The sequence below is a fragment of the Lolium perenne genome, chromosome 2 (genome assembly GCF_019359855.2).
Source record: "Lolium perenne isolate Kyuss_39 chromosome 2, Kyuss_2.0, whole genome shotgun sequence".
Lineage (NCBI taxonomy): Eukaryota > Viridiplantae > Streptophyta > Magnoliopsida > Poales > Poaceae > Lolium > Lolium perenne.
Window position 1 is genome coordinate 228,666,973 of NC_067245.2, and position 72,089 is coordinate 228,739,061.

The 72,089-nt window shown below is 41.8% G+C and overlaps 1 protein-coding gene and 1 long non-coding RNA gene across 4 annotated transcripts; one reads left to right on the forward strand and one right to left on the reverse strand.

Moving 5' to 3' along the window:
- The first annotated feature begins 5,848 nt into the window (after positions 1-5,848).
- LOC127335127 (MADS-box transcription factor 27) lies at positions 5,849-25,832 on the forward strand. Its single transcript, XM_051361718.2, has 8 exons — positions 5,849-6,269; positions 7,038-7,116; positions 23,937-23,998; positions 24,691-24,790; positions 24,875-24,916; positions 24,996-25,079; positions 25,157-25,311; positions 25,397-25,832. Exons 1-8 carry the CDS (start codon positions 6,088-6,090, stop codon positions 25,413-25,415), a joined length of 723 nt encoding a protein of 240 aa, XP_051217678.1. The 5' UTR covers positions 5,849-6,087; the 3' UTR covers positions 25,416-25,832.
- Positions 21,654-30,470, reverse strand: LOC127335128 (uncharacterized). 3 transcript variants are annotated; one of them, XR_007872608.2, is made up of 6 exons: positions 30,331-30,470; positions 27,192-27,249; positions 23,140-24,013; positions 22,891-22,954; positions 22,333-22,789; positions 21,654-22,217 (listed from the first exon to the last, which is right to left on the reverse strand). It is a non-coding gene; the product is annotated as an uncharacterized lncRNA (long non-coding RNA). The 3 variants fall into 3 exon arrangements; XR_007872607.2 differs by having other exon boundaries at positions 22,333-22,461; positions 22,626-22,789; positions 22,891-24,013; XR_007872606.2 differs by having other exon boundaries at positions 22,891-24,013.
- Positions 30,471-72,089: the final 41,619 nt, after the last annotated feature.

The window sequence follows — 72,089 nt, forward strand, 5'->3', positions numbered from 1 at the left end:
TTCGGGAGATGTGCGCTGGGTTGAATAGACATCGGCTATCATGATGGATGATCTTGTCTACTTTGCCACATAAAGGTTGGATCAATGTAGCACTTCTTTCAATACATCCAATAAGACATAGGCTAGCACATGACAAAGAACTAACTACCTAATTTCTTCCTTGTAGGATAACTCGAAGGACGTTGATTTCATCAACAACCCCATAAAGAACTATGGTCAGATAAAAATCATCCTTGTTGGTTGTGTTCCAGCTGCGCCCATGTCATTGAAAACGATTCTCCGTGCTCTTAGCCACCTCATGGACCTCAAGGCACAAGCCACCAGGTATTTTACGATAAGCCATGGGAGGAGGATGAGCTGGTTTACTGCCTTCCTAAGGAAGTATTACCTTTGAGGATCGCATGAGGTTTTTGTTGTGGTGCTTGTTTTGATGAAGATGATGAACAACATGATGATGTATATTTTGGGAGTAGCTAGGTTTGATGAAAACTGATGCCAAGTCTATATATTTTGCGAGGTGGTATGCATTAACCCCTCAACTGATAAACTTGTGTTGCATCACGGGCAGTTGTTCGTGTACTCATGGTGCAATACTATGATCCACTTCTATAACTATGTTTGTCCTACTGATTATGTGTTGTATATTAGTTTTCACTTGAATTGCTATTTCATCAAACACCTTGTAGGCAGTGATTCATTGTTAGGTAAGCTTACCACATGGGCTACGAGGTTATTGTATCACGGAAAGGACTTGTAACCAAACGACATTTGATTAGCCGAAACTTAAAATGTGGAAAACCAATCGGCGGGGCTTGGCTTTTCCTATGATGCCCAGAGGAAATTGTTGGCAACCAATCTAGATGCATAACTTGAATTAGAGGTTGCATTTCCACACACGGCTTTCATAGAGCCAAGTTCACCAAATGCACGGAAAGCTTACAAGTATCCAAACAAGCCCCACATGTCTCAGTCTCAAACTAAAATTAGACGTGATCTACCTAGGAGAAGCGCTAGCCACTGCCGGGACCCCTCCTTCCCTCATCGGTGCAAGAGGATGCAGCCAAGCGAAGCCCACATGGCGCTGATCACGGTAGGGTTCGTCCTTTCGCAGGTAGAGACGACACTAGCTGACGTACGCTCGATGAGGAGACCGTGACGCCTCTTTTTCGTGTGGGTTGTCCTAGTGCAAGGGTTGTGTGGCGCTGACCTTATATCATGTGGACGGAGTCCTAGTCGCTACGGCGGCACGGTGGCAATGGTTGTGCGGCATCTTCATATGGACGTCATGGCATGGCCACTGTTTTGATCCGATGGTCGCACGAGACTTTGGGAATATGGGTGGCGGCTCTGGTTCTTGTATGGCGGCGGTTACAGTGGTTGCATCGTGATGGCTTTCGTCTCCGTATTTTCGATGGAACATGAAGATTTTGATCCTGGCAATAAAACCTCAAGCGACATTTTCTCATAATTTGGTGGATCCTGTCCCCAAGCAAGCACACCCCGATGGCATGCAGGGGCAAGCTCGAGTGGAACGCGTTGATAAGCTTGAGCCTCGCACCAGAAGACGTGAACTTACCCATCCATGGGTCAACTAGTTTTGCCACTTTACTCGTCAGCGGACCCCAATCGATAATGGCTCTATCAGAAATGGATAAGCCCACATATGTAAATGGGAAGGCTACCAGTTTGCAATTTAGCATGTTACCAATTCTCTGTTTTTCTCAGTCTGTGGTCCCAAAAACATGACCTCACTCTTCTGGAACATCTTGTAAAGATACTTATGCAATCTTTCAAGTTCCTGATAAATTTGAAAAGCAAAGCACCTATATGGTTCTTCCATACGACCCATAGACCGGGTTTTACTAGTAATCAGAAAACGGAATACAAGTCCACCACAATGTCCTGGTGCATATATAAGCGGAAAGTATATATACATCGGTCTAGCCAAAGAGACTTGTTCTCCGTAGATCTATTTGAATTTTCTTCGTACAAACATTATTTTATTTAATCAGTGCGGTTGCCGGTTTGTCATTAGTAATCGCAGTCAATCGAATTACAATAACATTGGAGGTTGCTTAATTGGCCAGCAAGGTACTAGCTACTTAGCTTACGCCAGAGCAGCCAGGGTCTTGACTCGATCCGAACAGCATGGCCATTCCCATCGATGGCATTGTGTCGTTTTGCTGATTAAGGGTAAACTAAGAAGGACTGAACGAGGATGACTTTGTTATTCCGTGCCCGTCCAGAATTATATTAGCTAGCTCCCCATGTAGTTAGTACGGCAACTGCTTTATATTAGATCCACGCGATCAGCGCGAAGATTTAAAATGCTAGAATCATTTTCGCACTAGCTTAGCAACAATTGTTTACTTAAGTCATCACATGTAGCGATTAAGGTGAAACTTTAGGTAATGCCGAGGTAGGTGTCCGTGAGTCCACTCACCAATCACTACGGTCCACGTAGCACACTATTACCCCCATTCCAAAAGCTAAAATCAGCTTTTTTTTCTCAAAACATACTACTCCCTCCATCTATAAATAGACGTCTAAGGTTTGTTTAAATCTGGATATATCTAGACACTAGTAGTGTCTAGATATATCCAGATTTAAACAAACCTTAGACGTATATTTATGGACAGAGGTGTAGTACATTTCAGAATGAAGGTATTCCTTTGGTGTGACGGTATTGGCAAATGAGGACAAAATTGGCAAATCAGGTAGCATAACTATGTGGTAGCACTAGGCACGTTGATTGAGCATCCCTAAGTGTACATGTAAGAATGTTCATTAACATGACCAGCTATTGAAGTGTCTCTCCACATATAGATCAATCAGTTAGAGTGGATGATGCAAATAATGTTGATACCAATTCTAAACCAATTACACTCATTATGACTTTATAGAATAATAAAACATATGAAAATTCTTCACAATAAGAATTACATTTTGCTTTTGCTTGTCAATGGCTCCTAACCCCTCCTCCCCTTTGCCTTGTAGTTTGCATACTGAATCCCATGCTGCAAGAGGGGGTTCTTCTTAGTGATATGGTGTTATCTCTATGGACAACGCCTCTTCTAATTATCTAGTTGTTCAGTAACACCATCTATGAGAAGAAAAATGCACATGTAGACATATATGGAACAATAAGTAACCCTTCTTTCAATCTTTGGGATTATAGGGTAGGAAATTCTCATTGTTGTTTTGATAAGCCCAAGAGGTAAACCAACACGTGAAGGGGAAAGTCTCTAGATGGAAACTAAAACTATTAAGCAACAAATTTATTACTTTCAATTAATTCTCTAGATGGAAACTAAAACTATTAAGCAACACTTAAATTTAATGTTTGGATAATTTTATACCACTCATCAATTTGATACCAAGAAATTTAATGGCCGGCTAATTTGATACCACTCATCAATTTCTCCTTTATAAAAAGGCATGCTCGGTCCTCATTTTTCTGAAATATTTATCAGAGATTGAAGGCCAAATTGATATAACCTTTCCTTACAAGTTGAAAAAAAATGTTGGCTTGGTAATAGTTTCAAATGCCACTTGATTTCACCTATATTGAACACGACCCATTGAATAATTTTTTTTTTGAATTCTCATCACCATGTTGTGCATGGGTCTATGAGAACACACTCGTACATGACATGGATGCATACAATCAACAAAATACACAACATTTTTTTTCTTATCATGATAATAGAGAGCTATATACGAGCTTAAGTTACACATAATACTAGAGAAGTATCATCTAATAAAGCTTATTCTAACAAAATTGTTCTAAATTCAAATCAAACAAATATTATTCTTGGTAATTATATTCATTATCAACCCTGACATCAATGATGTGCAAAACTTTGAATGTAATACTTTTACACACTTAGAATTAATATTTCCACCTAACTTAAGTTATTAAAAATTGCAAGATATTCTAGTGACAATGTTAATTTGTTGAAAGCAGGATGGGACCTTCAGAAGGTTTTGTCTAAGGAATAAATATAAACTAAGTATAGCTTCAAATTAGAAATAAGTAGATTTCCTTTGGTAAGTATTAGAAAGAATAATAATGATAAACGAGAGAATCTAGAAAATAGAGAAATTCAAGTCTTAGTTTTGATGACAGTCTCAAGCTCAAATGAAGAGATAAAAGTAATCATAACTTATATGTGTAAAGCCCTCTAGTTCTTAGTTTTTTTTTTATAAAGGGAATATATTAATATCGAGAGATACCAATTACACCCGGCCTCTGCAACAACGCCCCACCCTAGTGGTAGTACGAATGCACACAGCCAAAAAACATAAAAGAAAACTAAGAAACAAAAGTCCCGCTACAGTATTCTAGGCCTAGCAACAGCAATACTTCCACCACCAATACAACACCTGAAATACATACTCTCCAAAAGCGCCGCCTCCAAGAAGGAAACTGTGCATCAACACCGTCGTCGCCCGATCAAAGATCTTAGGTTTTCACCCTGAAGATAGTCCCCGCTCTCAAAACAATGCCTCCAACAAGGTCATTGCTAGGCACAACCAGTTAAGGCCAGACCTTGGATTTTCACCCTGAAAGGTAGGACTCTGAACTTCACATGTGTTGCCGCCCCCGCTTTCATACCACTGCTGCTCCCTTACTAGCAAAACTCCATACACTTGCATGACCCATTGTCTCACCCTCCTCCGAGCAAGTTAGGTTGCAAATCTTACTGGTCACCTCCATCAATAGTACCCATTTCACCCAACCATTCAAGTAAGTCAGTTTGAAATCTGACGAATAACCCCTAGGAAACCTTGTTGTGTGTGGACCTTGTCAACTATAAACAAAATCATATTTTTTTTTTAAAAATGTGAATTTGGAGTTTTTGCAAACTTAGATTGCTCATTTTGTTTGTTTCTTTGTACAATAAACCCTTCTTGCCACGTATTTACTGGTTCTACCTCCCTCCTTGGATCACTTTTGCAAACGATGACCATTGTGTCATGTCAACACAGTGGTAGATTCTAGTGGCGGTGCCATGAGTTTTTTAAATGGAAGGCCCTCTGGCCCGGCTTTATATATAAAGACTCACATGGCATCAACAAGATCTCTGATACAACACCACACACCCAGCACACCGCCAAGGTTCGAAACAAGGTCCACACAAGGGTCCAAATACATCAACAGAGCGGGCCAGACTCACACACATGGCACCCTGACTAAAGAGATAGCAAAGCTCGATAGGTGTCGAGGTAGCGCCGTCATGTGTACTCAGGCCGCGTCCGCGCGTACAGCCTCCTGACGTCGCCCGCGGCCAAGTCCAGCAGGTCCTTGTCCCTTCGTCTAACCAGAACCCTTCAACACTGCATATGTATAGACATTTGATTTAAAAAAAATCAACCGGGTTGCCGATCAGCCGGTGTCATGAGTTCAACTTTGTGTTGTCATTTCAAATCTGTGATGTCAGACACACGCATTCTCATTAATTTTACAATAAGTTTTCATAATTTATGCTTTTCTACAAAGAATTTTCCAAAATCATGTGTGGTCAATTGACCACACAAGTCCTAAGGTGTCTGAACTCTGAACCAGTGGTGGATTTCTCTTGTTCAGTTTAACAGGCATGCAAGTAGCATCTATGTGCATGCCAAAATAAACCTGAGAAAGTATGTCGATTGTCTCTAGCTTGATGATGTTGAGGGTATTTAAAAAAAGTTTATATCCAGTATTGTACAATGTCGTTACTTTAGCCTTCATGTGTGCATACAATTCGAGGCATCCTTTCCAAGATGGTCCACGTCCCCTTAATTATCACCATTAGTTTAACGTTTACAATAAATTAACCCATCTTACAATCCTAGCCAATCGGGACGCATCTTTGCCCGTTCCCACTTCCTTGCTAATTTAAGGAAGTTGAGCAACTAAAGGAAAGGCAACTTGCAGAGGCATCAACAGAAGACTCCTCCTACCTCTCCCCTTCCAATAAGCCGCCAGTCTGGGAAACCTGGGAGCTTTCTCCTTTCAGAGCTCCGGCTAGATCCCGCAGCTTGCCTATCTCGATCGCCTCCCTTGCTCTGCACCTGCTTGTCCTCTGCGTCCAAGTTTCCGAAATGGGCCGAGGCAAGATAGTGATCCGTCGGATCGACAACTCCACCAGCCGGCAGGTGACTTTCTCGAAGCGGCGGAACGGGATCTTCAAGAAGGCCAAGGAGCTAGGTATCCTCTGTGACGCCGAGGTTGGCCTCGTCATCTTCTCCAGCACCGGCCGCCTCTATGAGTACGCCAGCACCAGGTCAATGGATTCCATTTCATTGCTTCAGTTTCCTTTCTTGTCTTTTTCTACCTTTTTGGCCTATGAAAGGCCAGCTACTTGGTTATCAGCTACATGGTCGCTGTATTGATTAGCTTCTGATACGTGTGGTTTTACCTTTGAAACTTCTTACTATTTTCGAAAATCTTGTCCAAGTTGTATTTCTGCATCTCTGTACCAAGGCACAAAGCCAATTAACCAACCAAGAGTCCAGTTCTCTAAACATATGCATACAACGACCTTGAGTAAGAAGGATATATATATATACTCCCTTTCAAAGAAAACCAAGAAGAATAAATAGTAGGACATATTGTTTACCTTTGTAGCATCATTTCTTTCTTTTTTACATCTTTATTGTTTAGCTTCTATCTATGAGAAAATTGTGATGAACTCGTTTCTACTTCTACTTCTACTACTTCGTGAAGTTTATTAGCACAGTGTTAGTCTTTGAACTGGAATGAAGTAATAAAGATCTCGCCAAATTGAAGAAGTGATAGATATATATAGGTGTAGGGTTTCCTGGTATTATGCGTGAATTCTCTGCTGACGTCAGTTAAGGGATGGCATTTATGGCGGAAAAGGGATGGCATCTAGCTTGTCATGGCCAGTACTTGTTCGTATACAACAAGTAAATCATTTTGATCGTTACTTCTTTGTATAAATACATGGAAAATATGTGCTTGCTTCTTTCAGATCAAGTTATACTACATAGGAATCTATTCTGATTAGTGTGATGTTCGTTTCATGCAGCATGAAGTCAGTGATAGATCGATATGGCCGAGCAAAGGAGGAGGAGCAACTTGTCGCAAACCCCAACTCGGAGCTTAAGGTATGCCTTTACTGAGATACAGAAATTCTGCAAATCTTTGATATTCTATTTTTTGGTCATGTGAAGCTGTCGGGAGTTCTGATCTGTTGTCTTTTAGTTATATCAGTTTTTAATAGTTTACCTCTATAATCACGAAGTAAAATTAACTTTGTAAGCAGCATCAAAGGACAAGTTAGATAAGAGACAGAAAGTTAGGCAACCAGCCTTTGCACTATAAAAAACTGCATGCAAGAACAAGTGCAAATATATGCTGATGCAGGTTCAGATAAAAATTCTGGGATCAAATCACTACACTAAACTGAAGTACGTTCCTCTGGAACAATATCCAAATGCATGCATCTGGGTTGGCATTGATTTGATGTCTACTCATTGCTTGTTTAATCTTTATTTTGTTCCAAGAAAAATAAATGCCACCATAGGCCGGCGTACTTTTGTTATTAATCCGTAAGTATGTGGCCTAAGGTCTAGATCAAGTCGATGGTTTTGCTGTGATTACAGTGCACATGCAAGGTTAGACAAGATTTAGGCCGGAGTATTAAAAACGTTCAGAATCGATACTGCTATGAATATAAGTTTGAAGAATGGACAGTTGCAATATTTGATCTTCTGTAGGGTCGGCCCTCATAAACCTTGTGAAACAAGTAGTAAGGTTTGAACTGCTGACCAACGCTATATGGGAAAGAAATTAAACTAACGTAGCCTGGCACTTCCTTCGCAATATTTCTGGAAGATTTACTTTAAACATGTGTAAAATAGCCTGAGTAATAGCTATTTATCAGCCTGTTAGCTAGTCAGTTATTGCTATGTATCGACCATTATTGCATGTAAGAGTCATACGTTACTCTTGGGTTTCATGAATAAAATGGTCGCTATGCTATGCGTTTTTTTTTCCTGCTTGAATTTTGACATCTAGTCTTACTTTTACTATCATGAAACTCTCAATTCCTTCAAGGTTATGTATTTCTCAGAGAACTAGCTGCATAAAAATAATACTACAATCAAACAACATCACACAAACTAAAACATAGCATCCGGACTAAGCTTGTGTCATGCATGGTGACGTGGGGCTTTATCATTGGTGCGACGTACTCCTCTAGTGGTTTATCACGGTCCCCCAACAGTGAGGCTCTCTCATGGTGGTCTGGCAGTGTGTGTGCTGCTCCCTCTCTATAACTCTCACCCACTCTTGGACGGGCAGTATTTAATCATGAGTGTTCTCTAGTGCACTTTATCCTCACTCATGCACACCCCGATACTTTGTCTCTAAAAAACTTCCGAGGAGGTATACATGGCAATATTGCTCCTAGTAAACGCATTAAGAGAGATTTCCTTTGGAGATCAATCCCATTAAGTCATGGGCCAAGATGTCGATCATATACACCCACAACCATGAATGTTCCCTTTTGAAAAATGGCCATGTCTCCAACGTTTCATACATGTGTCATGATGTGCGCCTCATAGGGCCCATATGCATCGTGTGTCACGTGTTTTTTTTTCCTTGACTTGCATACATGTGTAACCAAGAGGGTAAGATTTGTCACGCCCAACCACTCCGGGACTGAAAGTGGCCACTCAAGTCTACACAACAATGCAAGTCTTTCAAGCACTCTTTGTCTCCGAGAAACTTTCGAAGAGGTCACCCATCTGTATATTTTTCACAACCAAGCCCACTTTACTAAGATGTTCTTTCGAGATGAGCTTCCGGAAAAATGTGTCTAATTGGTATTAGTACTACTATAAATCATTTTAATCCTTTGGCCAGGATGTCACACCCTTCCTTTCGTGATGTGTGACGGTTCCTAGTGGTGCGTCATGCAATAATGACCACAATGATAGTTAACGTGGTTGTGACTATTGGTGATGATGATCTGCAAAAAAGGCATGTCTCTTGCAGCTTCTCTTGGTGGCATTGGATAACATCAGAATTTCCCATTGTGGGCTCCTGGTGATATGGGATATCCACGGAAATGCCAATGGATGGTGGACTTGGGTTTTAGAGAAGAGTGTTGGTAGATTCATTAGCTATCAAACAAAGGAGGGGATGAGATTTAACCAGTTCAGGTCCCGGGAGGGTAAAATCCTACTTTCTGCTTATCTGTTCTTGATTATTGATGAAGGTTAGCGTCGCCATGATGGCTATGGTGGTGAAGCTTGGAGATTAGATCTTGTGTGCTTGTGCGTAGTTCTTGTGTCCTCCCCGACGGACCCTCCTACCCTTATAAAGGATGCTAGGTCTTAGGTACTGTATCGTGTTGGTTACAAGTTAGAGGAGAACTGTAGGGTTTCCTAATATTGACCTTTGTCATTGTTCTGCACGCTAGGATCCTGGGTCGTAGCCTCTAGCTTCATTTGGGTCTCGTGGTCCTTAGTGAAACGCCATATGGGCCTTCAGCTGGGCCGGACCATGTATGCCAAGAGTAGGTACTCGATAGGTCATACTCACATCAATAGCCCTCGAGTGTCTAGTCGAATCATAGACTTGATTGGATACTCAAAGTTGCAAGTTATGCAATGTTCAGTCGCAGTCGGCAATCATGCAGGGAGCGACCTCTAACTCGGAAGTGCATCAGGATCTGGTGGTAGACAGCAGAACGGGCAAGGGTGGTGTCTCACGCCTCGTCAAATATGTCTATGTCATCCTCAAGTGCGGCTGATGAGACGGGTTCGCTGTAAGCGACGACTTGTGGCACGTTGCAGCGGACACCGGATGGCAGCAAATCTTATGTGATGTACCCCATGAAGAACGGTGTGTAGTGTGGACCGGTTGGGGGTCATTCGTAGGCTACACAGAACCGATGGTAGTTCCTCTACCCACGCCCTGTTGCTCTCTCTAGCTAAGGGTCGCAGGTTTTGTTTCGTGAGGCAGTTGCAGACCATGCCATTGGCCTTTTCTACCAGGCCATTGGTTTTTGGGTGTGCAACTGATGCGTAGCTGATTTGAATCAATAGTTCCTGGCAGAAGTCATGGAACTCCCTTGAGGTGAATTTAGAGACATTATTGGTGATGATGTCGTGGGGAGCCCAAAATCTACAGGTGAATGACCTGAAGAAAGTCATAGCCGAGGTGGCATCTACTCTGGTGATGGGCATTGCCTCAATCCACTTGGTGAACTTGTCGACCATGACAAGGAGATGAGTGTGACCTGTGCGGGAGGATTTCTGCAGTTTTCCGACCATATCGAGTCCCCATGGGCGAAAGTCCAGACAAGGAGAATCGTCATCAGCTCTGTGGCAAGTGCATGGGGCTTGGTTGCAAACCTCTGCCAAGCATCACATTAGCTGACGATATCTTTGGCGTATTGTGTTGCGCTGATCGAGTAGAAACCTATCGTGAGGCCTTTTGCAACTAGCACCCAACTGTTGGTGTGATGCCCACATATGCCTTCGTGGATGTCTAGTAGGATGCTTTTGCCCTCCTCGGTTGCAATGCACCTTTGGAGGATGCCAGATATGCTTCGTTGTATAGCTCACCGTTGATTATCATGTAGGCCTTGGAGCGATGGACGATTTGTTGTGCCTGGGTCGGGATCTCCAGCAGCTCCTGATATCCCAGGTATGAAACGTATGGGTGTGCCAAAGTTGGTTTTTTCAGCACTAGTTCCGCTAGGGTTTTAGAGGTAGCTTGCTCGTCCGCTGCTGCGGGTGCCTCGATGTCGTAACCAGGCGCAACCCCCAAGTGCGTTGTCGACTTTGTAGGGTAGTGGGGGGTTTTACCTTGATTGGTCGCTCGTTGATTTGTTCCAGGAAGGTCCCAGCAGGTGGTATGGGTGTGTAACTGGACCCCCGATGTTAGCCAGTTCTTCATTGTTGGCGCGGCCAATGTGGCAGAGTTCGCATCCGTCGAAGCTGCCCTCCAGGAGGTTGTACATATCGTGGTAGGCGATCATGTTTTCGTTGACAACATCACATTTCTTCACTATCTGCTGCACGATAAGATTCGAGTTCCCATATATCGTGAGGCAGGTAGCACCGCATGCTTTGGCCATGCGCATGTCATGCAACAGAGCTTCATAGTCAGCTTCATTGTTGGAGGCATTATGGAAGTTCATCCATAGTGTGTAGCACATCTTGTCTCCTTGCAATGATACAAGGACAACAGCGGTGACTGCTCCTTTGATTCTCTTTGAACCGTCGAAGTACATGGTCCAGGAGCTGGAAAGGTCTTGTGGACTAAGTGTCTGGGCCTCAATCTAGTCAGCGATGAAGGCGGGCAGTACCTGCAACTTTGTCGCCTTGCGCTTCTCATAGGTAATCTCTCGTGGAGAGAGCTCGATTCCCCACATGTAGACTCAGTCCGTTGATTCAGGATTGTTGAGTATGTAGGACAACGGGGCCTCGCTTACCACCACTATTAGGTGTTCCCAGAAGTAATGGTGCAGTTTGTGCACCGTCATGAAGACACCATATACTAGCTTTTGGTAGTGTGGGTACCGATGCTTGGTTGGAGGACCTCGCTGAGGTAGTATATGGGGTGATGCATCCCGTGGGTTTTCCTACATCCGCATGCTTGACGACGAGCATGGTACGAACCACTTGATTAATGGCGACAATGTAGAGTAGCATTTTTTTTTCCTTCTCACGGGGAGTGTCCAGGACGAGCAAGGTTGGCAGTATGTGTTTGAGGTCCTCACAGGTTGTCTTCACCTTGGTTGTCCACTCGAACTTGTCGGATTTCCTCAGCATCTGATAGAATGTAGTGCTTTTTTGTCGAGCTTACTGATGAAACGGATGATCCCCGCTACACATCATGCGAGCTGTTGGATGCCCTGGAGATCTGTCGGTTGCTCCATTGTCATGATTGCTTGTGTCTTCTCCAGGTTTGCTTTGATTTCCCACAGGGAGATGAAGTGACCGAGAAGCTATCACGCGGGACCCCAAATACGCACTAAGCTAGGTTCAGCTTGATGTGGTATCGGTCGAGGTAGTCGAAGGTATTGTGGAGATCTTCAATTAGTGTGGCTCCATCTTTGATCAAGATGACCACATCGTCTACATAGACCTAGATGTTCCTGCATATTTGTTCATCGGGCAGGCTTGCATGCACCTTGGTGCCTGCGTTTTTTAGCCCGAAGGGAATTGTTGTTTAGTAGTATACACCATATGGTGTGATGAAGGCGGTATTTTCCTCGGCTTCAACCTTCATCTTGATTTGGTTGTAGCCTCAATAGGCATTGAGGAAGGAGAGACACTCGCAGATAGTGGTCGTGTCAACTATTTGGTCGATGTGCGACAACAGGAAGTGGTCCTTCGGGCAATGCTCATTCAAGGTTGTGTAGTCGATGCCCATGCACGTTACTTCTGTGTTTTCTTTGGGACCATCACTGGATTAACTACCCAGGTGGACTGTTTGATCTCCCGGGTGAATTTTACTTCGACGAGTCTATTGACCTCCTCGCCGGTGGCTTTGCGCTTCGGCTCTGAAAAGCAGCGCTTCGATTGCTTGATGGGTCTGGCATCTGGACACACCTGGAGGGTGTGCTCGGCTAATTCCCTGGGTGCACCTGGCATGTCTGTTGGACACCAGGTGAATATTTTCCAGCGCTCATGGAGGAATTTGATGACCGCGAGTTCCTATGCGGGACTCGGGCTAGTCGACACGAGAGACGCCTTGGAGGAATCCGTCGGGTGTACCTGATGCGCCCTGGTGTCGTTGTTGGATTCGAATGCCAAATCATGTGCGGTATTTTCGAGGGTGTGGTCTTTTGACTCCTTGAGTTGTGCAAGCTCCTCCTGCATCTCGAACGATTCAAAGAGCTTACTAAAATCACGGTCACGGTTGTTGCAGTGGGTGAAGCTCTCGTTGATGGTGATCGTGTTGTTGCACCCAAGCATCTTCGGCTTGAGGTAGGCGAGGTGGGGTACTACCATGAACCGCGCGAACACCAGTCGCAGAAGTACGGTATGGTACTGCGACGACCAGTCGACTACCTCGAAGTCGATCTTCTCGCTCCTGAAGTTATCTGGTTTGCCGAAGACGATGCCTAGGGAAATCTTACCTAGGGAAGGATAGACTTCCCTGGGACAATGCCGTGAAAGGTGATGTCGGTGGGCACAAGGTTCGTTAGAGAATGGTTCATTGTGTGCAAGGTGTTGGCTAAGATAAGGTTGATTCTACTTCCTCCATTCATGTGGACCTTGACCATCTCGTACCAATCGATTTGGGCTTCAAGTACTAGGGCGGAGTGGCCTGGACGTGGGACCTGAAGAGTGAAATCTTCTCTATTGAAGGTTATACTTGTCCCTGACCAATCAAGGTACTCGGGTGTGGCAGGCGGCAATGCTACAGCCAAGTTCACCTCTTGAGTGATAAACTTTTGGCACCGGTTCGAGGGGCGTCCTTTTGTGGATCTTGCATACGTTTCCGAACAGAGGTGCATATGTGTTGGCTTTGTTAGCAGGTACCGCAAATTGTTGCGTGGGTTGAGGCTGTTGGATAACCGCAACCTCTTGTTGCCCAAGCTGCAATGGTGGTGGTGGCAGTGGACCATGTGCCACGGTCCCACGGGCTGCTAAGTGGCTTTGCATATGGGTGTAGGCTTCCTGCACCTTCTGGAACTAGCGGCAGTCTTTTAGGAGATGACTCGACTTCTTGTTATCGTTTTCATCCGTGTAGAAGTGGATGGTGCAAGGATCTGAGAGTAGCTAGTGAGGCGACGGTGCGTCATCACGAGCGCGACATGATCGGCATGCGCAACTTTAATTGTGGTAGCCTCCTCCATCGCGGTAGCTGTTGTTGAGGTTCTCATCGTCACACTTGTCATGGAACCCGGCCTCTACCAGCTCGATGTTGTCAGCTCCCTCGTAGCCACAGTTATTGTGTTTCCTTCTACGATCAATGTTGCGAGCACGCCTGCGCCCCGAATCTGTCGGTATCTTGTGTCTGCATCATCATCGTCTACCGAGCGCACGCGGTTGTTGTGCAGAGATTCCTTGCCATCCGCCCATCGGTTGGCGATATCCACCAGGTGAGCTATGGCCTTTGGTTTGACGCAGCCTAGCTCTTCCTTGAGTTCTCGCCTACGCAGGTCGCATTTGAAGGTGTTGATCACCCTCTCCTTAGAGATGTCCTCCGCGGTGTTCTTCACGATGGTTCACCGTTGGATGTATGAGCGTATCAATTCGCCTGATCTCTGGGTACACGTCCACAACTCTTCTATGGATGCGGGTCATTTATAAGTAGCCTGGAAATTTGGCACAAAGCTATTGACCAGGTCATCCCAAGTGCTGATGGATCCCACATGTAAGCCATTAAGCAAGGCGCGCAGAGCCCTTCAACTGCAGTTGTAGGGACTGCATGGTAGTAGTTTTTGAACCTCCTTGGCATCGTACCGCTGTGAGCTAGTCCTCCGGCCAAGTTTTTGGATCTTGGAGCCGGTCTTACTTGGGTATTTCTGAGGTCAACTTGAAACCCTTTGGCATCGGGATCCAGCGGACACAAGGGTTGAAGCATCCTGCACCGCATGGCTCGGCGTGTTCGTCAGAGTCAGGGACTCGGTATAAGCGCTCTGCACGGGGCCTGACAACCTTGTGTTGTGTGATGTTGTTACGGGTGTAGTATTCCTGTGATCCTCGTGCTCTCCATGGGTTATTGCGGTGATGCGATGAGTGTTCGTCTTGCGGAGGCGAGCGGTCAGATCGCTGAGGTGCAATTTCCCTTTCAGTGCTAAGCTGAGTGTTCGTCTTGCGGAGGCGAGCGGTCGGATCTGTGATCACGACTCCTACTAAGCACATGCCAGAGTTTGTCGATCGGTGAAGGGATGCCCGCGGATCGTTCACCGGATGCAGGTAGGCAACATATACGTAGCGTTGTGATTAGTGTGGCTTGCGACAACTTGGCCATTAGGTTGCCTGTTGTGTCCACCATCATGAAGGACAAGTCAAGGCTTCTTGTTAGCTCGAGTGTACCATCTTCGATGAGGCCGAGAGCATCGCTTCGGCACCCACCTGAGGTAGAGTGCTTTGACGAGGAAGAGTAAAGGAGGACAATGCTCATCACCGTTCTATTGACTCACCAACATGTTGCTTGTGATTGTCGAGTTCTGCTTGTTCTGCAGTCATGCGTACATGCTCCCGATGATGGAGGGTATGGTAGGCCATCAACTCCTCCTGTGTCGAGTCCGTCGGTAGAGGAGTCGAGCCTCTTATGACCTCCTTTGCATTGTTCCAAGCCTCCGGAGGGATGTTGATGGTTGTCGGGTTGGTCCCTCTATTGTTCCCATTGCCGCCTCTGATAGTTTCTTCGGCTCCGGTGGTTTGTTCCGCTCCGGTGATAGGGTCGATGACCGCGCATGGAAACGTGTTGGGTGTGTGTTGCTGCTGCAGTTCTCATGGCTGGCTTAGCCGCCATCATGATCTAGTGAAGTCATTCGGACTCGTGATGCAGTAGGTGTCGCATTTGACACAGAAGATTCACGTTGGGATCGTTGGAAGGGCCGACAAAAGATGGCGTGGAGGCCACCGCAACAGCCGATGGCGATGTTGGTTCCCCCGGAGTCAAACTAATTGACTATGGGAGACACATGGTGCCCACCATATTGACGTGGAAGCGTAGATCTCCAAGCGCTAGATCCACCCCTCGTGGAAGGAGTGGAAGGTCGGCCGCGAGGCTGGCGGGTGTGGGATGAACGTGAGGGATCCGAAATAGATCTGCTCCCCAGAAGGCAGCGATTCACAGATCGCCGATGCTGGAGCCGCCGAATTCATGACTCTAGTACCCAAAGTTCCCACAGATAGCGCTAATTGATGTGGGGGTATCCACGGCAATGCCCATGGATGATGTATTTGGGTTTTAGGGAAAGAAGAACATTGGTAGATTCATCATCTATCAAACAAAGGAGGAGACGAGATTTACCTACTTCATGCTTGTCTGATCTTGATTATTAATGAATGTTACAACGTCACAGTGATGGATATGGTGGTGAAGCTTGGAGATTACATCCCATGTGCATGTGCATAGTTCTCAGTCCTCCTTGACGGCTCCTCCTATCCCTTATAAAGGAGGATAGGTCTCAGGTATCGTGTCGGGTCGGTTAAAAGTTAGAGGAGAACTCGAGAGTTTCCTAATCTTGAGTTTTGTCCTTGTTCTACAACCATGATCCAAAGCCGTAGCCGCCAACTTCACTTGGGCCTCGTGGTCCTTAGTGAAACACCATGTGGACCTTTAGCTGGGCCAAACCATGTACGCCAACAGTAGGTACCCAATGGGTCATACCGACATCGCCTGGAGCAATGAGCATAGACTATATGGTGGTGTGTTGGCTGGATCAACAAGTCTTGAGCTTCGGAGGCAAGATTGATAGGAGAGACGGGTTTGGCTTGATCGGGGCTCATGAAGGTGACGGGTGCCTGCTTTGTTACCTTGATTATGACATCCTAGTTGGAGTTCTTTTCTCCTGGATCAAGATGATCTCGGAGAAACATCGGTTGACTTGAGCCTCCTCATATTCAAGGATCCCAACGCCTGGTATTATGTTCCCTCTTGGGGTATCATTTTGAAGATGGAAGTTGATGGAGAGACATATGGTTGGGGCGGTTATTTTTCGGTGGCTTTGTGAAAACAATGATGGGGATGAGCTAGGTCAGGATCGTGGCAAGGTTGTCGTACCTCACTATTTGGCTTGTCCACGAATTCTTCATTGTCTGTTTGTTGGCAGTGGAGTTGGATCTACCACGATGGGTCTTGATGATGATGCCATGGGACGGTTGGTCTGTCTCATTTATCCTTTGTGGCACTAAAATTGCATATTTCTCCTTCACAGCTCTTCCTCAAAATAGGAATTTCCCTATTGCCGATGTGCCTAGTCTACTATTTGGTAGATCTTAGCGAGCCTTCACGCGACTGTTATTACCAATTATTCATTCACTAATGAAGTAACTTCAAAAGGCACACTTATTGGACAAGTACCCTTATTTAGGAAGCAGTCAGTTTTTCTCCTCACAATACTTTTAGAGCCTCTTCATTTTGCACGGATTCTACATCATGTTGGAGGTGGCGAATCTGCATGATGTAGGAGATCTCATCGAGCACATGCACACCATCCTCTAAGCCAGGGATGGAGACAAGGGGGGCGAAGGGGGGCACAGCCGCCCCTATGCTCATGATTTTCCTTTAAACACAAGCCATGACAGCTCCTTATTTGTGTGATTTTACCTAGTTCTGCCCCCCTCATACTAAGATTGCCCCCCTTATACTTCATTCCTGGCTGCGTACCTGCTCTAAGCAGTCTATGCTGATGACCTCACCATATATTTGCTATCTATACTATGTGCAAACATTTTGACAACCATCATCCCCACGGAAGATCTGAATGAGATATATTTTTTATTATATAAGATAAAAGGACAACATGAAAAGATGCAATCTATAGAAGGAATGAAACACATACCTACGAGTTAGGAACATTGACAGGGTACTTTTGCATGGTTTCTAGGCCAGATCGAGTGACATAACCATCCGAGGATAACCTGCATATCTTGATCTTGCACATCATCTCATGGGGAAGGGAGTGTTGCGGTATATGGTTTAGAGTGGATAGTGTGAAGTGATTAGTGGTGAGTGCAGTGGTGTGGGTAGTGGGGTAGTAGGACAAGTGTTTTATATCTTAAAGTGGAAATAGGAGTGGGCATTACAGCGGCACGGACAGTGGGGCTAGGATTTGTTTTGTGGACCCTTGCATAAGTGCGACATAACTATATGGGACGTGCTTGTCCAAAGTGCCGATAGTTATCCAATAGGGTGGACTTTAGTGGGTCAACAAGCTATACCAACAATATACGATGCGGATATTCCATGACACATCCATATAAATAAGGAGTCCATGCTCCAAATTAGTTAATCGGTGTTCATGCCCAAATCCTCATTCACCATTACCTGTATTAATTAAGTTAGTTGCATGGATTTGTATAATTGTTCTGGTTACACTAGGTTTATTTTTTTAACCGGTGAGTCGAAAATGTTGAACTGAATTTTAGGTCGGTCTGCTTCTTCATACATCTCCTAGAACCTATGAACACAAACAACTATTGATGTGACATCAAAATTCTAGAATTAATATCATTCACATGTATTTCTTATTTCATTGGAAGAAGATTCACATGTAGATCAAGGTGTTTGGCATGGGCTCTTATGATTGAGTCAATCGGGCCTTTGATGCATAAGTCCATATATCTTACATAAGTTTGTAAGCATATTATTTTCCTACGATTGATGCGTGGTTATGCATGAACGCATGTCTTTCTCTATGCCTTCCAAAAAAAAGTGAAAGTCAAAGTTCATATGAAGTGGGTCTAGAACCATGACCATCCTAATCGGTGCATTCCAATCCAACACAATATCAAGTCATCTTAGAGTGGTAGTATTTAATGGAGTGTTAGTCATGTCTATGACTATTTTCTTATGCTCGTTATGATGAGCAGTGATATTTTCTAAGTACCCTTGACATATATTTTGGAGCCAGAATTTCCTTCCAAAGCTATTTCAATGCATCAAAAGGCTATCACGCCAACACTTCAGGCTTGAACACAGTCGTATGCTTTCTTTTTGCCCCTATCATGGCCGCCTAACAAAATCTTATATCTATGAAACACATTGGGTTTTTCTTGTAACGAAAACTCGTATTAATACTAAAGTTGCATCAACATACACATAGGCACGAAAAAAGTTCACAGAACAGATGACAAATATTCGTAGAAAGATAAATCTTGAAAATAATATGGGGGAGATCGATTAAAACCTAAACACATGCCTAGCCACTCAATCTAGTTGCCCACATTTCAATGCCACTAACTCTCTATCCATTTTATAAAGCAAAGACCAGGTACAGAGCCATTTGCTTAAGTATATAAATTATAATGTAGACGAATACTCATGTCATCGATAAAAATCAAGGCCTCTGATAATTATGTTGTATTTGTAAGAGACATGCACCTCATTTAATACCTAATGCACATTTCACATGTTTTTAAGACTTATCCTCCCCATATATCGGTCGCAAAAGAACTATGGATAATTTACAAGTCACAAAAGCCACGTCTATATTGGTGTCATCCATTTTGGCCATATTTTTAATGAAGTCTCATGTCATCAATGCTAGTATCATCACTAGTCATTAATTTCACATACAAAGATTCTTGAAATATATATTGCTTCTCCTCCAAATATAGAAGCAAACCGCAATCATGAATCACAAGTATTTGTGTCATGTGGTTTAACTGTACACCTCACATGTGCGTCGATGGTAGAGGAGAAAGGTTTGGGGCAGCGCAACTGTATGGACAGTGGGGGTGTATGTAGCCGGAATGGTGGGCAGCGGGAAGTGGGAGGTTGATGGTAGGTAGTGCATGCATGTAGATGGCGGCGTACGGTGCGATGGAGAGGTGGGGAATGGCGGATTTTTGTTGGTGGAGGGGAACACGAACATTCTACGAAAAGCAATGTGTGAGTGGGAGAACAAGGTCGAAAGTAAGAGGGGAATTTCCTTTCCGCCTATGGTTGTTCGATTTTTTTTCTTGGTTGGGAGAGGGTTCCTATTCTCTTCATAAATCTAGGAGAAAATAGAATGAAGTAGAGGCTTCCCTACAAGTAGGTGCTCAGAGGGAGGGTTGAAGTGCATATTTTGGCAAAAACCTCTCAAGTATGCGATAGGGGTTTGGGGTTGCTCTTAGCATCACCTTTCCTCAACATCTGTTTTATCTGGTCATTGTTCACATGCGTATCTTTGCCTCTTTTAATTGATGTATTTCTTGCACGTTAGAAAGCACTAAAGACGTTGAGTATGATGTTTGTTATCTTATGTTACTTAGAAATTGCAGCTTTTGGAAGGAAACACTTATTCTTTTACCGGCTAATTGATCAACCTATCTTTTCCCTCTCTCTCGTATTGTCCTCCTCTCGTCATTTCAGTAGCCGCTTATCCCTCGTATAGTCCTCCTGTCGACGGTAGTGCTCCTTCATGCACAAAATCATTCCTCTAGGGACGCTCCACCTCATAACTACTTGCTCAGGTCGTTGCTTCTTTGTGGCTCGTTGCTTTTCTGACTGTCTCTACTCCTTTGAGGTAACATGTTGTTCCTATGCGTGCATACGGCCTACTACTCATTCTCCCACTCCTCCGTATGTTGTGGCTACATATCCTCCAATGGACTCCCCATGCTCCGCCCTCACCAGGCATGTGATGCCTGAGGAAAAGTGTGGGGGCTTCCCCTGGGTGAGTTCAGAGGGAAGCATGAAATTCCTAGCTCCATTCACGCTTTTCAGTCGGAAAAGACGATGACCGCAAATGGATTGGTCCCAAGGTTACGTGATCGTGATCTAGCTTCGTCAGGCATCGGAACTGGCCAATTATTTTTTGATGAGCTATAATTGATACATGGTGGTGCCACCATTGTTGAAGGGGAGTGTTGTCAATTTTTACAAAATTACCTATGTTACAAACGGTATTTTGAAATGCTAAGTGTCTATATTTTTTTGTTGTGTACCCAAAAGTAAATCCATGTGGCACAGATGTTGATGCGCTAGCTTTTCCGTTGCAAACGTTCACGCGTTTTTATACATTTTACTGCAACCAAATGTGGATTTGTTGCATACATCAATTTTTTGCTCAAACTGTTGCAACCTTTTACCACAACTTTAGATGTTACTCAAAGAAATTGTTTCAGGCAATGTTGCACACACATAAAAAGTGTTGCACTTTAAAATGGGATCATATTTTGAAGTTTAAAACAATTTTATATGTACATCGTAATATTATCTACATAGTTAATAACTTTATTCATGCGCTAAAAAATGAGGACCACTATCTGTATCTCCATATATGTTTTTATAAGCCCCAAATAAACTATTATGTTTTACTTGGTGAACATTTAGGCCTACTTGTAAGCCAACAATTTTATTAAAAATGGAACGCGGTCATGTCCTTGGTCTAGTTGTATTTACAGTGAGATAAACACTAAGTTATATCAATGTACATTGAAGTGCTCTTTATTTTTTACATCTGTGATTTTCACATCTCGAATTAATCACATCTCTAATTTCCTTCTAAAAGAACTGCAGGTGACCAAATCTGCACAAACTAGACCAACCTCAAAGGGTTTTTAATAGACATTGAAGTGCTCTTTAATTTTTACATCTCCTGTGATTTTCACATCTCGAATTTCCTTCTAAAAGAACAGCAGGTGACCAAATCTGCACAAACTAGACCAACCTCAAAGGGTTTTTAATAGACATATGGGTTACCTATCCAAATAAGTGAGATGCTTATATCTCTAAAAGCATTTAGGCTAAAGAGTAGAGACACGCCCTTATAAATCAGGTCCTCAAAAAGCTGCTTCCTCACCACTCATTATACAACCAGGGAGTAAACATGAGTACCACTAACCAAAAAAAGTCGGCACGACCATTATCGACCACCATAAAGACAGGTAGAAGCACACAATATAATCGGTAGGAGCTGAAGCTATTGATCCACAAGACCAAAACACCACAACCTCTTTAATGACCACAATCACCTAAGTGTCAATTGGTATGACCACACCAAGACTAGGTTGAACCATAGAACTTCTATTCCCGTGATTTTATATGTTAGCAAGAGGGTTGCTAAATTTATTGATTATGAAGAAACCGGTACAGAGCTAGACTAGGTCTGAAGCACCAGAGAACAAAGAAGATGCCGGTAAGGCAGAACATACTACACGCACAGCCAGACAATCAAGTCACACTTGCTAAAAAAGTACACACTGAAAACCATCGCATCGTCGTGATCTGCCATGAGCATTTTCGTCAGCCTCGACGGCGCTAGAGAGGGGCGACATGCCTAGGACCTTTGAGAAAAGACCAAAATGGCTCATCTAAGGCTCCCTGCATGTGGAGTGTTGATGCCTCCACCACCGCACTAGCAACGGGTCCCTCCGAGGGAACATGCCACCAAGCATCGCTAAGCGCCATCATCATCCGATCTGTAAGACCGGATCGGAAGATGAGGGCTGCTTCATCGAAAACTTCAACAAAGAAAACGATGCCTGTAGCCACCGCCATCAACTCCTTCGACCACATCCGGCAGCTTCACACCCACAAACCTGGGAAACCAGGCAGCCCACCTTGCCGACTGAAACCACGGTGTCGAAAATTCACAAGACGATGTCGTCAAGAACGCAAATACTTAACATGGAACAAAATAAAATAACTTCAAGAGCAGCAAAAGGAGCGGCATCTTTGCTCACCAATATCAGCCTAACTAGTGGCTTCTTTGGTCCGGCTCATGTTAACTTTGGACGCGGACAAGTAACCTTGTGGTGGCACCATCCAGGACCAGCTCTGAACTGTTCACCTGAATTGCACTAACCGGTCACCTGAATTCTCTCGAACGAAAGAAGAAATTCTCAATAAAGACTATTTACCTCAAAATAAAATACTGCAATTCAGCTGTAGAAAGATTACTACTGCAGTCAAGTCATTTTTTTTATCATCAATTTATCTTCTTCAATCTAGTTATAATTGGATGAAGGTGACAAACCGTTCGACAGAGAGAGAAAGGCACAACTGGATGAGACTTTGATTTGAAATCACCCGTCTTAATCAATCTGTGCTGAATGGCATGGATATTGCGCAAGTCCACATAATGAGTTAATTGCTGTGTTTATCCAATGAAGTGCCCATAAGTATTGCATAGATGCTACCCTGAATTAATGGCATGGACATGTTGAAAATTTAGCTAACTCAGATTAAAAATCTCCAAAGAATAAATTCTTTCAAATTGAAGAGAATCTCACAGAAAGAACCTTGGAGTGGCGCTCCTCATTAGAACAGTTTGTGTATGTCAAGCTGAGCCGAAGGTTTTTCAACCTGCAACATATTGAACACAGAGATAATGTGATTTGAACTCAACCTAAGATCAGTTAACACAGCTCCTTCTGTTTTACATTCAAATGGCTCATCAAACCAACTACAAACTAAACAATATGCAAAGCCAAAACAGCATTAATAAACGAGACATGTATTTCCACTAATTTCTCCAGTTACAGAACAACCTCGAGGATTATAGGTTGTAAACACTGCAGACGTTGAACCAAGAAGGAACAGCAAACAGACAAGTAGAACGTTTCTGCAGCCTACCAGAACATCAGATAACATCTTTTGTCCAATTCCTAACCTTCAACTGAACCTCGTAACATGAAAAAGAAAGAACATAACATCAGAACATTTTGGAAGGAACAGAGGAACTATGAAGCATTTGCCTGCACCCATCCTCTGAAACTATCTACAATGCATAAACCATTTACAGTTCACACTGAAACTTTTGAGATGACACTCGCTGACAATTCTGCTTGAAACTAAGACAAACTGCAACATTCTATTGCCAAGGGAAATGTTCTACCAGCGAGATCATTTACCGATTTCATGACCTGCTCATGTATCTCTTTAGGAATTCACATGCTAACATAACAGGTATAATTGGTTCTAGGACTTAGGGAGAATATTTGTTTGAATTAGGAGTGACATCATGGAAGACAACCATCACGCGGTCAAGAGCTTAGACAATCTTGGCACAAACTTACTGGACTTGAAGTACCAAATGAAAAAAGAGACAAGGTTTCCCATTTGCGTTGTTTTTGTTCTTTGAGTTCCTTTGTCCTTGCTTAGCATTTATTGTATAAATCACTCCATGAAAGGAGTTGCATGCAACACCATGTGATTCAGTATTTCAACTTAACAGGGTATGATCTAGTAACTTACTGATAGCACAACCATGTTTGTCATGTCTATTTCAATACTTTTTGCAAACCTGGATGTGGCACTATTTTGACTGTAGTTTCAAATTCAATAGTTCTGGCAAAGGGAGGCAGCAAGCTTGAGACAACAACTGCACAACTTGCAAGAAAATCATCGGTATGGCCTGAAAACCTGAAATTTTTACATACGTATTTATCAGAAATTCATCATAGGTATAAGGAGCAAGCATAAACCATTGCCAGCACACATACATAACTTCAAAACAACTTGACTGTATGGAAAACACTCCGTGATACTGACATATAAGAAGTCAACACAAACAGCAAAACTCATGCACTGATATCTAGTAACTGTGTCAAAAAATATGTAGATTGTTGCATTCGCAAGCAGATAGTCTTTCCTATGAAGATAAAAAAAACTTGGTTTCAGTAACAATGAACTTAACACATGAGCATACAATACTTTGCATAGGAACTAGAAAGTGATATTACCTACTTTATAGAACAATCTTCCATTTATTTGAATGTCAAATCCCACTTCTCAAAAGTGAAAGAAAGAAAAATGGAAGAAAAAAACCTTGCAAGCCTTTTATAGATTCTTTTTTAGATATTTGTTGTTACTGTCAGAGCATTCTGATTTGCCTTGGTATAGTCCCAAATCCTAACCAACAGAAAATTAACACCTGTACATACCTACAGAATCCCTGATGTAACTAACCTAACAAGGTACAAAACAGTGCAATGGTACACTTCACCTATTCATAACTGAATCAGACATGCAAGGCTGTAGAAACTTTCACTAAACATTCAGTTAGAAATCAGAACACAAACAATGATGTTTGATTGCAGGCAGTTGATGGGGCAAGATCTTTCTGGATTGGGTGTCAAGGAGCTGCAGACTCTAGAAAATCAGCTAGAGATAAGCCTACGCTGCATCCGGACAAAAAAGGTCAGCCTGCCAAACACTTCTAACATCTGCACCTCACTGTCTCCTCCAAGAAGACTAACATACAAGGACTAATGATTCTTTCAGGACCAGCTCTTGATTGCTGAAATTCATGAACTGAATCGTAAGGTACAACAGCGTTTTGATATCAGCCTGAACCCTGTAGATTGTTTTAACAAACTGACTCTGATGATGGTGTTATTTGCAGGGAAGTCTTGTTCACCAAGAAAACATGGAACTGTACAAAAAGCTTGACCTAATTCGTCAGGAAAATGTTGAGTTATATAACAAGGTATTTGAAAGTTATGGTAGATGAATATGTAATACAAGCCTATAAATTGATTTGCTTGCGACTAATTCTTTGCTCAGCTCTCTGAGACAGAGGCAGTAACTGCAGTCGGCCGAGATTCAAGAACTCCATACAACTTTGCAGTTATTGAGGATGCCAACGTTCCTGTTCATCTTGAACTCAATTCCCCGCAGCGACGAAATGATGCTGAACATACTGCACCACCTAAACTAGGGTAACTTGCTTATTCTTCATTGGATCTACTGATTTTGTTCTCAGTTTTTTATATACTCCAATCATGACTTACTGAACACTTGCAGATTGCAACTACATCCATGATGATTATGGGGTACAGGTTACTCGTATTATCAATATTCTCAAGGGATACAATTAAGAGTAGCCAGAAGTAATATTGAATGTAAGTTTGTAACAAACCTAAACCCGTAGCAAGACATAAGCAGCTTGCATGGGCTGGTGATTGATAAATGGTACTCCCTCCGATCCATAATAAGTGTCGGGACTTTAATTCAAATTTGTTTAAATTTGAACTAAAGCCCTGACACTTGATATGAATCAGAGGGAGTAATGTAAATTTGTTTCAAATAAATGTAATGCACAGAAGGATACTGTGAATGATTGTAATAGAAATATTTGAGACGTTCTACAAGTTTGCTGAAACAAATGACAGCTGCAAACTTGTGTGCAAAGCTTTATTGACAAAAAGGTGTGACCAAATATCAGGTACATCTTTTTTCATCTTGATTCTTACACAGTTTTATGCATGGCAGACAAGCAATTCAGGTTTACACATGAGGCAAAAAATGTATTGTGAGTTGTGACACAGTTTACACTTCTTCAGTTTATCTACATGGATACCCACTTCACATTTCTCTAGTGTCAAGTTTTCCACAAGTACCTAGTAAAAGTAACACCCGGAGAGAAAATAACTGGAAATACATACATAGTGGTACTATGGCAAGTCAGCTGCACTGACTTACACAGTGAATTTTGTCTGTTCCTGTATACTTGTAAACTAATATTATCAGTTAGTTATATTAACACTGATTGGATGTTAACGTGGACCTCAAGACATTGGGTGTTTAAACCTCTAATTGTATGTACTCCCTTCATCTGGATAGATAAGTTCCTTTTTTTCAAATTTCAAGCTCTGGCCATCTTCTTTCACAATCTTTTGTCAATAGTCAATTTTGTGCACATAACCCAGATACTATTGGCTTAATTCTTGGCCAAAGCGTTAACTTTAATAATCCAAATCACCTCACATATAGAGTAAATATTACCGCCGATCAATATTGCACCCTCCATTCCCGTGGGCGCAGATTCGCTATGGCCAAAATTCCTCAAAAGAAGGTGTGGGGGCTAACTTAGCGCTAAGGCTGCCGAAAACAGTGCCCTGGTCGCAAGCCTGTGCTCCTCCATTGATGGGCCAGAATTCACGGTGGGGCTGGATTTGTGGGCTTCCAGGCAGATTGAGTAATGCCCAGTGGCTATGAGATGGGACACAACCATCAAGGAAAATTAAGTCCTCTACAGGGCAATTAAACAGGGGGGAAATGGAACGAAGTGGTCTTTGCTGGACCTCCTTCATCCTTGCAAAAGAAAAGGATATGTGCCTTCCTTATATGGAGGGAAAATGCATTCATAAAAGGGAGGAATCATATCTATTTATATGTCCGTGTCCAATAAAAAATGTCCTTCCATTCCACGACTACTTCAACCACATGTCAAAATAAAATAGATTAAACTAAACTGGATCTCCATCAAACCCATGTGTCTTTTATAGATGAATTCTAACAATTGTTCAGATAACTCGTGAATTTGAGCAAACTGCATAAACATTAAGGTCTACGACAAAATTAGAATACATTATCTACTTAAGCATTCTTAATGATCTTGTAAAGATCCAAATACATAAACAAATTTATGCTACTACCTCTGTCCATAAAAGGATGTCCCAAGTCTGTCTAAATTTAGATGTATCTAGACACTATTTGGTGTATAGATACATCCAAATTTAGACAAATCTCCGACATCCTTTTACGGACGGAGGGAATACTTTCTCATGAATAAGAGAGTGTGTATTGTGCAACTTACGATTCTCTTGCAAATTATGCAGTTGCTGCCTCTAGCTTGCCGCCTCCACTTGCAGCAACTAGCACAAAAGAAAATAAATAATTTAGACCAAAAGCTTTACGCGAAGTGAAATAACTGAGATTATTGGCAACAAATAATATGAAGTACCAGCACAAATTTGTTACTTAGCAAACAAGAAGATACTTGAAGGAAATGCATAACTCATTTTAAAACAGAACAGATTTATTCTAAAAAGGGGATATCGTGTAGAATGCTAGTCAATATAGATTTTATTTTGAAAGGGAATATCAATGATTATTATTCAATCTCAAACTCTGAATGCCTTCTACATTGTTGCATCCACAATTACATATCATACTGCATATGTAAAGAAAATAACGAAAATGGCAAAGGTTCTATGTAACAGAAGAGGGAGTTGATCCCTAACAAATTATAGATTCTACTTTGTGCTAACAGCTATTCAGATAAAAAAACAGCAGCGTCCAATGCTAAAAAAACAGTACGGAGCACACAATCTCACTAAGGCATACATAAGTTTAGGTCAATGAAACCAAAACACCTAAACTACTCACTCTGATTGTATCAATACTACAGGTGAAGATTTTTTTTCTTAGTCCATTTGACAAATGTAGGACAGAATAGTATGTCTAATCCCTTTAGTGCCCTTACCTAGGCCCTAAAACAGAAAAAACTCTTTAGCCCAGAGTAACAATATTGTTAATATAAATATTGCCTGAACATCATTACAAGTTACCAAATAGTGAAGAACTCTACATCATATATAGTGTTGTGACAGCTTAGACAACTGAAATATACAGCTGAAAGGAGAGCACATTTGAATAAAAAAAGGCTGTTGAAGTGTTGAGGATGTGACTCATATCTCAGTCCTATTAGCATTTTGATCTAGGAGCCCTACGCTAATAGAGAGCTCTACTTGGTGTGGAAGGAATAGAAATGAGGAACCATATAAAGTCATGAAGAAGCAATCAGGCCAAGTGACACAGAAAGGAAGAAACAACTGGCGACTTAAGAGGATAAGAGATTCTGTGCCAAGCATTATATTTTTGTGGATGGAAAGAATCAAGGGTTGTAAGAGGTTCGAGCTAGAGAGAAACGGTCCTTGTACTCTTCTTACTTGTGCTTTGAGATGTGCAGTTGAGCATAAGATAGGGTCAAGAGTAAAGCAATTGGTCTAACAAATTGAGGAGGTTCTGGTTATCGTAGACTGCGGCATATGCTTGACCAGCTGACCTTGCATTATGCAAAGCAATTATTACATGATCAACTTTACCTACTCCAGTAAGAAAAAATAGAACCAGCTAAGGACTAATGGATGCGTTTCCGAGAACTGCCTACTACTATTGCTAAAAACATTTGATCAGAAATTAGATAGCCAAAGAAATGCTAAGGCAGCTTAGATTTAGTTTCTTATATGCACAAGATATGGTTCATTCAGATGTAATGTAATAGGGAATGTTTTACTTATCCTTCAAGGGTTGTAAGAGGCGGTGCATGAGGCAGTGCAAAGAACTTATACAACACCAGACTAAAGGTAGTCACCATGAAGTGAAGTTTGAATGTGTTAGGGTCTGTAAGTTTGTGTTTTATTTCTTTCCTTCGCAATAGCATTAATGATGTTAGCATGATGAGATATCTCTAATACTAACCACTGATGCAATGGAAAAATACAAAGCATGTAATTCAGCAGTACATTACAAGAGTGCTGTTGGATAATATCACGTAGAATACATTGACGCGCAAAGGTCCTTTGCGTTTTCTCGAAAAAAAATACACTGACGCGTCAAACCAAAATTTCCACAATTCTTTTCAATGAAATGAAGCGCAAAGGTCCTTTGCGTTTTCTCAAAAAAAAATACATTGACGCGTCAAACCAAAATTTCCACAAACATGTTGGGTCAAAAATTCAAATGTTTTGACTACAGATTTTCCATGATGATTCGTTTGTGTCTACAAGTATCAGTGTTACTTTCCTTTCCAAATGGTGAGAACAACCAAATTTTGGCAGTGGTCAAACATGCAGCGGATAATAAATATCGCCACATGCTTAAATTGTACTTGACCAATAGATTAATTCTCGAAGGACCATTCTTATATGCTATACAGGCTCTATATTTGGCATAATATTTTGTATTTTATTGGACCGGCATGCTTACACATTCAACTCCACAAAGATATTACAATCCTATCAATCTAACTAGCATGAGAATACCCGAAGGTATTCCGTAAATGCCTTGATTGTTCTAAGATCCAGCTTAAAACGGACTAAGTCAGTTAAGGATACATAAATCCAATACTTTTGAAACTGCACTTGTTCTTCGCTGAAATGTATATTAATTTCAGAGAAGGGGTCATTTAATTTTAGTGGCATATAGATGAACTATGTACTGAAGGACGTAAACCGAATAGGTATTGCAACCCAAAGCAATTTCTGGGGCCCTCACAACTAGGAAACAAATGTTCTGAAATTTTTATTACTATAGTCCAGTATTTGCAAAAGGAAAATATGTTAAGGAGGCAGATTTGACAGGCACTCTAACCCTCCCCTACTTCGAGTAGTTATTATATCTGAAATTTCCACGGTTGTTATTTACAGAATTCAGAATCAGGCAATAAACTACACATCTTAAGTTTCTGGAAATATCTCCGCAACTCACAACATGATTAACATACAGGAGTAGCACATGACTATCCAAAGGTATGGGATTCCTAGAATCGGGGAAAACTGTGACACCCACCAATAATGCATAAGTAGGACGGGATCTCCCACATTGCATCACATTCAACCACATTGAGTCATGGACTAAGAGAAATCTCCCAGGCGCGAGCGACTCAAAGCAGCAAAATAAAAACTCGGCGCCGTTGATTCTAGCATGAGTTTCAGCCCAGTAAATAAAGTATAATAACATCTAGCGTAACCTTGTGCCAGCGCCTAGATCAAGCAAGGAGCTCGTAATTTTATGCTAAGACGATAGCTAACTGAAGCTCAAACAATTTTGATAGCACAGATTACACGGGAGCTGCGCATGCATACGATTCACTCAGCAGGGACAGACAGGCACTTGAATGAAGGGAACAAAAAGCTTGCGGGGAAATTAGGAGACGAGGATAGATGTTTCACCTGACACGCCGACGCTGAAACCCTAGCCGGGGTAGACACCATAATCGAGGTCGCAGCAACCGGATGGGACAGGAGCGGCGGTGAGCCGTGGTATGGGCAAATGGGGAAGCTCAGCCGGCGGGCGCACGGCGAGGGCGGGGGATTTGAGCAGGATTTGGTCGGATCCCGGATCGGATCGGATCGATGCGGGAGCAAGCGGCGGGGCGGTGGTGGTCTTGTAGGGCGGGGTAGAGGGGAGCAAGTGGGGGTTTTGGGGGGAGTAAAAAATGCGGCGGAGGAGCGGTGCTGCGTCCGGCCACGTCGCCCCGGCACTGTTCTCGAGCGGCGCTGCTGCGCGCACCCCGACAGGTGCACCTCCGCCGCTGCGTCGCCGGAGCCGGAGCCGGCCAAGTGGGGGCATGTGGGTTGGTGACGCAGCTGGTGCTGGAACTGCCACCGTTGGATGGGGCGCGATCCTTGTTGCGGTCGACACCTGTCGCTTGTCGGCTCCGACCGGATGCCCAAGGAGCAAGCGGGTCAGGGAATTTATGCTTTTCTAGCGAGCTGGGTGCTTTCCTTTGGTTAATTTTGTTTTCTTTTCACCAAAAGCTGCAACTTGCATCGCCAAGTTTTGACTTCAGAATCTAGGGTAAGTTATTCAGAAGCGGTGGCAGTAACTTTGCGCGCTATCCTCAGTTTTGGGTAAAAAATGATTTCATACGATGTTAGGCAGGTTTTCTTCTTGTTGTATTAATTATCCTTTTTATCAAAAATGTGTATGTATATATGATTACTAGCACAATACCCGTGCGTTGCAACGGTTCATTAAATAATAAATAGTTTTCTGAAATTAATTATTTTGAAGATTTCATCTTCTCTGCGAATGATTTTCTGAAATTATTATTTTGAAGACCATGCTAAACACTTGCACTATTGCAGCTATATACATGAGCATTGGTTCTTTTTCGTGTGGAGTCACAAGTACTGGAGATGTCGACAGAATCTTCTTTAGGTTATCGAAGAATTCCTGCGCCTCGGCTGTCCACTCGAATCGTTCCGATTTCTTCATCAACTGATAAAAGGGCAAACCTTTTTCTCCCAACTTGGCGATAAATCTGCTGAGTGTTGCGAGCCGTCCTGCCAACTGTTGCACTTGGTGCAAATTCTTTGGCGGTTCCATGTCGAGGATAGCTTTGATTTTCAGAGGATTGGCATCTATTCCTCTAGCTGAGATGAAGTACCCGAGCACCTGTCCTCCTGGCACCCCGAAAAAACATTTCTTCGGGTTCAGCTTTATTTTGTATCTGTCGAGATTATCGAAAGTTTCGCGCAGATCGTCGATGAGGGTGACTGCATTTTTGGTTTTAACCACGATATCGTCGATATAGACTTCAATATTCCGACCGATTTGCTCCCCGAGTCAAGCTTGCATACACCGCTAATAAGTGGCACCTGCGGTTTTTTAACCTGAAAGTCATAACGTTGTAACAATAAACGCCGTGGGGGGTTATGAACGCGGTTAATTCCTGATCTTCTTTCTTGAGCTTGATCTGATTATATCCTGAATACGCATCGAGGAAGGAGAGACGATCGCAGCCTGCTGTGGAGTCGACTATTTGGTCGATACAGGGCAGCGGGAAGTGATTCTTTGGGCAATGCTTGTTAAGGCTTGTGTAATCGATACACATGCGAAGAGCTGTCGTATCCTTTTTTGGCACCATGACTGGGTTAGCTATCCACTCAGCTTCCTTGAGCTCCCGAATGAATCCTTCTTTGCGGAGTCGATTAACTTCTTCGTCAATAGCTTTTCTTTTTTGTTCTGAAAAACGATGCATCGTCTGCTGTACAGGTCTGGTTTTGGGGTCAACATTGAGGGCGTGCTCAGCGAGTTCCCTGGGAATACCTGACATGTCGGATGGTTCTCATGCAAATATTTCCCAGCGCTCACGGAGGAACTCGGTGAGCGTGATTTCATATGCGACAGTAAGATCTGCCGAAGTGTTGACTATTTTCTTCGGGTCAGAGGGGTGTACCTTGTTGCTTCTTTGCCTCCTTTTCCATGTCAAATTCGTCGGATCTCACATTCCGATTATCGGCTGGTGGTTTCGTGTGATCTGTAACAATATCGAGTGCGTTGAGTTCTTCCTTAGCGCCAAACTTCGAGGCGATCTTCTGGAACTCCCTGTCGCAGTTATCAGAACGACCCAAGCCATTGTTGGATCTCTATAAAGAAATTTGTTAGGGTAGGAGCTTCTCAGATGAGGATGGTAAAATCCGATGCATTGAACTTCCCTCTATTCCATATTTTTCTTATTTTATTACTAAGTGCGTTCTAGCTAGAAAGGTTGCAAGCAAATTATCCTCTCATGGTTTAGCCTTCCTAGTTGTTGCCTTGAAACAAGATGAAGAGTATAATTTGGGCGCTTTGATAGCCTCCCATCTTACTATTAACCGCGAGAAAGGGGGAGTTTGTGGAGGCCTCATTGCCTCTCGTTTATTAGCCTTTCACGGTCTAGCACCACATGCTTTGGACTTTCAATTTCCATTGGAGAGGCTTGATCTTAATTCAATGATGCAACATCAAGTTGTTTCTTACGAAGCTAACATGGACTACCTACCTTATGAAATTACCTTTTTCAAAAGAAAATCATTATCTCGGTGGGTAACTAAGACCGACCGCCTAGTCAATTTGCATGCGCCCCTTTTGCTTAACCTTGATGCTAGGGAAGGATGGTTACTCACAGAACAAGAGCTTGACGTATACATAGCGGAGCAGGAGCGACATGTACAGGACGATGGAGGTGAGGCCGAAGATAACTTCGTCCAGCCCTCCAACACTGCTGGATTCCCATATCATCACGAGGGCCAGGGTATGATCATGCTAGGGATGACCCACCATCCTGGAGCCACTACTCACCATGGGGTTGACCTCCACTTAGGACAAAATCCTAAGCTTGGGGGGCGGTATACCGATATCTCGCTCATCTACATATCATATTCCGTCGGAACTTAGTATATCCAGGTTTCGCTTTTTTTTGTTCTTGTTAGTTTGTTTATGTAATTTCTCTTTATTTGAATCTTGGAAGTTGTTACTGCTGTAATAGACTCTTGTTAGCTTATTTATTTCATTTTTATACCAAGGATAGCCTCTAATAGGAAGGAGGTAAGAATTTGGGGAGTTGCTATCTAAAAATAGATTATGTGATGTCACCATAAAAACTAGTATAAATAGCCAGAATGGAACTTTGAGCTGAAAATATTTGAGAATATGCCCCAGGTTGTTATCTAACTTTGGTTAGTTGAGAGCTTTTCAAGATGAGCTACATAACATTTTCAGAAAAAATCGATCTTTTCCTAACGTTCTGGGTTGGCAGATTTGTGCCACTTGTTGCATTTGTGGGTTTATGTTAGTTTTCTTTATTTTTGCTGTTATTGATTTCGGATGAACGCTGGTGTTCACATGGGTAGGTGAGCACGCGCTTGCTATGCGACACGTGTCTAACACCGTTTATTCTACCGTTAGCCTGTAAATAAAATAATTGGCGTAGAGCCCCTCTTGCTCCCTGAGTTGAAAATGGGATCTTGACGCATTTAGGATCTTGACGCCTATATGGTAGTATCTAACATACTCCGTACTTTCTATCAAAAGAACCCTTAATCACATTTAGGATCTTGACACCTCTTTAACTCAAAAGAAACCCTTAATCACATTTAGGATCTTGACACCTCTTTAATTTGTTTTATTATAATAGTTGTTTGGTTTGTGTGATTGCACTCCACGGGAATTTTACTGAACCAATCTCTCCATTACATTTCATAGAAAACCAAAAATCCACTCAAATATCTTTTTTGGAGTCCTTCAATTTTTTTTTCTATGGAATCAAACAAGTTTAAATGCATATAAAATTATGCAGATTCCAATCAAGTGCGCTCCGATTCTTCGTCGGGCAGGGACACCACGGCGAAGACGCCAGGTTCGTGGCCGTCGGAGCATCAGGGCCTGCTGTACGGCGGCAACCCCGGCCTCAATGGCGTTGAAGATCGGCAGCGTTTTGCCTCGTCGTCTTCCCAGCGGCGGCGGCAGGCGGCGCCGGTGCTCTGAGCCGAGAGGCGCGGGGCGGCTGCCGCCATGCGCGGGGGAGGGGTTGGCGGCGGAGGACATGGTTTGGGTCTGGCTGTTGTGGAGGAAGTGGAGTAGTGGGGTGGAGGTGGGCGTGATTAGGGGGAAGATGCCGGGACTGCTTTTTAATAATACGACAACAGCCAAGAAGAGATTCACGCCGTATGGTCGCCGTGAGCCATAAAATAAATCTCAACGTTGATCCAACGGTAACGAAGGCGTGTGCACGTACCCTCCTGAACACCAAATCCACTCTCTTATTGATTTTGTTTCTACTTTATTTTTGCTGTTATCTTTTTGCTGTTATTGATGACAAAAAATATGTTTGTTGTTTCTCTTCATTTGCTTCTTAGTTTGCTTCATTTTCTCATTATGGTTTGCTATGCGAAAATCCAAAAAGATTTTGCTTTGTGTGTTGATTAAAAATCGAAAACCCAAAAATATTTGTTATTCTTTTTCGGTTTTGTAAAGTTGTTGCAGAGTTCAACGGTCTTCCGTGACTTCATTAGATCTTGGTTATAATTTCATATCATTCAAGTCACACAAGTGAAGAGCAATAATGAAGGTCACAACAATTCGAGTTGTGGTGAGAGGCTGGTATGAACTCTATTTGTTTTCATTTTTTTATATATACTTATTTATGTGGACATGATAAGTGTGTTCTTGTAAGGTGTATGATACTTAATGATTCTCAGTAGTTTATGCTCTCTCATGATTAGTTCCAATTTACTAATATTAGGTAACATGTCATATAAATGTTGGCTTGCATTGCTCTATTCATATAACGGTATGATATTGTGGTATCCTCCTTTGAATATTTCATTTGAATCGACTTAGCACATGCTCAAGCACGCATAAGACTAAAACAAAAGTCATTCAAGCCTCGATGATTTATCTTGCCTCTGAGTTCTTGTATTACTTTTATGCTTCCGTTAATTTTATCCGTCGCAAGCATGATTGTGACACTTACTACTTTCCTTATTGTCGCTTCCCAGTCTATTGTGAGCCTTCACTTGTACTGAGTATGAGCTCTACTCGTGCATCCAACTACTAAAAACCAAAGTGCCAATTGTGTCCACCATGCATACCTATATGTGGTATTTCGTTGCCACTGCAAAGTGAATTGCTTGTGTGCTACCTTTAAACCTTCAAAATTATTATCACTTGTTTTATGTAATTTATAGCTCATGGAAAAGTTGTCTAAAAATTATTGTGGTAAGTATTATGTCTTATGCATTTCAGTTCTTATAAGTTGCTTGTTGTGTGATAACCATGCTGTCATGGGGAACACCATCAATATGCCCTTGTTGAATATCGTGTGAATTACTATGCATGCTCCTGCTTGTTTGAAGTAAGAGAGATTTACCATGAGTTGAAAATATTGTAGTATGCATATTGTTAGAGAGGAACATTGGGCCGCCAACTAAAGCCATGTTCACATGATGGAAGTTTCAGCTGGACAAAAGTCCAAATATCTGTTGTCCTTGTCTTCCCGGTATGAATGTCCAAAAAGTCGAGATTTATCAAAATTGAGAAATCAAATGAGATTCATCTCCTACGACCTTTGTACAAAAGGCAAGGAGGTACCCCTTTGTGACACTTGGTTGAAACATATGTATTCGATAAAAATCCATGGAAATTCAAGCTAATTAGGACAAGGTGTGAGCACTATTAGTATATTGTGCATGAGGCGAGAAACTTATAGGAAGTGTTATGCATGAGTCATATTATTTATCACTACCGTTGACAAGAGTTGCATTTCTCAAAATATATATTTTCAACACTCCTATTGCATTCAAAATGAAAAGCTTCATGTAGCATCCTACCTTTTAATAAAGGCAAGATACCTGTGTATAGTGCTATTCCCGGGATCACTGATAGCACACACATTACAAAATATAGTAATCATTGCAATAGTATCAAATTACTACAACGTAGATCCACAAGAGATAAAATAAAGTCTTACAAATTGCATAGTCACCTGGACTAGCCCAAATATAAATATTCAAAGCAAACACAGCGGAAATAAACTTCAATGAGCCTCCATCATCTCCATGCGCCACAGGCAGACATGTTGGAATGTAGACTCGAGATCCTACCTAGTAATCCTCTTCAAACGAACCTGCACGTTTGAATATGCAGCCCCACAAATGGAGGTCAGTACAATGATGTACTGGCAAATGACACTTATATGGTGGCAGTTTTGGGCATAACTATCTACATGATATTTGGCAAGTGGAGTTCAGGCAAATTTGCATAAAGCCAATTTTATCCTACATTTTATTTTAAAACAAAACTTTTGTAAAAACTTGTAATGTTGTCATAAACAGTATCATGGTTACATCTCCCATGAACTATCCGACAGTGGCTACTCAAATTTTAACTTATTCAGAAAAGGTGATGAGATTCTTCCGTACATTCTCTGCCTAGAAAGCTCAAATTGTCCGTAACCGGGGACACGGCTAAGATCTTAGGTTTAACTCTCGAGAGGTTGTGCACTTTCACCTTACGACCCACCCTTCCCAAGAGAATAAATGAGACAAGATATTTCAGAAGGAGGCTTCAACCATAACCAGCTAGACCCGTTCCTGTTTGGTTGCAAGCCACATCATCATGTCTAGCAACAAGTTTGGCCTCACAACTTACTTAATCCCGGCAGAGCCCATAATACCATAAGGCTGCACTGGAAGCTAACTAAAACATGGATGACATATTAATCTGTTTAATCCTGAGTGGCTAACCACAAGTGAAACTCGCAGGCTTAAAACCCATCACAGGTAGTAAACCCCCGCACGATCCTCTAATGAAAACCAGAGGTGCAGTCCGGAGCAACCACTATTCAACTACGCACTCTCAGGCACCCACCCGTCCACTGGTCCATCCCCAGGGATCGGAGCCCTGAGCAGCCGCCCAACACTCAAACAATCCACACAGGTGATTCATTAAGGTTATTAATTTTAATTCTCAATATACTCAATCCGAAACAATTCAAAAACAGCAGTGGCATTTTGTTATTGCTAGGCATACTAAGAATACTAGCAATGGTTCAAGGGTGGCTACACACTACTAGGATTGATAGGCATAGCATAATTTTGGAAAACAAAATTCCTACCATGAATTCTAATTTAAGAAAAACACTAATGCTTAACAAAATAGGTAGGAAATTGAGTGTCACTTGCCTTGATCAAAGCAACCCGCACAATCACAGCAATCACAAGCACCACCTTGACCTCCTCCACGATCTACTCAAACAAGCACAACAAAAATAAACAAACATTCGATATGTACAATCATAGACATGTATGCATGCATGCTATGCAACAACTTGACTTCACAAGAGAGGTGGTGTGTAAGTGTTGCATTATGTGTTCTCTGATATGTGCAATGTTAATAAAGTATTCTGGGCATTTAATTTGATTTAGAAAAACCATTAATCGAGTATCTACATTACATATACAACCTTATTAATTAGCTACAGCAAGTATTATGTGTTGTAAAAATATGAATTTGACCTCCCTGGATAGGCTACAGTAACCCAAGAATAGGGCAATTGGAATTATTCGAAAACGATTTATAGAATTTGAATTATCGATGAATTACTGGTTTCAATAGATTTTATTAAAGAAAGTTTGTGCACGTATCAAAGTTGTACAATTTTTATTCCATGTTGTAGCACATATTCTGAGGATTCCAGAAAGTACAAAATCATAAGATTTGGGCCAGTTGATTATTTTATACAAATTTTATAGTATGAAAGACTTAATTTAACTATTTGAATTATGACGCAAAATCTAACACACAACCTATAAAGTATTATTGCAAAATTGTGTACTACAGATTGTAAGCTTTCCGAAAATATAAAATTTGTTAAATTTGGACTTACGGTTGATTTTATACGGATTTTACAATTTGGACAGTAAATCTGGCATTTAAATTCAAATTTAAACCCTGTTTGACTGGGCGCTGACTGGGCTGCCACACGGCGTGCTCGGATTGGCCCGTACCGGTTTGGTACGGGATCTATTCTGATCCGCTGGATCTAGATCTGACGGTACAAAACGAAAAATTAAAAAAAGAAAGGGGATAAGAAGGGGAGATGCTCACCGCCGGCCGGTGGCGGAGAAGATGGCGACGGGGCGGCTCGGGCGTGCACGTCGACGGCGCGGCGGGGGCTCCTGAGCTTGGCGAAGAAGACGACGGGGGGCGGCGCGATCTCGCGGTTCTCCTGGAAGTTACGACGCGGCCGGGGGCGGACTAGCGCGGCGGCGGCGCTTGGCTGGAGGTGGCGACTGCTAGGCGATCTATGGCGAGCAATCGCCGTCAATTGGCGGCGCTAGGGACGGCGCGGTTTGAGGGAAAAGGAGGCGGCGGGCGCGGGGTATTTATGGGGCGCAGGCACGGACGTCGAGGGCGGCTCGGACTGTGCGGATTCGTTCGCGCCCATCTAGGTCAAGGCGGCGGCGGCGACAGTGTCCGGCTCGGACACGGGAAGAAGATGACGTGGGCCCCGCTGTCAGGCGGTCCCACCCGTCAGCGAGAGGAGAGGGGCAGAGGCGGTTCGGCGGCGCAGCGGGCCGCTTCTCCCGCCGTAGTGGCCGGTGCGGTCGGGCTGGCCCATTTGGCCGGTCCGATCTGTTTTTCTTTCTTTTTTTTGTTCTTTTTGTTTTTCTTTTCTTTTTACTGTTTTAGACATAACTTTTGTTTTAGGAACCCAAATAGGGTCAAATCAATTTCTAAAATTTTGTAAAATTCAGGGCTTTGACTTAGACAAAATAGTACATGATTTTTGCCAAAATGGCATGATAGGAAAAATAAGAGTTTTACACTAGAATTTTAAGGCTATAGTTGTTTCATATTGTGCTTATTATTTTTATGAGATCAAACAAATGCAAAAATGACATGAATGCATGCAAGTTTTTAATTTTTGAAAAACCTGGGATGTTACAGACGAACCCCCTTAAGATGAAGCACGTCCTCGGGCTTCGAAAAGGCTAGCAAATAGGTGTGGGTGATAATCTCGAAGGTTTTCTTCATCTTCCCAAGCTGCCTCTTCCTCACTATGGTGACTCCACTGAACAGAACTATATAGTATTGGCGCGGGTATTTCTTTACCCTGAGTATCTGATCTAGGCTAACCCCCTTAAGATGTTTAGCCTAATATCACCAATATTCAAGCGGAATGTGAATCGAATACTTTTTCTCTTTTTTTTTCTCCTAGGGTAGTGAGTGTGATTGACCTACTAACACAATCGATAACTCCTTTATAAACCGTCATCAAGTCCATACCCAAAATCACGGTCAATCCTTGCGAATCCAAGATTACTAAATGGGTGGTGAATGTATAGTGGCCAAAATCTAAAACCAAAATACGACATCCAAAAATTGACTATCATTTCACCACAAGGGGAACTTACTTTAATTATTTTCCCTATTGCTTCACCGGGTAATCCATTTTTTCTCACAAAACCATTGATATGCAAGAATGCGATGAGCCAGTATCAAATAAAACTAATGCTGTAACGAGTTGAGTGGAAACATACCCATCGCAGTGCTAGGTTCATTCACCACTTCCTCCACATACAGGTGGTTCGCCTGTCCCTTCTGGAATGGATTGGGTTTGGTGGCATCAACGGGCTTATTCTCCGGACAGTCATTGGCAAAGTGTTCGGTCTTCTTACACTTGAAGCAGGTGATATGGGACAAGTCCCTTGAATTGTGGTGGTGCTGGCCATTATTTCCATTGTGGTGTCCGTTACCTCCATTGTGACGGCCATTGTTTCCATTTTGATTACCATTGGAATGGTCTCCCTTGAATCCTTCATTGTGCCCATGACCATTGTAGTTGTTGTCGTTCCCTTTACCGAAATGACCATTATGCTTGTGTGAGTTGTGACTCCCACTGCCTTCATAAGAATGGTGCTTCTTGTGAAACGGCTCGATGTGGTTCTTACTATTACTAAACTTCCTCTTGCGGTTCTCCTCCTTCTTGATATTATTGTCCAGGGCGATGGCTTGATCAAGTAGGGACTGGTAACTGGGTGCGTAAGCTACAGTCAATGGAATCTTCAGTTCACCCTTAAGTCCATTGAGGAACTTCTCCTTCCTCTTAGCATCAGTGTCAATGTCCTCTGGGGCATACCTTGCTAAAGTACAGAAGTCATCCATGTATTCCTTCAGAGTTCTCCCTCCCTGTCTCAGACTGCGAAATTCATCTCTCTTGAGATTCATAATGCCCGAGGAGATATGGGCAGTACGGAATCCATCTTTGAAGGTTTCCCAGTCTAAGTCATCTATAGGATGGGTGAGTTGATAAGTCTCCCACCACATCCCAGCAGGTCCTTCCAGCAGGTGAGCGGTGAACCTAATCTTCTCAGCCTCCGTGCACTCACAGGTGACTAAGTCCTTGCTGACAGAGCGCAGCCAGTCATCAGCTACAATTGGTTCAGTGGCACTGGAGAACTTAGCTGGTCGGAGTCTCAGAAATCTGGCGAGTCTATCCACTGGGGGTGGTGGTGGTGGTGGAGGTGGCGGTGGTGGTGGAGGTGGTGGTGGATTGTTGTTGTTGTTCTGGGCGGTTTGGATGAACTGGGTCATCATCTGCATGAGTTGTGCCTTAGCTGTCATCATCTGATTTAGAGCGTCCTGAGTTGGGTCACGTCTTGGCGGCATCTGATACAGTTTTAGCATAGATAAGAAACAAGATAGACAGATCTAGGAAGTAAAGTTTCCTACCCATGCACAAACAAGGCACACAACCAAACGAAAACACTGAAAACTAGAAATTCAAACTTTACTTAACTTATCGAGTTTCGAAAATACGACTAAGATACACGGTACTGCCTTACATCAAATAGTAGGACAATACATAAGAGCGTAATGAAAATTCTAAAAATCTAAAGGGGTCTTCTAACGTCTCTTGACTGCTCCATAGCAAGATAGTGGGCTTCCTTCCTCGCTTGCTTTCCTCTTCAAGTCGTTCCCCTCAACAGTCGGCGCCTCCTGAGTGGCTGGATGAGGTGGCGATTGGCGGTATCTGTTTGACTAGATGCGCGCACTGCGCCTGTAGTGCCAAGATTATCGCCTGCTGTTTGAAGGTCTCATCGTGTAGCTTTTCATTGTCCGCCTTGAGTTGAACAACCTCAGCATCTAGTTCATCCCTCTGTTCCTTCAGCTCATAATACTTCAGATTGTTCTCCTGGAGGATTTGCTTGGTCATGTCACAGTCGTTCATCTCAATACGCAGGTGATGCTCCATCTTCTGGGCATACCTCTCCATGTCCTCGAACTGGATTGCCGTCCATGTCATGCCTTCACGATTTCCCTTAGTCCTGAAGCAAAATCCCGCGAAGCTGCGACGTCCGAAGTACTGGATGTACGAATCCTCATCGATGTCGTTCTTATACCTGTAGTCGATGTGCGCTAATGCCTCCTGCATTGCCATCACTACTCCATCTTCCTAGTCTGGATACGTCTTCAGGTAGACCACGGTGTCGGTAACTGGCTGAACAAGACGTCCCTCAATGGTGGTCTCGATCTCCCAGCGTTCCACGACGTGTACATCAGATATCACGGCTCTCCCGCGGAACATGGGTGCTCGTATACTCAGAGACCTGCACACCCGGGACAGCGTGTCACTGAAAGGTGTGTCGTCCTCGGGGTAAGGGACTCAGAGCTTGGTGAAGGTGCCCATCTATATTTCGAAAATTGAGGCAAGGTTAGAATAGAATCAAATGAATAGATAAGTGAAGAATTAAGATTTTTATAATTATAACTGAAACAAGTTTTATCCTATGGTTTTCCAAATCCTAGGGTCTCGATCCTACAGGCAACACTATGCTCTGATACCATTCTGTAGCATCCTACCTTTTAATAAAGGCAAGATACCTGTGTATAGTGTTATTCCTGGGATCACTGATAGCACACACATTACAAAATATAGTAATCATTGCAATAGTATCAAATTACTACAACGTAGATCCACAGGAGATAAAATAAAGTCTTACAAATTGCATAGTCACCTGGACTAGCCCAAATATAAATATTCAAAGCAAACACAGCGGAAATAAACTTCAATGAGCCTCCATCATCTCCATGCGCCACAGGCAGACATGTTGGAATGTAGACTCGAGATCCTACCTAGTAATCCTCTTCAGACGAACCTGCACGTTTGAATATGCAGCCCCACAAATGGAGATCAGTACAATGATGTACTGGCAAATGACACTTATATGGTGGCAGTTTTGGGCATAACTATCTACATGATATTTGGCATGTGGAGTTCAGGCAAATTTGCATAAAGCCAATTTTATCCTACATTTTATTTTAAAACAAAACTTTTGTAAAACTTGTAATGTTGTCATAAACAGTATCATGGTTACATCTCCCATGAACTATCCAACAGTTGCTACTCAAATTTTAACTTATTCAGAAAAGGTGATGAGATTCTTCCGTACATTCCCTGCCTAGAAAGCTCAAATTGTCCGTAACCGGGGACACGGCTAAGATCTTAGGTTTAACTCTCGAGAGGTTGTGCACTTTCACCTTGATACGTCTCCGACGTATCGATAATTTCTTATGTTCCATGCCACATTATTGATGATATCTACATGTTTTATGCACACTTTATGTCATATTCGTGCATTTTCTGGAACTAACCTATTAACAAGATGCCGAAGTGCCAGTTGCTGTTTTCTGCTGTTTTTGGTTTCAGAAATCCTAGTAATGAAATATTCTTGGAATTGGACGAAATCAACGCCCAGGTTCCTATTTTGCCCGGAAGCATCCAGAACACACGAGAACCGTCAGAGAGGGGGCACAGACCCACCAAACCCTAGGCCGGCGCGGCCAGGGGGGCCCACGCCCCCCTATAGTGTGGCCACCCCTTCGACCTTCTGAGGCCGCCTCTTCCGCCTATTTAAAGCCTCCGTCGCGAAAACCCTGATACGTTCGACGAAACCAGAGAAAACCTTCCAGAGCCGCCGTCATCGCGAAGCCAAGATCTGGGGGACAGGAGTCTCTGTTCCGGCACGCCGCCGGAACGGGGAAGTGCCCCCGGAAGGCTCCTCCATCGACACCACCGCCATCTTCATCAACGCTGTTGTCTCCCATGAGGAGGGAGTAGTTCTCCATCGAGGCTCGGGGCTGTACCGGTAGCTATGTGGTTCATCTCTCTCCTATGTACTTCAATACAATAATCTCATGAGCTGCCTTACATGATTGAGATTCATATGATGATGCTTGTAATCTAGATGTCGTTATGCTAGTCAAGTGAATTTTACTTATGTGATCTCCGGAGACTCCTTGTCCCACGTGTGTAAAGGTGACAGTGTGTGCACCGTGTGGGTCTCTTAGGCTATATTTCACAGAATACTTATTCACTGTTATGAATGGCATAGTGAAGTGCTTATTTATATCTCTTTATGATTGCAATGTATTTTGTATCACAATTTATCTATGTGCTACTCTAGTGATGTTATTAAAGTAGTTTTATTCCTCCTGCACGGTGTAATGGTGACAGTGTGTGCATCCGTGTTAGTACTTGGCGTAGGCTATGATTATGATCTCTTGTAGATTATGAAGTTAACTATTGCTATGATAGTATTGATGAGATCTATGCCTCCTTTCTTAGCATGAAGGTGACAGTGTGCATGCTACGTTAGTACTTGGTTTAGTTGAGTTGATCTATCTTACACTCTAAGGTTATTTAAATATGAACATTGAATTGTGGAGCTTGTTAACTCCGGCATTGAGGGTTCGTGTAATCCTACGCAATGTGTTCATCATCCAACAAGAGTGTAGAGTATGCATTTATCTATTCTGTTATGTGATCAATGTTGAGAGTATCCACTAGTGAAAGTGTAATCCCTAGGCCTTGTTCCTAAATACTGCTATCGCTGCTTGTTTACTGTTTTACTGTGTTACTACTGCTGCGTTACTACTGCTTGTTTACTGTCCTGGGCAAAGCACTTTTCTGGTGCCGTTGCTACTACTTATTTATACCACCTGTATTTCACTATCTCTTCGCCGAACTAGTGCACCTATTAGGTGTGTTGGGGACACAAGAGACTTCTTGCTTTGTGGTTGCAGGGTTGCATGAGAGGGATATCTTTGACCTCTTCCTCCCTGAGTTCGATAAACCTTGGGTGATCCACTTAAGGGAAAACTTGCTGCTGTTCTACAAACCTCTGCTCTTGGAGGCCCAACACTCTACGGTGAAAAGGAGGGGGCATAGACATCAAGCTGTTTTACGGCGCCGTTCTTGCCAGTGAAGAAAAGGTAAAAGGTACTCACACTCCGGATCTCGGCTACTAAGCTATTTTCCGGCACCGTAAGTACTCAAAGCTATTTCCTTTAGATCCTGCAATTGCATCTTTTTGTTTCTTGTTTACACTAGTAAGGCATAATGGACAACAATGAGCTTTTTACTCTATTTCCTGATTTAAGACATGGATGGTTTGATCCGAAAATTAAAAAACCCATGGAACATATTAGTATGAACACTTTGAATACCATTGTTGCTAATGATATAGAAAATTCTAAGCTTGGGGAAGCTGATTTTGATGAGCATGATCCTTTTAGTCCCCCGGGCATGGAGGAGAAAATTTACTTTGATGATACTTTGCCTCCTATTTATGATGATTATAATGATAGTAGTCTTTTGGTACCACCTGTTATGGAGGATAAATTTGATTATGATTACAATATGCCTCCTATATTTGATGATAGCTACTTTGTTGAATTTGCTCCCGCAATTAGTAATAAAATTGATTATGGTTATGTGGAGAGTAATTATTTTATGCACGAGACTCATGATAAGAATGCTTTATGTGATAGTTATATTGTTGAGTTTGCTCATGTTGCTACTGAAAGTTATTATGAGAGAGGAAAATATGGTTGTAGAAATTTTCATGTTACTAAAACACCTCTCTATGTGCTGAAATTTTTGAAGCTATACTTGTTTTATCTTCCTATGCTTGTCACTTTGCTCTTCATGAACTTGTTTATTTACAAGATTCCTATGCATAGGAAGTGGGTTAGACTTAAATGTGTTTTGAATTTGCCTCTTGACGCTCTCTTTTGCTTCAAATACTATTTCTTGCGAGTGCATCATTAAAACTGCTGAGCCCATCTTAATGGCTATAAAGAAAGAACTTCTTGGGAGATAACCCATGTGTTATTTTGCTATAGTACTTTGTTTTATATTTGTGTATTGGAAGTTGTTTACTACTGTAGCAACCTCTCCTTATCTTAGTTTTGTGTTTTGTTGTGCCAAGTGAAGCCTCTAATCGAAGGTTGATACTAGATTTGGATTTCTGCGCAGAAACAGATTTCTATCTGTCACGAATCTGGGCTGTTTTCTCTGTAGGTAACTCAGAAAAATATGCCAATTTACGTGTGTGTTCCTCAGATATGTACGCAACTTTCATTAGTTTGAGTTTTCTGATCTGAGCAACGGAAGTATTTATTAGAAATTCGTCTTTACGGACTGTTCTGTTTTGACAGATTCTGCCTTTTATTTCGCATTGCTTCTTTCGCTGTGTTGGGTGGATTTCTTTGTTCCATTACCTTCCAGTAGCTTTGAGCAATGTCCAGAAGTGTTAAGAATGATTTTGTCACCTCTGAACATGTGAGTTTTTGATTATGTACTAACCCCTCTAATGAAGTTTATGAGAAGTTTGGTGTGAGGGAAGTTTTCAAGGGTCAAGAGAGGAGGATGATATACTATGATCAAGAAGAGTGAAAGCTCTAAGCTTGGGGATGCCCCGGTGGTTCACCCCTGCATATTTCAAGAAGACTCAAGCGTCTAAGCTTGGGGATGCCCAAGGCATCCCCTTCTTCATCGACAACATTATCAGGTTCCTCCCCTGAAACTATATTTTTATTCCATCACATCTTATGTGCTTTACTTGGAGCGTCTGTTTGCTTTTGTTTTTGTTTTTGTTTGAATAAATGCTTGTGTGGGAGAGAGACACGCTCCGCTGGTTCATATGAACACATGTGTCCTTAGCTTTTAGTATTCATGGCGAAGTTTCTTCTTCGTTAAATTGTTATATGGTTGGAATTGGAAAATGATACATGTAGTAATTTGCTAAAATGTCTTGGATAATGTGATACTTGGCAATTTTTGTGCTCATGTTTAAGCTCTTGCATCATATACTTTGCACCCATTAATGAAGAAATACATAGAGCATGCTAAAATTTGGTTTGCATATTTGGTCTCTCTAAGGTCTAGATAATTTCTAGTATTGAGTTTGAACAACAAGGAAGATGGTGTAGAGTCTTATAATGTTTTCAATATGTCTTTTATGTGAGTTTTGCTGCACCGGTTCATCCTTGTGTTTGTTTCAAATAGCCTTGCTAGCCTAAACCTTGTATCGAGAGGGATTACTTCTCATGCATCCAAAATCCTTGAGCCAACCACTATGCCATTTGTGTCCACCATACCTACCTACTACATGGTATTTCTCCGCCATTCCAAAGTAAATTGCTTGAGTGCTACCTTTAAATTTCCATTCTTCTACCTTTACAATATATAGCTCATGGGACAAATAGCTTAAAAACTATTGTGGTATTAAATATGTACTTATGCACTTTATCTCTAATTAAGTTGCTCGTTGTGCGATAACCATGTTCACTGGGGACGCCATCAACTACTCTTTGTTGAATTTCATGTGAGTTGCTATGCATGTTCGTCTTGTCTGAAGTAAGAGAGATCTACCACCTTATGGTTAAGCATGCATATTGTTAGAGAAGAACATTGGGCCGCTAACTAAAGCCATGATTCATGGTGGAAGTTTCAGTTTTGGACAATATCCTCAATCTCATATGAGAATAATAATTGTTGCCACATGCTTATGCATTAAAGAGGAGTCCATTATCTGTTGTCTATGTTGTCCCGGTATGGATGTCTAAGTTGAGAATAATCAATAGCGAGAAATCCGATGCGAGCTTTCTCCTTAGACCTTTGTACAGGCGGCATGGAGGTACCCCATTGTGACACTTGGTTAAAACATGTGTATTGCGATGATCCGGTAGTCCAAGCTAATTAGGACAAGGTGCGGGCACTATTAGTATACTATGCATGAGGCTTGCAACTTATAAGATATAATTTATATGATACATATGCTTTATTACTACCGTTGACAAAATTGTTTCTTGTTTTCAAAATCAAAGCTCTAGCACAAATATAGCAATCGATGCTTTCCTCTTTGAAGGACCAATCTTTTACTTTTATTGTTGAGTCAGTTCACCTATTTCTCTCCACCTCAAGAAGCAAACACTTGTGTGAACTGTGCATTGATTCCTACATATTTGCATATTGCACTTGTTATATTACTCTATGTTGACAATATCCATGAGATATACATGTTACAAGTTGAAAGCAACCGCTGAAACTTAATCTTCCTTTGTGTTGCTTCAATGCTTTTACTTTGAATTATTGCTTTATGATTTAACTCTTATGCAAGACTTATTGATCCTTGTCTTGAAGTACTATTCATGAAAAGTCTTTGCTATATGATTCAGTTGTTTACTCATGTCATTTACATTGTTTTGATCGCTGCATTCATTACATATGTTTACAAATAGTATGATCAAGGTTATGATGGCATGTCACTCCAGAAATTATCTTTGTTTATCGTTTACCTGCTCGGGACGAGCAGAACTAAGCTTGGGGATGCTGATACGTCTCCGACGTATCGATAATTTCTTATGTTCCATGCCACATTATTGATGATATCTACATGTTTTATGCACACTTTATGTCATATTCGTGCATTTTCTGGAACTAACCTATTAACAAGATGCCGAAGTGCCGATTCTTTGTTTCTGCTGTTTTTGGTTTCAGAAATCCTAGTAACGAAATATTCTCGGAATTGGACGAAATCAACGCCCAGGTTCCTATTTTGCCCGGAAGCATCCAGAACACACGAGAACCGCCAGAGAGGGGGCACATGCCCACCAAACCCTAGGCCGGCGCGGCCAGGGGGGCCCGCGCCCCCTATAGTGTGGCCACCCCTTCGACCTTCTGAGGCCGCCTCTTCCGCCTATTTAAAGCCTCCGTCGCGAAAACCCTGATACGTTCGACGAAACCAGAGAAAACCTTCCAGAGCCGCCGTCATCGCGAAGCCAAGATCTGGGGGACAGGAGTTTCTGTTCCGGCACGCCGCCGGAACGGGGAAGTGCCCCCGGAAGGCTCCTCCATCGACACCACCGCCATCTTCATCAACGCTGCTGTCTCCCATGAGGAGGGAGTAGTTCTCCATTGAGGCTCGGGGCTGTACCGGTAGCTATGTGGTTCATCTCTCTCCTATGTACTTCAATACAATGATCTCATGAGCTGCCTTACATGATTGAGATTTATATGATGATGCTTGTAATCTAGATGTCGTTATGCTAGTCAAGTGAATTTTACTTATGTGATCTCCGGAGACTCCTTGTCCCACGTGTGTAAAGGTGACAGTGTGTGCACCGTGTGGGTCTCTTAGGCTATATTTCACAGAATACTTATTCACTGTTATGAATGGCATAGTGAAGTGCTTATTTATATCTCTTTATGATTGCAATGTATTTTGTATCACAATTTATCTATGTGCTACTCTAGTGATGTTATTAAAGTAGTTTTATTCCTCCTGCACGGTGTAATGGTGACAGTGTGTGCATCCGTGTTAGTACTTGGCGTAGGCTATGATTATGATCTCTTGTAGATTATGAAGTTAACTATTGCTATGATAGTATTGATGAGATCTATGCCTCCTTTCTTAGCATGAAGGTGACAGTGTGCATGCTACGTTAGTACTTGGTTTAGTTGAGTTGATCTATCTTACACTCTAAGGTTATTTAAATATGAACATTGAATTGTGGAGCTTGTTAACTCCGGTATTGAGGGTTCGTGTAATCCTACGCAATGTGTTCATCATCCAACAAGAGTGTAGAGTATGCATTTATCTATTCTGTTATGTGATCAATTTTGAGAGTGTCCACTAGTGAAAGTGTAATCCCTAGGCCTTGTTCCTAAATACTGCTATCGCTGCTTGTTTACTGTTTTACTGCGTTACTACTGCTGCGTTACTACTGCTTGTTTACTGTCCTGGGCAAAGCACTTTTCTGGTGCCGTTGCTACTACTTATTTATACCACCTGTATTTCACTATCTCTTCGCCGAACTAGTGCACCTATTAGGTGTGTTGGGGACACAAGAGACTTCTTGCTTTGTGGTTGCAGGGTTGCATGAGAGGGATATCTTTGACCTCTTCCTCCCTGAGTTCGATAAACCTTGGGTGATCCACTTAAGGGAAAACTTGCTGCTGTTCTACAAACCTCTGCTCTTGGAGGCCCAACACTGCCTACAGGAAAAGGAGGGGGCGTAGACATCACACCTTACGACCCACCCTTCCCAAGAGAAGAAATGAGACAAGATCTTTCAGAAGGAGGCTTCAACCATAACCAGCTAGACCCATTCTCGTTTGGTTGCAAGCCACATCATCATGTCTGGCAACAAGTTTGGCCTCACAACTTACTTAATCCCGGCAGAGCCCATAATACCATAAGGCTGCACTAGAAGCTAACTAAAACATGGATGACATATTAATCTCTTTAATCCTGGGTGGCTAACCACAAGTGAAACTCGCAGGCTTAAAACCCATCACAGGTAGTAAACCCCCGCACGATCCTCTGATGAAAACCAGAGGTGCAGTCCGAAGCAACCACTATTCAACTGCGCACTCTCAGGCACCCACCCGTCCACTGGTCCATCCCCAGGGATCGGAGCCCTGAGCAGTCGCCCACCACTCAAACAATCCACCCAGGTGATTCATTAAGGTTGTTAATTTTAATTCTCAATATACTCAATCCGAAACAATTCAAAAACAGCAGTGGCATTTTGTTATTGCTAGGCATACTAAGAGTACTAGCAATGGTTCAAGGGTGGCTACACACTACTAGGATTGATAGGCATAGCATAATTTTGGAAAACAAAATTCCTACAATGCATTCTAATTTAAGAAAAACACTAATGCTTAACAAAATAGGTAGGAAATTGAGTGTCACTTGCCTTGAGCAAGGCAACCCGCACAATCACAGCAATCACAAGCACCACCTTGACCTCCTCCACGATCTACTCAAACAAGCACAACAAAAATAAACAAACATTCGATATGTACAATCATAGACATGTATGCATGCATGCTATGCAACAACTTGACTTCACAAGAGAGGTGGTGTGTAAGTGTTGCATTATGTGTTCTCTGATATGTGCAATGTTAATAAAGTATTCTGGGCATTTAATTTGATTTAGAAAACCATTAATCGAGTATCTACATTACATATACAACCCTATTAATTAGCTACATCAAGCATTATGTGTTGTAAAAATATGAATTTGACCTCCCTGGATAGGCTACAGTAACCCAAGAATAGGGCAATTGGAATTATTTGAAAACGATTTACAGAATTTGATTTATCGTTGAATTACTGATTTGAATAGATTTTACTAACAAAAGTTTGTGCACGTATCAAAGTTGTACAATTTTTATTCTATGTTGTAGCACATATTCTGAGGATTCCAGAAAGTACAGAATCATAAGATTTGGACCAGTAGATTATTTTATACAAATTTTATAGTATGAAAGACTTAATTTAACTATTTGAATTATGACGCAAAATCTAACACACAACCTATACAGTATTATTGCAAAATTGTGTACTACAGATTGTAAGCTTTCCGAAAATATAAAATTTGTTAAATTTGGACTTACGGTTGATTTTATACGGATTTTACAAGTTGGACAGCAAATCTGGCATTTAAATTAAAATTTAAACCCTGTTTGACTGGGCGCTGACTGGGCTGCCACGCGGCGTGCTCAGATTGGCCCGTACCGGTTCGGTACGGGATCTATTCTGATCCGCTGGATCTAGATCTGACGGTACAAAACGAAAAATTAAAAAAAGAAAGGGGATAAGAAGGGGAGATGCTCACCGCCAGCCGGTGGCGGAGAAGATGGCGACGGGGTGGCTCGGGCGTGCACGTCGACGGCGCGGCGGGGGCTCCCGAGCTAGGCGAAGAAGACGACGGGGGGCGGCGCGATCTCGCGGTTCTCCTGGAAGTTACGGCGCGGCCGGGGGAGGACTAGCGCGGCGGCGGCGCTTGGCTGGAGGTGGCGGCTGCTAGGCGATCTACGGCGAGCAATCGCCGTCAATTGGCGGCGCTAGGGACGGCGCGGTTTGAGGGAAAAGGAGGCGGCGGGCGCGGGGTATTTATGGGGCGCAGGCACGGACGTCGAGGGCGGCTCGGACTGTGCGGATTCGTCCGCGCCCATCGAGGTCAAGGCGGCGGCGGCAGTGTCCGGCTCGGACACGGGAAGAAGATGACGTGGGCCCCGCTGTCAGGCGGTCCCACCCGTCAGCGAGAGGAGAGGGGCAGAGGCGGTTCAGCGGCGCAGCGGGCCGCTTCTCCCGCCGTAGTGGCCGGTGCGGTTGGGCTGGCCCATTTGGCCGGTCCGATCTGTTTTTTTTTTTTTTGTTCCTTTTGTTTTTCTTTTCTTTTTACTGTTTTAGACATAACTTTTGTTTTAGGAACCCAAATAGGGTCAAACTAATTTCTAAAATTTTGTAAAATTCAGGGCTTTGACTTAGACAAAATAGTACATGATTTTTGCCAAAATTGCATGATAGGAAAATTAAGAGTTTTACACTAGGATTTTAAGGCTATAGTTGTTTCATATTGTGCTTATTATTTTTATGAGATCAAACAAATGCAAAAATGACATGAATGCATGCAAGTTTTTAATTTTTGAAAAACCTGGGATGTTACACTTCAGCACATGAGCAATCTTACTTCCCTCTGCGCATAGCCAATCTTATACTTTTATGTTGAGTCACCATCCGTTCTCCGAGCATTTTCTTGTAAGCATAGCTGTCATTCTTAGGTTATTATGCTTGTCCCGGAATAAGATTAATTATGGTATAACTGTGATGCTTGATTCTTTTGATATTTTTACTTCTAGTCTTCTCTTGAACTTCAGAGGTGCCCCGACATTTATGTTTTGCGCCACAAATAGGGCAAGCGAGATACCACTTTATCATATCATATTATGAACATTGCAATCCTGCAGATACTTATGTTTCATGTTGCTTATTATTGTGTTGGTATCCTTTCATGACTTGCATAACTATTAAGTATCCTTAGTTGCATGCTTCTTATTATGAATTGCCTGAGCATTTGATCATGTAGTGAGAATATATACATCATATGAAGCAAATAGGTTCGTGAAAGTTTCTTTTATCGCAGTCAATTGTCACTGAATTGCTTGAGGACAAGCAATAAGCTAAACTTGGGGGAGTTGATACGTCCAAACCGTATCTACTTTCCCGAACATTTTTGCTGTTGTTTGCCCTCTATCTTGTATGTTTTGAATACAACTAACACGGACTAACGTTGTTTTCAGCAGAATTGCTCTGGTGTCTCGTTTTTGTGCAGAAATCCAACATTCGTAAAAATTCTTAGAAAATATAGAAAAACCCATATTTCACCTGAGGACTCCCGGAGCCAGAAGACGAGTGATACGTCTCAAACGTATCTATAATTTCTTATGTTCCATGCTAGTTTTATGACAATACCTACATGTTTTATTCATACTTTATATCATTTTTATGCATTTTCCGGTACTAACCTATTAACAAGATGCCGAAGCGCCAGTTCCTGTTTTCTGCTGTTTTTTGGTTTCAGAAATCCTACACAGGAAATATTATCGGAATTGGACGAAACAAAAGCCCACGATCCTATTTTCCATAGAGGATTCCGGAACGTCGAAGAAGAGTCGGAGGCGGCCAGCAGGGGGCCACCCCATAGGGCAGCGCAGCCTGGCCCCCTGGCGCGCCCAGGTATGGGGAGCCCACCCCCTGGCTCCCCCGACGCTGCCTCTTCGCCTATATATTCCTTCGTATCGAAAAACCCTAGTACCGAGAGCCAAAATACGAGAAAAGTTACTGAGACGCCGCTGCCGTCAATCCCATCTCGGGGGATTCTGAAGATCTCCTCCGGCACCCTGCCGGAGAGGGGAATCATCACCGGAGGGCTCTACATCACCATGCCCGTCTCCGGACTGATGCGTGAGTAGTTCATCCTTGGACTATGGGTCCATAGCAGTAGCTAGATGGTTGTCTTCTCCTATTGTGCCATCATGTTTAGATCTTGTGAGCTGCCTATCATGATCAAGATCATCTATTTGTAATGCTACATGTTGTGTTTGTTGGGATCCGAAGAATATGGAATACTATGTCACGTTGATTATCGAACTATCATATATGTGTTGTTTATGATCTTGCATGCTCTCCGTTGCTAGTAGAGGCTCTGTCCAAGTTGATACTTGTAACTCCAAGAGGGGGTATTTATGCTAAATAGTGGGTTCATGCCTCCATTGAATGTGGGACAGTGACAGAAAGTTCTAAGGTTGTGGATGTGCTATTGCCACTAGGGATAAAACATCAATGCTTTGTCTAAGGATATTTGTATTGTTTACATTACGCACAGTACTTAATGCAATTGTCTGCTGTTTGCAACTTAATACTGGAAGGGGTGCGGATGCTAACCCGAAGTTGGACTTTTTAGGCATAGATGCATGTTGGATAGAGGTCTATGTTCTTTGTCGTAATGCCCTAAGTAAATCTCATAGTAGTCATCATGATATGTATGCGCATTGTTATGCCCTCTCTATTTGTCAATTGCCCAACTGTAATTTGTACACCCAACATGTTATTTATCTTATTGGAGAGACACCACTAGAGAACTGTGGACCCCGGTCCATTCTTTCACATCTGAAATACAACCTACTGCAATCATTGTTCTCTGTTGTTCTTTGTAAGCAAACATCATTCTCCACACCATATGTTAATTCTTTGTTTACAGCAAGCCGGTGAGATTGACAACCTCACTGTTAAGTTGGGGCAAAGTATCTTGATTGTGTTGTGCAGGTTCCACGTTGGCGTCGGAATCCCTGGTGTTGCGCCGCACTACATGATGTCTACGTTCCCCCTCCTTTCCTGTAGACAGTGTTGGGCCTCCAAGAGCAGAGGTTTGTAGAACAGCAGCAAGTTTTCCCTTAAGTGGATCACCCAAGGTTTATCGAACTCAGGGAGGAAGAGGTCAAAGATATCCCTCTCATGCAACCCTGCAACCACAAAGCAAGAAGTCTCTTGTGTCCCCAACACACCTAATAGGTGCACTAGTTCGGCGAAGAGATAGTGAAATACAGGTGGTATGAATATATATGAGCAGTAGCAACGGTGCCAGAAAATAGCTTGCGGGCGTGTAGTTGATGGTGGTAGTATTGCAGCAGTAGTAACACGAAGAAACAAGAAACAAGCGATAGTAACTCAGCAGTATTTAGGAACAAGGCCTAGGGATTACACTTTCACTAGTGGACACTCTCAACATTGATCACATAACAGAATAGATAAATGCATACTCTACACTTTTGTTGGATGATGAACACATTGCGTAGGATTACACGAACCCTCAATGCCGGAGTTAACAAGCTCCACAATAATGTTCATGTTTTAGTAACCTTGTAGTGTAAGATAAATCAACAGATTAAACCAAGTACTAACATAGCATGCACACTGTCACCTTCATGCATATGTTGGAGGAATAGATCACATCAATATTATCATAGCAATAGTTAACTTCGCAATCTACAAGAGATCATGATCATAGCATAAACCAAGTACTAACACGGTGCACACACTGTCACCTTTACACACGTGCAGGAGGAATAAAACTACTTTAATAACATTGCTAGAGTAGCACATAGATAAATTGTGATACAAACTCATATGAATCTCAATCATGTAAAGCAGCTCATGAGATTATTGTATTGAGGTACATGGGAGAGAGATGAACCACATAGCTACAGCGGAGCCCTCAGCCTCAGGGGTGGATTACTCCCTCCTCATCATGGAGGCAGCGATGGCGGTGAAGATGGCGGTGAAGACGGCGGTGGAGATGGCTCCGGGGGCAATTCCCCGTCCGGCAGGGTGCCGAACAGAGAGTTCTGTCCCCGAATTGGAGTTTCGCGATGGCGGCGGCGCCCTGGAGTCTTTCTCGAGTTTCGTCAATTGTTCTGCGTTTTTAGGTCGAAAAGGGCTTTTATAGGCGAAGAGGCGGCGCAGGGGGCACTGGAGGCGCCACACCCTAGGCCGGCGCGCCTAGGCCTGGCCCGCGCCGCCATGTGGTGTGGTGGCCCCACGGCCCCTCTCCGACTCTTCTTCGGTGTTACGGACGCTTCCGGGAAAAATAGGAGGTTTGGCGTTGATTTCGTCCAATTCCGAGAATATTGCCCGAACAGCCTTTCTGGAACCAAAAATAGCAGAAAACAGGAACTGGCACTGTGGCATCTTGTTAATAGGTTAGTTCCGGAAAATGCATGAAAATGATATAAAGTGTGAACAAAACATGTTGGTATTGTCATAAAACAAGCATGGAACATCGGAAATTATAGATACGTTGGAGACGTATCAGCATCCCCAAGCTTAGTTCCTACTCGTCCTCGAGTAGGTAAACGATAAAAGATAAGTTCTGAGGTGACATGCTACCAACATAATCTTAATCATACCATTGTAAAGCATATGAGATGAATGCAGCGATTCGAAACAATGTAAATGCAATGAGTAAACAAGTGAATCATATAGCAAAGACTTTTCATGAATAGTACTTTCGAGACAAGCATCAATAAGTCTTGCATAAGAGTTACTCATAAAGCAATAAATTCATAGTAGAGACATTGAAGCAACACAATGGAAGATTAAGTTTCAGCGGTTGCTTTCAACTTGTAACATGTATATCTCATGGATAGTTGTCAATGCAAAGCAATATAACAAATGCAATAAGCAAGTATATAAGAATCAATGCACAGTTCACACAAATGTTTGCTTCTTGAGGTGGAGAAAGATAGGTGAACTGACTCAACAATAAAAGTAAAAGAATGGTCCTTCAAAGAGGAAAGCATCGATTGCTATATTTGTGCTAGAGCTTTTATTTTGAAAACATGAAACAATTTTGTCAACGGTAGTAATAAAGCATATGTATCATGTAAATTATATCTTACAAGTTGCAAGCCTCATGCATAGTATACTAATAGTGCCCGCACCTTGTCCTAATTAGCTTGGACTACCGGATCATCACAATGCACATGTTTTAACCAAGTGTCACAAAGGGGTACCTCTATGCACTTTGTACAAAGGTCTAAGGAGAAAGCTCGCATTGGATTTCTCGCTATTGATTATTCTCAACTTAGACATCCATACCGGGACAACATAGACAACAGATAATGGACTCCTCTTTTATGCATAAGCATGTAACAACAATTAATAATTTTCTCATATGAGATTGAGGATATATGTCCAAAACTGAAACTTCCACCATGGATCATGGCTTTAGTTAGCGGCCCAATGTTCTTCTCTAATATGCATGCTTAACCATAGGGTGGTAAATCTCTCTTACTTCAGACAAGACGGACATGCATAGCAACTCACATGAAATTCAACAATGAATAGTTGATGGCGTCCCCAGTGAACATGGTTATCGCTCAACAAGCAACTTAATAAGAGATAAAATGCATAATTACATATTCAATACCACAATAGTTTTTAAGCTATTTGTCCCATGAGCTATATATTGCAAAGGTGAATGATGGAATTTTAAAGGTAGCACTCAAGCAATTTACTTTGGAATGGCGGAGAAATACCATGTAGTAGGTAGGTATGGTGGACACAAATGGCATAGTGGTTGGCTCAAGGATTTTGGATGCATGAGAAGTATTCCCTCTCGATACAAGGTTTAGGCTAGCAAGGTTATTTGAAACAAACACAAGGATGAACGGTGCAGCAAAACTCACATAAAAGACATATTGAAAACATTATAAGACTCTACACCGTCTTCCTTGTTGTTCAAACTCAATACTAGAAATTATCTAGACCTTAGAGAAACCAAATATGCAAACCAAATTTTAGCATGCTCTATGTATTTCTTCATTAATGGGTGCAAAGCATATGATGCAAGAGCTTAAACATGAGCACAACAATTGCCAAGTATCACATTACCCAAGACATTAATAGCAATTACTACATGTATCATTTTCCAATTCCAACCATATAACAATTTAACGAAGAAGAAACTTCGCCATGAATATTATGAGCTAAGAACACATGTGTTCATACGAACCAGCGGAGTGTGTCTCTCTCCCACACAAGCATGATGTAATCAAATTTATTCAAACACAAACAAAAACAAAAACAAACCGACGCTCCAAGTAAAGCACATAAGATGTGACCGAATAAAAATATAGTTTCAGGGGAGGAACCTGATAATGTTGTCGATGAAGAAGGGGATGCCTTGGGCATCCCCAAGCTTAGACGCTTGAGTCTTCTTGATATATGCAGGGGTGAACCACCGGGGCATCCCCAAGCTTAGAGCTTTCACTCTTCTTGATCATAGTATATCATCCTCCTCTCTTGACCCTTGAAAACTTCCTTCACACCAAACTCGAAAAAAACTCATTAGAGGGTTAGTGCACAATAAAAATTAACATGTTCAGAGGTGACACAATCATTCTTAACACTTCTGGACATTGCATAATGCTACTGGACATTAGTGGATCAAAGAAATTCATCCAACATAGCAAAAGAGGCAATGCGAAATAAAAGGCAGAATCTGTCAAAACAGAACAGTTCGTATTGACGAATTTTAAAATGGCACCAGACTTGCTCAAATGAAAATGCTCAAATTGAATGAAAGTTGCGTACATATCTGAGGATCATGCACGTAAATTGGCTTAATTTTCTGAGCTACCTACAGGGAGGTAGACCCAGATTCGTGACAGCAAAGAAATCTGGAACTGCGCAGTAATCCAAATCTAGTACTTACTTTACTATCAAAGACTTTACTTGGCACAACAAAACACAAAACTAAGATAAGGAGAGGTTGCTACAGTAGTAAACAACTTCCAAGACACAAATATAAAACAAAGTACTGTAGCAAAATAACACATGGGTTATCTCCCAAGAAGTTCTTTTCTTTATAGCCATTAAGATGGGCTCAGCAGTTTTAATGATGCACTCATAAGAAATAGTAATTGAAGCGAAAGAGAGCATCCAGAGGCAAATTCAAAACACATTTAAGTCTAACATGCTTCCTATGCAAAGGAATCTTGTAAATAAACAAGTTCATGAAGAGCAAAGTAACAAGCATAGGAAGATAAAACAAGTGTAGCTTCAAAAATTTCAGCACATAGAGAGGTGTTTTAGTAACATGAAAATTTCTACAACCATATTTTCCTCTCTCATAATAACTTTCAGTAGCAACATTAGCAAACTCAACAATATAACTATCACATAAAGCATTCTTATCATGAGTCTCATGCATAAAATTATTACTCTCCACATAGGCATAATCAATTTTATTAGTAATAGTGGGAGCAAATTCAACAAAGTAGCTATCATTATTATTCTCATCATCAAATATAGGAGGCATATTGTAATCATAATCAAATTCATCCTCCATAACAGGTGGAACCAAAAGGCTACTATCATTATAATCATCATAAATAGGAGGCAAAGTATCATCAAAGAAAATTTTCTCCTCAATGCTTGGGGGACTAAAGAGATCATGCTCATCAAAACCAGCTTCCCCAAGCTTAGAATTTTCCATAGCATTAGCAACAATAGTGTTCAAAGCATTCATATTAATAACATTCCCATTAGCATGCATATAAAGTTCCATGGGTTTTTTAATTCTCTCTTCAAACACATCATGTCCCAATTCAAGATAAAGTTCATAAAGATCTCTCATATTTTTGTTGTTTTCCATTATGCCTAACTAGTGTAAACAAGAAACAAAAAGATGCAATTGCAGGATCTAAAGGAAATAGCTTCGAGCACAAACACAATGGCGCCAGAAAAGTACTTTACCTGGAACCGAAGTATGAGTGCCTTTTACCTTTTCTCCCCGGCAACGGCGCCAGAAAAGTGCTTGATGTCTACGTTCCCCCTCCTTTCCTGTAGACAGTGTTGGGCCTCCAAGAGCAGAGGTTTGTAGAACAGCAGCAAGTTTTCCCTTAAGTGGATCACCCAAGGTTTATCGAACTCAGGGAGGAAGAGGTCAAAGATATCCCTCTCATGCAACCCTGCAACCACAAAGCAAGAAGTCTCTTGTGTCCCCAACACACCTAATAGGTGCACTAGTTCGGCGAAGAGATAGTGAAATACAGGTGGTATGAATATATATGAGCAGTAGCAACGGTGCCAGAAAATAGCTTGCGGGCGTGTAGTTGATGGTGGTAGTATTGCAGCAGTAGTAACACAGTAAAACAGTAAACAAGCAGTAGTAACTCAGCAGTATTTAGGAACAAGGCCTAGGGATTACACTTTCACTAGTGGACACTCTCAACATTGATCACATAACAGAATAGATAAATGCATACTCTACACTTTTGTTGGATGATGAACACATTGCGTAGGATTACACGAACCCTCAATGCCGGAGTTAACAAGCTCCACAATAATGTTCATGTTTTAGTAACCTTGTAGTGTAAGATAAATCAACAGATTAAACCAAGTACTAACATAGCATGCACACTGTCACCTTCATGCATATGTTGGAGGAATAGATCACATCAATATTATCATAGCAATAGTTAACTTCGCAATCTACAAGAGATCATGATCATAGCATAAACCAAGTACTAACACGGTGCACACACTGTCACCTTTACACACGTGCAGGAGGAATAAAACTACTTTAATAACATTGCTAGAGTAGCACATAGATAAATTGTGATACAAACTCATATGAATCTCAATCATGTAAAGCAGCTCATGAGATTATTGTATTGAGGTACATGGGAGAGAGATGAACCACATAGCTACAGCGGAGCCCTCAGCCTCAGGGGTGGATTACTCCCTCCTCATCATGGAGGCAGCGATGGCGGTGAAGATGGCGGTGAAGACGGCGGTGGAGATGGCTCCGGGGGCAATTCCCCGTCCGGCAGGGTGCCGGAACAGAGAGTTCTGTCCCCCGAATTGGAGTTTCGCGATGGCGGCGGCGCCCCTGGAGTCTTTCTGGAGTTTCGTCAATTGTTCTGCGTTTTTAGGTCGAAAGGGCTTTTATAGGCGAAGAGGCGGCGCAGGGGGGCACCTGGAGGCGCCACACCCTAGGCCGGCGCGGCCTAGGCCTGGCCCGCGCCGCCATGTGGTGTGGTGGCCCCCTGGCCCCTCTCCGACTCTTCTTCGGTGTTCTGGACGCTTCCGGGAAAAATAGGAGGTTTGGCGTTGATTTCGTCCAATTCCGAGAATATTGCCCGAACAGCCTTTCTGGAACCAAAAACAGCAGAAAACAGGAACTGGCACTGTGGCATCTTGTTAATAGGTTAGTTCCGGAAAATGCATGAAAATGATATAAAGTGTGAACAAAACATGTTGGTATTGTCATAAAACAAGCATGGAACATCGGAAATTATAGATACGTTGGAGACGTATCACTACACTTCTTCACCAACAATCTTCACGTGGCCTTCATCTCCTACTGGTTCGATAAACCTTGGTTTCTTACTGAGGGAAAACTTGCTGCTGTACGCATCACACTTTCCTCTTGGGGTTCCCAACGGACGTGTGCTTTACCGTCACAAGAAGCTACTTTCTGGCGTTCTTGCAATCCCTGTCACGCGCAAGCAGCTACTTTTCTGGCGCCGTTGTCGGGGAGATGAAGACACGCTGCAAGGGGAGTCTCTCACACCCAATCTCTTTACTTTTTTTTATTGTCTTGCTTTATTTTATTTTCTGTCTTGTTTGCTTTCTTTATATCAAAAACATAAAAAAATTAGTTACTTGCATTTACTTTATCGGTTTACCCTTGTTTATTTCACCATGCTTCTACCTAAGTTCACTTTGAAAGATATATCGATAGGGAGTGGGTCTATCATTGGAAGAGATAATATAGAAGAATTTTTCAATCATGTTAGTAAGGTTGAAGATTTTGAAGATAGATCCTTGGTGGAACTTGCTCCTAATTATGAAATTGCTACTTCCTCTTTAGTGCACATGTTGGAAGCTAGATTTGTCAATCTTAATCCTATAATGCAACATATGTTCCTTACACTCCTTGATAGGGAAGAAGGAGAGAAGAAAGATTTTGTTTTAGAAACCCTTCTTAAAGAATTTGGTGATGTAGCTAGAGAAGCTAGAAAAGTCTTTATTCAACATAAGATGCTTGGCTTTTATACCAATGTTGCAAATACCCTTGAAAGGATGGAAAAAGATAAGCTAAAGTACACTAATGAAGGCAATTGTGAGGGGGAGACTAAAGTACCAATACCTTATAAGCTCATAGGAATGCCTGAGGCACTAGAAAAGAATTTCGATTGGATTGTTCCTGAAAATTTATTTGAGGAGGATAGTAAGCCTAAAAGCAATGAAAGAGGAGCCTCTGAAACTTACATAGATAATATACAATGCATCGTTGAGAAAACTCCCAACTCTGATGTTGATGCTTCTTCTCTTGATGATACTTGATTTACACTTTCTGCGCCTAACTGAAAGGCATTAAAGAAAAGCGCGTATGGGAGACAACCCATTATTTTAAGACAACAATTTTTGTTTTATATTTGAGTCAAGGTGCTTGTTACTACTGTATCAATACCTTTGTATCTTTACTTTATTGCATTGTTGTGCCAAGTAAAATCTTTGATAGAAAGTTGATACTTGATTTGGATTTCTGCGCAGAAACATATTTCTATCTGTCACGGTTTCGCGTTTTTCTCTCTGTAGAAAATTCAAAAAATCTTGAAAACATTCATGAGTAATCCTCAGATATGTACGCAACTTTCATTCAATTTGAGCTTTTTCATCTGAGCATGTTAAGTGCCTTTAAAAAATTCGTCTTTACGAACTGTTCTGTTTTGACAGATTCTGCCTTTTATTTCGCATTGCCTCTTTTACTGTGTTTGAGTGGATTTCTTTGCTCCATTAAATTTCAGTAGCCTTGGGTAATGTCCAGAAGTGTTGGGAATGATTGTGTCCTTGCTGAACATGTGAATTTTTGATTATGTACTAACCCTCTAATGAGATTGTTTTGAGTTTGGTGTGAAGAAAGTTTTCAAGGATCAAGAGAGGAGGATGATATAATATGATCAAGAAGAGTGAAAAGTCTAAGCTTGGGGATGCCCCCGTGGTTCATCCCTGCATATTTCAATAAGACTCAAGCATCTAAGCTTGGGGATGCCCAAGGCATCCCCTTCTTCATCAACAACTTATCAGGTCACCTCTAGTGAAACTATATTTTTATTCGGTCATATCTTATGTGCTTTACTTGGAGCGTCTGTGTGCTTTTATTTTTGTTTGTGTTTGAATAAAATCGGATCCTAGCATTGCTTGTGTGGGAGAGAGACACGCTCCGCTTTTTCATATGAACACTGGTGTTCTTCGTTTTACTTTTAATGTTCATGGCGAAAGTTGAAAGATACTGCATTTATTGCTATTTGGTTGGAAACAGAAAATGCTTCATGTGGTAATTGGTATATTATTTTAAATAATTTGATACTTGGCAATTGTTTTGAGCTCTCAAGTAGATCATGTTTAAGCTCTTGCGTCATGCCGTAGAGCTTGTTGAAATTTGGTTTGCACGATTGGTCTCTCTAAGGTCTAGATATTTTCTGGTAAAATTGTTAGAGCAACAAGGAAGACAGTGTAGAGTCTTATAATGCTTGCAATATGTTCTTATGTAAGTTTTGATGTACCGGTTCATACTTGTGTTTGCTTCAAACAACCTTGCTAGCCAAAGCCTTGTACTAAGAGGGAATGCTTCTCGTGCATCCAAAACCTTGAGCCAAAACCTATGTCATGTGTGTCCACCATAACTACCTACTATGTGATATTTTTCTGCCATTCCAAGTAAATACTTCATGTGCTACCTTTAAACAATTCATAAGTTATTATCTCTTATTTGTGTCAATGTTTTATAGCTCATGAGGAAGTATGTGGTGTTTTATCTTTCAATCTTGTTGGGTGGACTTTCACCAATGGACTAGTGGCTTCATCCTCTTAACCAATAATTTCGCAAAAAGAGCTGGCAACGGGGTTCTCAGCCCCAATTAATTAACTTTCATTAATAATTCTCTTCACATGTTTTGCCCTGATTCGTCAGTAAGCAACTTAATTTTGCAAATAGACACTCCTCTATGGTATGTGAAATGTTGGAAGGCACCCGAGGATTCGGTTAGCCATGGCTTGTGAAAGAAAAAAGTTGGGAGGAGCGTCATCCATAAATAAAACTAAAGTACATGTGTAAACAAAAGAGAAGAGGGATGATCTACCTTGCTGGTAGAGATAACGTCCTTCATGGAAGCCGCTCTTTGAAAGTTTGTTTGACGAGGGGGTTAGAGTGCCCACTACCATTCCTTGACAACAACAAACACCTCTCAAAACTTTACTTTTACACTCTCTATACGATTTCAAAACTTGAAAAGCTCTAGCACATGATTTAATCCCTACTTCCCTCTGCGAAGGGCCTTTCTTTTACTTTATGTTGAGTCAGTTTACCTACTTCCTTCTATCTTAGAAGCAAACACTTGTGTCAACTGTGTGCATTGATTCTTACATACTTGCTTATTTGCACTCATCATATTACTTTGTGTTGACAATTATCCATGAGATATACATGTTGAAAGTTGAAACCAATTGCTAAAACTTAAATCTTCCTTTGTGTTGCTTCAAAACCTTCTATTAAGAATCTATTGCTTTATGAGTTAACTCCTGATACGTGTAAAGCACACGTCCGTTGGGAACCCCAAGAGGAAGGTGTGATGCGTACAGCAGTAAGTTTTCCCGCAGTAAGAAACCAAGGTTATCGAACCAGTAGGAGTCAAGAAGCACGTGAAGGTTGATGGTCGCGGAGTGTAGTGCGGTGCAACACCAGGGATTCCGGCGCCAACGTGGAACCTGCACAACACAATCAAAGTACTTTGCCCCAACGTAACAGTGAGGTTGTCAATCTCACCGGCTTGCTGTAAATAAAGGATTAGATGTATAGTGTGGAAGATGATGTTTGCAAAGAACAGTAAGAACAAGTATTGTAGTAGATTGTATTCGATGTAAAAGAATGGACCGGGGTCCACAGTTCACTAGTGGTGTCTTTCCAATAAGAAATAGCATGTTGGGTGAACAAATTACAGTTGGGCAATTTACAAATAGAGAGGGCATAACAATGCACATACATATCATGATGAGTAGTGTGAAATTCAATTGGGCATTACGACAAAGTACATAGACCTCTATCCAGCATGCATCTATGCCTAAAAAGTCCACCTTCGGGTTAGCATCCGCACCCCTTCCAGTATTAAGTTGCAAACAACAGACAATTGCATTAAGTATGGTGCGTAATGTAATCAACACAAATATCCTTAGACATAGCATTGATGTTTTATCCCTAGTGGCAACAACACATCCACAACCTTAGAACTTTCTGTCACTGTCCCAGATTTAATGGAGGCATGAACCCACTATCGAGCATAAATACTCCCTCTTGGAGTTACAAGTATCAACTTGGCCAGAGCCTCTACTAGCAACGAAGAGCATGCAAGATCATAAACAACACATAGATGATAGATTGATAATCAACATAACATAGTATTCCATATTCATCGGATCCCAACAAACGCAACATGTAGCATTACAAATAGATGATCTTGATCATGATAGGCAGCTCACAAGATCTAACAATGATAGCACAATGAGGAGAAGACAACAATCTAGCTACTGCTATGGACCCATAGTCCAGGGGTGAACTACTCACACATCACTCCGGAGGCGATCATGGGGACGAAGAGTCCTCCGGGAGATGATTACCCTCTCCGGCAGGGTGCCGGAGGCGATCTCCTGAATCCCCCGAGATGGGATTGGTGGCGGCGGCGTCTCTGGAAGGTTTTCCGTATCGTGGCTCTCGGTACTGGGGTTTTCTCGACGAAGACTTTTTATAGGCGGAAGGGCAGAGTCGGGGGGCTGACGGGGGCCCCACACGCTAGGGCGGCGCGGGCCCCCCTTGGGCCGCGCGGCCCTAGTGTGGCGGCGCCTCGTCGCCCCACTTCATATCTCCTTCGGTCTTCTGGAAGCTTCGTGGAAAAATAAGACCCTGGGCGTTGATTTCGTCCAATTCCGAGAATATTTCCTTTGTAGGATTTCTGAAACCAAAAACAGCAGAAAACAGCAATTGGCTCTTCGGCATCTTGTCAATAGGTTAGTGCCGGAAAATGCATAAATATGACATAAAGTATGTATAAAACATGTGAGTATCATCAATAAAGTAGCATGGAACATAAGAAATTATAGATACGTTTGAGACGTATCAAGCATCCCCAAGCTTAGTTCCTACTCGTCCTCGAGTAGGTAAACGATAACAAAGATAATTTCTGAAGTGACATGCTATCATAATCTTGATCAATACTATTGTAAGCATATGTAATGAATGCAGCGATTCGAAGCAATGGTAAAGACAATGATTAAACAACTGAATCATATAGCAAAGACTTTTCATGAATAGTACTTTCAAGACAAGCATCAATAAGTCTTGCATAAGAGTTAACTCATAAAGCAATAGATTCTTAGTAGAAAGTTTTGAAGCAACACAAAGGAAGATATAAGTTTCAGCGGTTGCTTTCAACTTCAACATGTTTATCTCATGGATAATTGTCAACACAAAGTAATATGATGAATGCAAATAAGCAAGTATGTAAGAATCAATGCACAGTTAACACAAGTGTTTGCTTCTAAGATAGAAAGAAGTAGGTAAACTGACTCAACATAAAGTAAAAGAATGGCCCTTCGCAGAGGGAAGCAGGGATAAAATCATGTGCTAGAGCTTTTCAAGTTTTGAAATCATATAGAGAGCATAAAAGTAAAGTTTTGAGAGGTGTTTGTTGTTGTCAACGAATGGTAGTGGGCACTCTAACCCCCTTGCCAGACAGACTTTCAAAGAGCGGCTCCCATGAAATTTTTATTTTTGGGTGACACTCCTTCCAACCTTTGCTTTCACAAACCATGGCTAACCGAATCCTCGGGTGCCTTCCATCAATCTTATACCATGAAGGAGTGTCTTTTTATTTTAGTTTTATTTAGAGATGACACTCCTCCCCACCTTTGCTTTCTCAAGCCATGGCTAACCGAATCCTCGGGTGCCGTCCAACAATCACATACCATGGAGGAGTGTCTTTTTGTAAAATTATGAAGGTTAATTAATTGGGGCTGGGAACCCCATTGCTAGCTCTTTTTGCAAAATTATTGGATAAACGGATGAAGCCACTAGTCCATTGGTAAAAGTTGCCCAACAAAATTGAAAGATAAAACACCACATACTTCCTCATGAGCTATAAAACATTGACACAAAAAAGAGATAGTAAATTTTGAATTGTTTAAAGGTAGCACACGAAGTATTTACTTGGAATGGCAGAAAATACCATGTAGTAGGTAGGTATGGTGGACACAAATGGCATAGTTTTTGGCTCAAGGATTTTGGATGCACGAGAAGTATTCCCTCTCAGTACAAGGCTTAGGCTAGCAAGGTTATTTGAAGCAAACGCAAGTATGAACCGGTACAGCAAAACTTACATAAGAACATATTGCAAGCATTATAAGACTCTACACTGTCTTCCTTGTTGTTCAAACCCTTACCAGAAAATATCTAGACTTTAGAGAGACCAATCATGCAAACCAAATGTCAACAAGCTCTACGGTATTTCTTCATTAATAGGTGCAAAGTACATGATGCAAGAGCTTAAATATGATCTATATGAGCACAACAATTGCCAAGTATCAAATTATTCAAGACATTATACCAATTACCACATGTAGCATTTTTTGTTTTCCAACCATATAACAATTAACGAAGCAGTTCAACCTTCGCCATGAACATTAAGAATAAAGCTAAGAACATATGTTTTCATATGCAACAGTGGAGCGTGTCTCTCTCCCACACAATGAATGCTAGGATCCAATTTTATTCAAACAAAACAAAAACAAGAACATAAAGACGCTCCAAGTAAAGCACATAAGATGTGACAGAATAAAAATATAGTTTCACTAGAGGTGACCTGATAATTTGTCGATGAAGAAGGGGATGCCTTGGGCATCCCCAAGCTTAGATGCTTGAGTCTTCTTGAAATATGCAGGGATAAACCATGGGGGTATCTCCAAGCTTAGAGCTTTCACTCTCCTTGATCATATTGTATCATCCTCCTCTCTTGATCCTTGAAAACTTCCTCCACACCAAACTCAAAACAAACTCATTAGAGGGTTAGTGCATAATCAAAAATTCACATGTTCAGAGGTGACATAATCATTCTTAACACTTCTGGACATTGCACAAAGCTACTGAAAGTTAATGGAATAAAGAAATCCATCAAACATAGCAAAATAGGCAATGCGAAATAAAGGGTAGAATCTGTCAAAACAGAACAGTCCGTAAAAACGAATTTTTCTGGGGCACTTAACTTGCTCAGATGAAAATGCTCAAATTGAATGAAAGTTGCGTACATATCTAAGGATTACTCACGTAAATTGGCAGATTTTTCTGAGTTAGCTACAGAGAATACTACTCAAATTCGTGATAGCAAGAAATCTGTTTCTGCGCAGTAATCCAAATCTAGTATGAACCTTACTATCAAAGACTTTACTTGGCACAACAATGCAATAAAATAAAGATAAGCAGAGGTTGCTACAGTAGTAACAACTTCCAAGACTCAAATTTAAAACAAAAGTACTGTAGTAAAATAATGGGTTGTCTCCCATAAGCACTTTTCTTTAACGCCTTTCTGCTAGGCGCAGAAAGTGTGAATCAAGTGTTATCAAGAGATGAAGCATTGACATCATAATTTGTTCTAATGATAGAATCAAAAGGTAACTTCATTCTCTTTCTAGGGAAGTGTTCCATACCTTTCTTGAGAGGAAATTGATATTTAATATTACCTTCCTTCATATCAATAATAGCACCAACAGTTCGAAGAAAAGGTCTTCCCAATATAATGGGACAAGATGCATTGCATTCAATATCCAAGACAACAAAATCAATGGGGACAAGGTTATTGTTTACCGTAATGCAAACATTATCAATCCTCCCGAAAGGTTTCTTTGTAGAATTATCAGCAAGATTAACATCCAAATAACAATTTTTCAATGGTGGCAAGTCAAGCATATTGTAGATTTTCTTAGGCATAACGGAAATACTTGCACCAAGATCACATAAAGCATTACAATCAAAATCATTGACCTTCATCTTAATGATGGGCTCCCAACCATCTTCCAACTTCCTAGGAATACAAGTTTCACGATTTAATTTCTCTTCTCTAGCTTTAATGAGAGCGTTTGTAATATGTTTTGTAAAGGCCAAATTTATAGCACTAGCATTGGGACTTCTTGCAAGTTTTTGTAAGAACTTTATAACTTCAGAGATGTGACAATCATCAAAATCTAGACCATTATGATCTAAAGCAATGGGATCATTATCCCCAATATTTTGAAAAATTTCAGCAGTTTTATCACAAGCAGTTTCAGCAGTTTTAGCAGTTTCAGGCAGTTTTGCAAGCTTTGCATTAGGAGTAGAAACATTGCTAACACCAATTATTTTACCATTGATAGTAGAAGGTGTAGCAACATGTGAAGCATCAACATTACTAGTGGTGGTAATAGTCCAAATTTTAGCTATATTATTCTCTTTAGCATTTTCTTCTTTTTCCCACCTAGCACGCAATTCAGCCATCAATCTAATATTCTCATTAATTTGAACTTGGATGGCGTTTGCTGTAGCAAATGACTTAATATCTTTAGTTTCATTTGGCATAACTTTCAATTTTAAAAGATCAACATCAGCAGCAAGACTATCAACTTTAGAAACAAGAATATCAATTTTACCAAGCTTTTCTTCAACAGATTTATTAAAAGCAGTTTGTGTACTAATAAATTCTTTAAGCATGGCTTCAATACCAGGGGGTACATTCATATTATTGTTGTAAGAATTCTCATAAGAATTACCATAACCATTAATATTATTAGAAGGATATGGCTTATAGTTGTTACCAGAATTATTCCTATAAGCATTGTTGTTGAAATTATTATTTTTAATGAAGTTCACATCAACATGCTCTTCTTGAGCAACCAATGAAGCTAGAGGAACATTATTAGGATCAACATTAGATCTACCATTCACAAGCATAGACATAATAGCATCAATCTTATCACTCAAGGAGGAGGTTTCTTCAACAGAATTTACCTTCTTACCTTGTGGAGCTCTTTCCGTGTGCCATTCAGAGTAATTAATCATCATATTATCAAGAAGCTTTGTTGCGGCGCCTAGAGTGATGGACATAAAAGTACCTCCAGCAGCTGAATCCAATAGGTTCCGCGAAGAAAAATTCAATCCTGCATAAAAGGTTTGGATGATCATCCAAGTAGTCAGTCCATGGGTTGGGCAATTTTTAACCAAAGATTTCATTCTTTCCCAGGCTTCGGCAACATGCTCATTATCCAATTGCTTAAAATTCATTATGCTACTTCTCAAAGATATAATTTTAGCAGGAGGATAATATCTACCAATGAAAGCATCCTTACATTTAGTCCATGAATCAATACTATTCTTTGGCAAAGTGGCAACCAATCTTTAGCTCTTCCTCATAATGAGAAAGGAAACAATTTTAATTTTATAATATCACCATCTACATCCTTATACTTTTGCATTTCACATAGTTCAACAAAATTATTAAGATGGGCAGCACCATCATCAGAACTAATACCAGAAAATTGCTCTCTCATAACAAGATTTAGTAAAGCAGGTTTAATTTCAAAGAATTCTGCTGTAGTAGCAGGTGGAGCAATAGGTGTGCATAAGAAATCATTATTATTTGTGCTTGTGAAGTCACACAACTTAGTATTCTCAGGAGTACCCATTTTAGCAATAGTAAATAAAGCAAACTAGATAAAATAAATGCAAGTAACTGATACGTCTCCAACGTATCCATAATTTCTGATGTTCCATGCTTGTTTTATGACAATACTTACATGTTTTGCTTGCACTTTATAATGTTTTTATGCGTTTTCCAGAACTAACCTATTAACAAGATGCCACAGTGCCAGTTCCTGTTTTCTGCTGTTTTTGGTTCCAGAAAGGCTGTTCGGGCAATATTCTCGGAATTGGACGAAATCAACGCCAAAGATCTTATTTTTCCCGGAAGCATCCAGAACACCGAAGGAGAGTCGGAGGAGAGCCAGGGGGCCACCAGGAGGGTGGGCCGCGCGGGCCACACCCTAGCCGCGCCCCCCTATGGGGAGGCCACCCTGTCGACCCTCCTGCGCCGCCTCTTCGCCTATATAACCCCTTTCGACCTAAAAACACAGTACCAATTGACGAAACTCCAGAAAGACTCCAGGGGCGCCGCCGCCATCGCGAAACTCCAATTCGGGGGACAGAAGTCTCTGTTCCGGCACCCTGCTGGGACGGGGAAGTGCCCCCGGAAGCCATCTCCATCGACGCCACCGCCTCCATCATGCTCCGTGAGTAGTTCCCCCATGGACTACGGGTTCTAGCAGTAGCTAGTTGGTACTCTCTATCCTATGTACTTCAATACAATGATCTCATGAGCTGCCTTACATGATTGAGATTCATCTGATGTAATCGGTGTTGTGTTTGTTGGGATCCGATGGATGATACATTATGATTAGTCTATCTATAAAGTTTGTGAAGTTATTGTTGCTGCAATCTTGTTATTCTTAATGCTTGTCACTAGGGCCCGAGTGGCATGATCTTAGATTTGAGCTTTATAATTATTGCTTAGATTGTATCTACAAGTTGTATGCACATGTCACTGTCCGGAACCAAAGGCCCCGAAGTGACAGAAATCGGGACAACCGGAGGGGATGGCGGTGATGTGAGGGACACATGTTTTCACGGAGTGTTAATGCTTTGCTCCGGTGCTTTATTAAAAGGAGTACCTTAATATCCAGTAGATTCCCTTGAGGCCCGGCTGCCACCGGCTGGTAGGACAAAAGATGTTGTATAAGTTTCTCATTGCGAGCACGTATGACTATATATGGAAAACATGCCTACATGATTAATGAATTGATGTTCTTTCTTAATGCTTTATCAATCCTATCAATTGCCCAACTGTAATTTGTTCACCCAACACTTGTCACTTATTGGAGAGTTACCACTAGTGTAGATCGCTGGGAACCCCGGTCCATCTCTCATCATTATATACTTGTTCTACATGTCATTGGAAGTAGTATCAACTATTTTCTGGTGCCATTGCTCTCATATTGCTATTACTGCTGCTGTGTTACTGTTACTACTGCTCTCATATTACTGCTACTTTCACATCACCCCTGTTGCTAGTGCTTTTCCAGGTGCAGCTGAATTGATAACTCAGTTGTTAAGGCTTATAAGTATTCTTTACCTCCCCTTGTGTCGAATCAATAAATTTGGGTTTTACTTCCCTCGAAGACTGCCGCGATCCCCTATACTTGTGGGTCATCAAGACTGTTTTCTGGCGCCGTTGCCGGGAGGCATAGCTCTACTCATAAGTTCACCTGGGGAGTACACTCTACCTCTCTCTCTGTTTTTATTTTCTTTTATTTCGTTT

Coding starts and splice junctions, on each gene's coding strand:
- LOC127335127 (XM_051361718.2), top strand. CDS start 6,088: ATGGGCCGAGGCAAGATAGTGATCCGTCGGATCGACAACTCCACCAGC. Junction 24,791..24,874: donor GCTGCATCCGGACAAAAAAG/GTCAGCCTGCCA, acceptor TGATTCTTTCAG/GACCAGCTCTTGATTGCTGA. Junction 24,917..24,995: donor TTCATGAACTGAATCGTAAG/GTACAACAGCGT, acceptor TGTTATTTGCAG/GGAAGTCTTGTTCACCAAGA.